Genomic DNA, 72,089 nt, shown 5'->3' with positions numbered 1-72,089 from the left:
CTATTGGGACATCAGAAAATTATTGTTAAATAAATGCATAAAAGTTATGAAGACTTTCACTTTATTCTGAGACAATGAGCTTATTAAGTTGCAAAGATGCAAACAAATCTATGCTTTTTCATTGCAATTTGGTTTGTGCTGCTCCCATCTTTATGCATATAGTTTTATATAGCAAAATCTTTATTTCACTAAGATTATTCTGTAGACTTCTATATATACTTTGTGCACAATTTGCATGCATTATACACAATGCTGAAGTATTTATGTTGTTGCTCATGTGATTGAGATGTATTTTTATATTTTATTCTCAAACTATTTATGATAGTAATGGTAGGAATAAAAATAATGTCACTTATGCTAGACCCTCTAATTGATTAAAAAGCTTTGCCTACTATGCGAAAGGAACAATGTTAGGCATTGAAATGAATGGTGAAAAATACAGAGAATCTGTCTTGAAGGACCTTTTTAGTCTAGATGGGTCAATAACCCTGCCTTGAAGAACAGAATGGAAGAATTCTAGTTGAAACTGTTAGGAAACCATTGTCTCATGGCACTCTCTTGTTTAAACCTCTTACTAACAGAAACACTGACTGCCTTTGTCCTAAACTGCCTTTTCACCAATGTTTACACAGTGAATAGCCTTGGAAGATAAAATGTTTCAATCTAGAGCAAAGTGCAGATTTGCTTACAATCCTGGAATGTATAGTGTCCCCCTTGGCAGCAAAAGGCAGATGTGCTTACTGACAATTATAAAAGTTAGCTTTTCTACACTCAGGGTTGCTCTCCTGTAAGGTGACTCCCTGCATGTGTAAGTCTGTCCTTCTTCACATCACCCTGTGGGAGTTGGGCTCAGAGAACCAGAGCAAATACAGAAACTCTGCTACTGCCTTTACTGTGAATAATAAAGGTCTTTGTCCCTAGCCCAGGAATATCATGTCTTTGATTAGCTTTCATGAAACTGTGGCAGGCTAACTTAAAAACAGAGTAAAATCTCAGGTCCTTTACAATTCTCGACAGTGACATGAAGTCAGAGTAGGAAATAGCCAAGCCACAACAGGACAAGAGCAGGGGTGTCAAAGAGAGCACTGCAAGGAAAGAACCATCAGATTTAGACACTGGGCTTATTCAGTATTGCAGAAGAAAGCTTGGGGTGGGGGATATGAATTGGAAAGACACAAAATTAAATCATAGCCTAAGCTATTGAGTGCTCCCTATGCGCCAAGCACTTTTCTCCACACTTTTTATAACTTGTGTTACTTCCTTTTCAACAACCTGTAACACAGGTATAAGAGCTATTCCCATTATGCAGAAGAGGAAACAAAGGCAGAGAATGGATAGGTAATTTGTTCAGGTTTTCACAATATGTTAGAGGCGGAATTAAGATTCAAACCCAAACAGGGTGATTCCAGAGCACACGGCTCTTGATACTGCACCACATACCTGGTAAGGGTGTTGGACTGAGGCTATACCATGAAGGGTTTTGTAAAGCACAATAAGTATGGTGAGCTTTTTGCTGAAAGGGAGGGAAATGGCCAGATAAGTAATAAAGTATATGAGTATAAATACACTCATGTAGCGATACCCACACGCATACACTGATTTGTTTAAAGTGCATCTTATTGTACTCTAAGCTCCAGGAAGATGCTGATTTGTGCATTGCTGCATTCGACACCTAACACAGTAGACACAGCACCGTAATGTAGCAGTGTGGAATGTGGGTTGTCCGGCCCTGGTGAACACCTAAGGCTCTGCGCTTTACTACATAACCATGAGATTATTTAAAAAAAAAATGACCCAAATGAAGGAATAAATCAAAGCTCCAGAAAAAAATACAACTAAGCAACAAACAGATAGCCAACCAATCAGATGCACAGTACAAAACACTGGTAATCAGGATGCTCACAGAATTGGTTGAGTATGGTCACAAAATAGAGGAAAAAATAAAGGCTATAAAAAGTGAGATAAAGGAAAATGTACAGGGAACCAACAGTGATGGGAAGGGAACCAGGACTCAAATCAGCAGTTTGGACCAGAAGGAAGAAATAAAAGTTCATCATAACAGAATGAAGAAACAAGAATTTTTAAAAATGAAGAGAGGACTAGGAACCTCCAGAGGAACTTTGGATGTTCCAATATCTGAATCACAGGGATGCTGAAAGAGAAGAGGAAGAGCAAGAAATTGAAAACTTATTTGAAAAAATAGTTAAGGAAAACTTCCCCAATCTAGCAAAGGAAATAGACTTCCAGGAAGTCCAGGAAGCTCAGACAGTCCCAAAGAAGTTGAACCCAAGGAAGTACACACCAAGACATTATCCAAGATTATCCAAGACATAATTACATTATCCAAGATTAAAGATAAGGAGAGAATCTTTAAAGCAGCAAGAGAAAAGGAGACAGCTACCTACAAAGATGTTCCCATGAGACTATCAGCTAATTTCTCAAAAGAAACCTTGCTAGAAAGAAGTATTCAAAGTCATTAAAGAGAAGGACCTACATAAGATTACTCTTCCCAGCAAAGTTATCATTTAGAATGAAAGGGCAGATAAAGTGCATCCCAGGCAAGGTAAAGTTAAAAAAGTGCATCATCACCAAGCCCTTATTACACAAAATGTTTAAGGGATTTAATAAAAAGAAGATAAAAAATATGAACAGTGAAATGACAACAAACCTACAACCATCAACAACTGAACCAAAAATAAACAAAACGAACTAAGCAAACAACTAGAAGAGGAACAGAATCACAGAAATGGAGATCTCATGGTGGGTTATCCTCCAGGGGACGTGAGCTGGAGGAAGGGGTAAATATATATGGAATAAGTAGCATAAATGGTAGGTAGGAAATAGACAGGGGGAGGTTAAGAATAGTATGGGAATAGTATGGGAAAGAATAGTTAAGAATAGTATGGGAAATGGAGAAGCCAAAGAACTTATATGTATGACCCTTGGACATGAACTAAACAGAGGGGAATGCAGGTGGGAGGGGGTGTGCAGCGTGGAGGAGAATAAAGGGAGAAAATGGGACAACTGTAATAGCATAATCAATAAGATATGGTTTTAAAAAACTATTATTACAGACAAATTTTGCTACCCAATTTTTTATATAAAAACACTTTAAATAAATATAGTTATTAAATGTATTAGATCCAATATTTTAACTTTCTAGTACAATACCAGAAACAAATACAAATAAATGAAAGAAAGATGCATAGCAAGATAAAATTATGAGACTATGTTATGATTATTTGAAAGACAAAAAATAATTACAAAATTATTGGAAATTGGAGTTTAACAATAATCACAAAATTACTTAATTCATCTGAAATACAGTTTTTGACTACATACCATTCACCAGGACACAATAGCATAGATTTTTTAAAAAGCTTATAGAAGAAATTACAATATGTTCCTTCCTCCACTTTCTATTATGTTCTTTAGCCTAGACTGCCACAGCTGCCCTTCAGTTACCTCTGCTTGTGTCCTTTTCCTCAGTGTACCAGTATACGTGTATGTGCGTACACATATGTGTGTGAAATTTATAAGAGGTGTGTGTAACAGCAATACTTACAAAACAGTCAGTCCAACCTCTTTGATATTAGCTTTGTAGTTGGATACAATGCAAAACTCCTGGAACATGAAATATGATGTACTGAAGTGCAATCCTGTTTTGTAAGCAAGGCTATTAGCCTCTGTCTATCCCTGTTCTACTGTGACCTGGCTATTGCACTAGAAAACTGCATTGCCTCAGTGGGTGGCCTTTCATCATACCCTGGTTAAGCTGGGACTTTTCACAAAACTGAAGCTTGCATTGGAAATCTAGATTTCTTAATTTTTAGCAGTCATACATGTTGCTATGAGAGAAGCAACAGAATTGAATAAGAGGACTCATTTTTAGGTTCTGCCCAGACTTTTGTTTTTCTCTTCTATGAAATGGCAGTTTTAAAAAAGTCTTCCAACTTTCTTAAAGTTAACAGCTGTTACTGGGCAGGCAGTGCCTCTAATACTGGTGGTGCTAGAGGTGATGTTGTTGGTAAACAGGTGGGGCTCGTGTCTGAGGAGTTCCTTTCACTCTTTTTAATTGTTCCTTTGATGCACTCCAGTGCTGGGTTAAAAATTGTTAAATAGAGGGATTGTTATTTCTGCATGCAGTTAAGAACCTGAGGTTCTACATAGAAATGAAGATCACATGGAGGGTTAGCAACAGGGGAGTGGGAGGAGAAGAAGGGGGGGAGAAAGTAGAGAGAATTCGTATAGAAGGTGGTAGAAAATAGATGGGGGGAGGGCAAGAATAGTAGGGGGGGGAAATATAGAATCTAAAGAACTTGAGACATGTGGTCATAAACTAAAGGGAGGGAATGGTGGGGGAGGGGGTGTGCAGGGTGGAGGGGAATGAAGGGGGGGAATAGAACAACTGTAATGGCATAATCAATAAAATATATTTTTAAAAAAAGAACCTGAGGTTCTGATTTAACCCAGGATAAGATCTCAGAGAAAAGAATGATCATTGCAAAAGAAGTGATAAAAAATAATGAACATAATCAATCAATTAAACTTTCTCATATTCAATTAATCATAATCTAATAAAATAATTTGATTTAACAATACATTCTATTACCTGTGATTAAATTTCATCTGTTATTTAATAATTTAAAAATATGTGACTTCATTCTGTATCACTAACCTTTTAGAGAAATATTATATAAGGTAAATTTAATATTATTCTCTATTATTTATGCATTTACTTTTTGTTAGGATGAGGTGTTGGTAATGACATAATCAACCATTGTAGTAATCTCTTGACTTTCTTTATGTAGTTTTATTTAAGCTCAAAACATTGATTCATTCTTAGATTTCCAATATAAACCCTATCTAGTAGTAAAACCTATCTTGAATTAAAATAAATTTTTTTCATTAACTCTGTGTTATCACTATACTCGTCAATTGCATAGATTATTTCAATGATTTTGACAAAATCTTTTAAGGCAGAAATTTTTTCCTCAATTTTTTTAAGATTAGTCCCAGAAAAGTTAAATAAATTATCTAAGATTTCACTAGTAAATAAATAAAAACTAAACTTTAACAATAAGTCCATATCATTTTATTAAACCAAGTTGTTTATCCTATGACAGGTTATGCTTTCATTAATTGTTGAATTGTATTTGCATATAACATCTTTAATATTTTCCTTTTCATTAATAATAGCATTATTCTAATTTTTATCATCACTTTTATCAAATTTGAAAATAAAAAGTGTAGAAGGAATTTTTTAATGAGAAAAATTGTCAAACTACATAAATATGACAGCCTAAGGAAGTATGTAATTTTCCAGAAAAAATATGATGGTCAAAAATTAAGAATATATTAAAAACTTAAACAGAAAATAAAACTATTGTAGAAGAAACAGAAAAATGGACAAAAAGAAACCTTCCAAAATGAAGGTATGAAAAGGTTTAAGTTCAAATTGTTTTAAAACTTTAACTAACTAGTTTTGCTAATTCTATTTATTTTCTATTTAAATTCTGTTTAAGTTTTTGCCAAAAACTAAGAATATAATATTTGCACCATATTTTATTAAATCAGCTGAACATTAATAACAATGTATGTCAAAGGTAAATAACATTAATAACAAAGACAATCTAAGTTAATTTTTGAATGTTAACGTAAAATCCAAAATAAAATTAGATCCTAATTAAGAATAAGAATCTACCATATTTTTATCTTAAGATTTTTTAATGATTTCATTTATTTATTTTTAGAGAGGGGAAGGTAGAAAAACAGAGGGAGAAACATTAATGTGTGGTTGCCTCTCACACGGCCCTGCTGGGGATCTGGCCTGCAACTCAGGTGCGTGCCCTGACTGGGAACCAAATCAGTGACCCTTTGGTTTTCAGGCCAGCATTCAGTCCACTGAGCCACACCAACCAGGGCAATTTCTAAGATTTTATATATTTATTTTTACAGAGAGTGGGAGGGAGGGTGAGAGAGAGGGAGAGAAACATCAATGTGAGAGGAAAATCACTGTTTGGTTGCCTCTTGTACACATTCATTACCAGGGACCAAACTAGCAACCCAGGCATATTCCATGACTGGGAATCAAACCAGTGACTTTTTGTTTTGCATGGTGATGCCCAACCAACTGAGCCACACTAGTCCAGGCAAATCTGCCAGTATTTTTAAAAATAAGTATAACCCATAAACATTTGTAACTGGAATGCAAGGATGGTTTGTTTTCAGGAAACACTGTTATTCATCATGTCAACAAGTTAAAGTGTGATATATACGTAAATATTTTAATGATAAATATTGTAAATACAATATAGGTTAAACTGCAAGATCTCAAAATGATACCAGACAGGTACAAGGTGGACTGATTAGTTAAAATATTGTGCACTGATAAAAAATATCCCAGATAGGTGACTGATTTTGAAAATTTTTAAAGTCCTGGAGAACATAAAGAAATAAAAAAATAAATCCTCAAAACTGTGACCTTTAACTGGAAAATAACTAATAATCCCAAAGGACTTTGTTTTTTTATTTTCATCGAATAATTTGTTAATAGTCCTTGAGACATTATCTTAAGAAAATCCAGGAAAAATTTAAGTATAAAAGGATTTAAACCCTCAAGTTTGAAAGGGTAAATTTGCAGGAAAAAAAAATAATTCATTGTGTATACTTAAGAACTCTATAAGAAAATGTCATATTTATTTTTTAAGCAACTAGAAACTATAAGTTAGTAGAAATGCTAGGAGGATTACTATGTTGGACATTTATAGGTTTTTGCCTTACACTCTTTTCTTTAAGAAAAAATGAGTGGAAAATAAATCTCACCCCAACCCTGATGCATATGAAAAATGAATTCAAGTTTATGCTACACCAGTTGGTTCCCTTCACCAAAGAATAAATGAAACTGAACTTAGGATCCAAGCTAGGGCACTCCAAGCTTTCTGTTCAGTAAATTTAAAAAGAGCAATAGTGCTCCAGTCCCAGTTAAATTTGGATTCTTGAGGAAGAAATGTAACACTTGCAGAGTTGAACATGGCTCTCATATTTTCCAATTTGTAGAGTAGGAAGTAGAGAAAACTGGTCCATAAAATAAAAACTGATAAAAGACATAAAATGATAAAAGTCATAGGAAGACATGGAGAGTAAGAGAAAATGTAGATAAGTTTCTCATAGTATGTTGAGTCCTGGTGCCAGGCAATGCTTGGCTCAGATGCAGTTTCTTCTTTCCTTGTGAAATATCCCAGAATCTTGCATTTTATTATCTATTATTTGTAAGCTAGAAAATGGATGTATTGTTTTAAAAGATCAAATTATTTGCTTTTCTTTCTTTTAAATTATAATCTCTTTGACTTCTCATTCATTAAATCAAGTCATTTCTATGATTCAGGGGAAATTTTGATATATACTGGAACAAAGATATCAATAATATGTAGTAAATTTATTTGGTGCACCAATAAAACAGTAGTTTTACAATCTAGCCTAAATAAAATACAAAAGAATTTATGCATTCCAATTTTTCTTCCATGTTAAACATTGTGACATACAACAGGTGCATAGATTCAAGGTCATGACTAGCTGAATGTTTGCACGCAACTAATGTTAAGCCGTAGCTTTTAAACCGTCGCATTTAAACTGTCAGTTTGGTTATAAGAAAAGATGTGTTCGGTGCTAGGTATCCAAAACACGTCACTTATCAAAATATTTTTGCAAGTGCTCTGAAAAGTATTTATGCCTTGAGCATAGCAATATTGTTTGCAATGACTGTTACAAACGTTTTGCAAAGCCAACTATTGAAGATTCTGATTAATTAATGCTAAAGACTTTTTTGGTTGTATTTTTTAGCAATATTCATGTTTCCATTATTTAAAACAAAAAACAATCTTCATTTTTTACATTTCTTTGATTAATAATTTCTAGACTGTAATGGAAAATAAATAAAAATCATGCATTTTATTATATAAATACAATAAATGCAAATTTGCAGTGTTTTGAATTTTGTTCACATTTCAGTATGTACTAGTAATGAATGTATCTCTCAGCTACATGCATCCAATTCTGTAGATTTTTGATGCAGCCTCCACAGGGTTTAAAACTAAATGTGTAACCTAAAAATTTTGTTTTACTGTGTAGGATATAGGTAGAAAGCAAGCAAGCATGGGATATCACAGAGATAATACATCTGAGTCTTTAGAATGATAGGGTAAGAGAGAGAGAAAGAGAAAGAGCAAAAATCAGATGCCTATTCTACCGCAATGCACTTCACTTTAGAATAAGTTTCAAGATGAAGATGGGGTAATGATAGTGAAACCCAGAAGTATATGTGTGCGCGTAGGGGAGGTGACAGAGGAGAAGGAGAATGGGACCCACTACCTGTTGTATCTAAGCAGGAGTCCACTGGGGTGAACACCCCACACCAGCACTGGACACACACAGCCGAGTTGTGGTGGCTAAACAGCCACAGACTACATCCAACCCTACTCTCACTCTTGTTTACATTACTATAAAGAAAGTGCTACCCTAAAGAATAAAATAAAATAAGATTTTGGCTGAGCAAAAGTTCCAGAATCTTACAGGGATATGATGAGGAAAATGTGTCAAAGTCGTCATGTGCCTCCATTGGAAAACAGAGAAATCATTGGTTCATTACAGAGCAGTTATTAGGGGTGTGTTTGGAGCCAGAAGAATTTTATGTTTGAGATTCAGCCAACCAGTGGTGTCTGGAAAGGCTGAGGTGAGGGTACATCATAGCGGTAGAGTCTGTTTATGGAATGAAAGGGACATCCAGGCACTGACTGTGCAGAGAAAACAAAATAAAACATTTTGTAACTTTCATCAGTCACAGATACCAAAAGCAGATGACAACAGGATGAAAAGTAACCCAATGGGCAAGGGACATCCCAGTGAAGGCCACTACCCACATGTGAGATTTTCTGACGCCTCATGCTGCGTCCAGCAGGCACCTTGGCTAGGAGGAAGACACAAGGGCAGAGGTAACACCAAAGGAACAATTTTAACATGAAAGAGAGGTTACCTTTCAGTGACATATTTAAAATCCCATTCACCCCACCTCCTCCTCCTACCATTAAAGAGAATGTAAGCTTGAGAAAAATATGAAAAGAGTTGTTGATAAAAAGAATGTCAACTTTTTTCCATATATATATTAAGCAGATGTCAAGTTTAACACAGGAGCAGCAACGACTAATCCTACAGTAGCAGCAACGACTAATTTCTCTTACTTAAAACCGAAGTTCTGACTAATGCCGGTACTGAGCAGAGAAACAAGAGCCTGATTTATTACTGCTGACTTTACCCCTACACCAGAAGTGATATCACACCTATGGTTATTACAAGTAAGAGAGTGACCACACCTATACTTGTATTATGGAGTAGCATGATCATCCTTCTATAAGTAAATTGTTGATACATGTATCTACAGCTGTTTTTTTTTCTGCAAAAGATCAGATCACAATTACCCTTTGGTTACCATCGGTTTAAGGCCATTAGAAATTAACCAAATAAATTTAGTATAGGTAATGCTTACCTTTAAGTAGTTTATTGAATTAAATAATTTTGGAAATCAAAATTTCAATTTTGATATCTATTTCCTTTATTCAATTGGTTTTATACCACTAAAAATGAAGAATGCTCTCAAGAGAAAAAATAATACAAGTAGAAGTTACTTAGGTCAATGGTTTGTACCACAGGTGGCTAACACAAGACCTGCAAGCTGAATCTGGCCTTCACCTTGTTTTATCCAGCCTGGCACCTTCTTTCTACGTGATGGCAGCACCGAGCTTCTTGCCCCTAGTTAAGGAGCAGTTTCATTTATACAGTCCTAAAATGACATTTGGCTCTTTGAAGGCAACCTTGAGGCTGATGTGGCCCCGGTGAAAATGAGTGTGACACCCCTGTTAATGATCTCAATAGGTAATAATGAGAGAAATTTTTTCAACTCATTGCCTTCCGGCGAGCACTTGTGAAATAAGTTGTTCCCCTGATGAACCTCCAAAGGTGACTGAAAATGCACACAACACACAACATTGAAGGATGCAAGTGCGGAGGTGTGTGTTGGCCGTCCTGGTGAAGAATTAAGGTACCTCATTTTTCTTACGCACTTTCTTCATCCTTCAAGACAAGTTGAGGGCAGAGTTGAAGGGTAGTCATGGGTCAGTGTGCAATAAATAGAAAGGGAAGAAAGTGAGTCCATGGAGTTCCCATTCTGCGGTCAGTTTGGTCTTGCTGAGTCAGCTAAGACCCAGCTAACCATCTCCACTGAAGGAGATCCACGCAGCAGGACTCTGCAGACTCTGCAGGTCCTTAAGAAATAGGTTCCGCGATGTCCAATTAGAGCGACTGTAATTAAAGCAATCACTTTTCTTCATATGCTTGGGGTATTTTGATTAATTGAGAAGTCTCTAAATCAATGATCTCTGCAAGTTCCCTAGATTTACAAATAGCAGTTTGGACAGATTGGGTTTTTTTTTTTCTGCTTTGAGTAACTGTGCTGGGCCAAATCTGATGCTTATTCCAACAATTGCTCTCTTCCCTTTCAGAAAACTTCACATCTAAATAGAAAGCCCTGAGAGACAATCTCTTTCAAAATTGATCTCATTATGTCCTTGCTATTAATGATGTTTATAGGGTGTGAAACATTAAATCAGGACCCTGTAAGATTCTGGAACTTTTGCACAGCCAAAATGTCATTTTATTTTTTTCTGTAGGGTAGCACTTTTTATATACTAATGTAGGATTTGGTGGTAGACTGTAATTACACTATAGTCACTGGGCCTAACTTTCACAAGTGATTAGATGTACTTGCTTTTTTGCTCCTCCACAGAGAATATGTGCTGGCTTTGTGGAATCACTAAGATGTGTCACTCTGTCCCCACTTTTCTCTTAGTTCCTGCTTGGTGCAAAGAGAATGCACAGCATTCTGCAATGTTTTTATTTTATTATTGCTCGAAATATCGGCCTCATATTCCACCAGAGAAATTGAATGAGTACAGGAATGTAAAGTACTATTTAAGCATCTCTCAATGTCCCCTGCATCATTTATTTCTTTCCCACTGTATAACCTTTCTACCCTTCCTACAATTCCACTCCTTTTATGTTACACACAGAACTGAAAATGTGCAGGGCTCAAAGGCCTAGAACATCTAAACTCCTGCAAGAATACAAGAGACTTGATTATGACATAACTCTCTGGATATTTTTCACATTTAAAAAAATAGGAAAACAAACCCAAGTCAAAATTTAGAGTTTAAATAACAAGAAAATTGGCACTTACAGGTATCAAGGTATTGTCACAATTGAGCTAAATACTTTTTTTCCCAAATTACTCCTTTTATTTACTGTTTTGAACATATCTGCATACATGATGACTGCATTGTGAAACCTATGTACTCTTAAGAAAGGGCTTTGATGGAAATCATTAAATATTGTTTCCTCAGTAATTATGTGGTTTCTGTACCTGGTGACAGAGATAGCTAAAAGACCATATTCATCATTATAATCATTTCCAAATAATTTATTGTGGTTTTAAAATTATAAGTAAATGTCATTGCTCTGCTATAATCCCAAAGGGGCTTATGAAAAATACAGATACATACACATATGGCACAGGTACAATTTTACATATTACATGTTATTAAGGGAAACCCATGGTAGAAGTCTCTAAGGCACCCACCACTCTTGATTCCCCATAGCAATACAGTTTTTGGATCAGTCAAAGCCCCACAGAGACATAGGCAAGAGTTCTCATCTTTTATGCTGGACCGCCCCAGGATACACTAATTTGCTACAGCTGTGCCCATGCCGTTCACTCCTAGGATCCTGGCAAGCCTGACCTTGATGGTTGACAGGTGTGGAAGCTACCCCCTCAGAGGGGAAATAAATTAACCCGATTTCTGCCAGAGCCCTCTTCTGCCTGAATGGGAATAACTGTCACTTCTCAGCATGGTCAACCAGTATGAATTTTTTAATCAGTCAAAGAATGCTGTGGTTCTGAAAGTACTGGGACACAGGATTATAACTGCAGACATTTCCTAGAGTTGGAAAGGCAAGAGCTGGTTCAGCACCATGTCAGTAGACCCTTGAACACTCTTAGAAAAGTAGGTATCTAGAAGGCCCTGGCTCATTTTCAGAAGAGGGTGATGCCATTGCTCTGTTCCTTCTTTACATTTTGTCCTCTTCAGAAAAAAGGGGGCTCTTATAAATGTTTTTTTAATTTATTTATTTATTTTAGACAGAGGGGAAGGGAAGGGAGGGAGAAAGAGAGTAACATCAATGTGTGGTTGCCTCTCATGGCACCCCCTACTGGGGACCTGACTTGGCCAGCAACCTCGGCATGTGGACTGACTGGGAACTGAACCAGGGACTCTTTGGTTCGCAGGCCGGTGCTCAATCCACTGAGCCACACCAGCCAGGGCTAAATGTTTTTAAAAATCAAGAAATAGTACATTTTTTTTTACCATTTTAATTATTTGATTTGTTTTATTTTCTGCTTGGTGCACAGTCAGAGGTAAACTAAAATGGCTTGAGCTGCTCGTGGGCTATCATAAAAAGCTCCAATGACAGTGGGAAATTGCTTTTGTGATGAAGAGAAGCATTAATAAAAGCTTATCTCATATTTACCCTATTAAATTGGCCCTATAGGAGTTCTTTAAACTATCCCATTGGCAGTGGCTAGTTGATACATAGGTTATGAAATGTTCTGTCTGTAGGTGGTGGTTGACCATAGGGATATCTACATTTTTCTGATCTGGTTTAATACGTCATTATAGTTTCATTTAAATTTTTGTCACCTTGGGACCTGGTAACACATTTATGACTTTGCCCCCATAAAGAAAATAATTGTTGTTTGTTTAAGAAAATACAACATTTTGCTTCCCACAAAGGGTGCTCAACACACTAAGTCATTCCATCTGTGGCTTCAGGGCTTCAATAAACAAAAGTAGCTGGGAATTTTTTTTTAATTTAGAAAGAAAGATATCCAAAGCAAAATCAAAGCATATTTTAAAATGCGAATTTCCTGAATTGCCCCAAATTCAACTATACATTTGAGATACCCAAGAAAGTGCGCTAAATAACATTTATAGCTCACTTGGGAGTCTTTCCGTTGAGTCAGAGAGTAAGAAAAGATTCATGTGGCTCAGCTGTCTAAGGGTACTCAGCATGAGAAACCAGCGCAGAGTGAAGGCTCCCCAAGGATGGCCTATCTTATTCCCACTGTTGTGCCATTCCTTAATGCTTGTCTTCTCGCCCTCAGCAGCATGACAGGTGCTGTGCTCAGAGCATCTGCAAAGGCAGTTAGTAGAAGACAGGATCTTTTATAGAAACTCAAATGTTCTCTCTGGAGGATTCACTTGATAATGATACATGTTTGATATCTGGAAAAATTCTATTTCACTTTATTTTTAGGTTTGAATCTTAAAATTTTCTCTAGTGAAAGGTGAGGGGAATTTACATCTACATAGCCACTAGTCTGGGTCAAGACACTCATAAAGTTTTGAATCATTTTGCTTTCTCACAACCAATCTATACATCATAGATTTTTTTTCATTTTTACTATGTTGATAAAAATATAACTATGAGAAGTTTAATTCCTGCTCAGCCAAATAACATATACGAGAATTTCAATATTTATCCTGGTTGCATAGATCTTGATATCAAGTTTCCTCCTCTGGGAGAAATATTTAAGATTTTCCTTAGAAATGGTAGTGTGATGAGTCTTAAAACTTTTCTAGTTCAACTCTTCTTTTAATACAAATAAAAATGAAGACCTATAGAGAGAAAAGACTAGGACCAAATCACAGTTGTGGTTTTTTATTTGTTTGTTTTTTTTTGTTGTTTTGTATGAGTTTAAATGGTATATGCTTCTTTAATCCATTTTGGGGGATATATGTATAATTTACTTAGACTTTGACTACACCAATGTAATTACAATTACAATCAAGATGTACAATATTACCATCACCCCAAAACTCCCCTGTAATCCTTTGTTGTCATTTAATCTCCCTGTTCTTACTCCGCACATCACTGATATGCTTTGTCAGGATAAATTAATTTTGCCTGATCTAGAATTTTTTGTATATAAAAAACCATGGAGTACACAACTTCTTTACATCGCCATAATGCTTTTTATAGTTATTCCTGTACTTGGGCTAACATACATCATAGTCTTTTTTTAATGCTGAACATAATTTCATTATATGGGTATATAGCACATAGTTTTTTCATTTACTTGAATTGTTTACAGCTTTTTTTTTCCATTCTAATTGAAAATGAAGCTTCAATGAGCATTCATGTACAGGCAATTCATAACACTTAGGAAAATCCGTAAGAGTAGAATTGCTGAGTTTTTTTGGTAAGAAATTACCAGACTCAATGTGAAAGTAGTTATTCAATTTTACATTTCAAGCAGGAATGTAAGAAACTTCCAGTTGCTCTGCATCCTTGTCAACACCTGACATTGCCAGTATTTTTAGCTTTGGCCATTTTAGCAGCTGTATGTCTGCTAAAGTAACACTACTGATAAGTAGTATTAAGTAAATACTTATTGTTTATAAGTAGTATAAGTAGAGTAATTACTACTTTACTAGTAAAGTACACCTCATATTTCCTGGAGGTTTACTTATCATTTCTTTGAGGCCTCCTAGTATCGCACATCTTTTATTTTGTCTGTTGACCATTTATGTGTCTCCTTTGATGAAATATCTGTTCAAATCTATTGCCCAATTTTTAAAAGAAAATCTGGACTCCAATTTTCTTTTTGAGTTGTAAAAATGATTTTTACATTCCAGATATTAGCCCTTTGTTAGACATATATAATGCAAATATATTCACTTAGTCTTTGAGTTGCTTATTCATTTTTTTTAATGATGGCCTTCCTAGAACAGGAATGCTAATTTTGCTGAAGTCAAATTTATCAGTTCTTTTTATTTATAAGGTTTTTTAAAATTTGCATTCTACTTAGAAATATTTGCCCAAATAAAGTTACAGAAAGTGTATACTATTTTTCTTCCGAAAATTCTAAAATTTAAAATTTAGGGTTCTGAATTCACGTTTTGTTTTCTATGTTATGAGGTAATGGTTATAGTTCATTTATTCCATAGGGATATGTCTTTATTGAAAACATTATCTTTTCCCCAGTAAATGACTGCAATGTTTTTGAACTTTTTAAAATAGTTTTTAAAAATGTATTTACAGTTAGACTTCCGCCAAGATGGAGGCATAGGTGGAAACACTGTGCCTTCTCCCACAACCAAGTTTGAATACAACAAAGGTTTGGAGAAACAAAGACACAACCAAGGGACAGAAAATTGAATTATACGGAAGTCCAACTATATCTAACCATTAAACGTGGACGGTAAGAGGGGCGGAGCCAGCAGCGAGCAGGGTCGGGCAGGACAGGGCCCCCGACCCAGGCGTGCAGGCAGACGGGAACCAGCTGGGGTGCGGGGCAGACCGCGGGTGCATATTCGCGCACAGTGAGACAGACCACGCAGGCCCCAGGGGGCGAGGGCTGACGGCGGTGGCACACTTGCGTGCAGTGGGACGAAATGCGTGGGCCCGGTGATGGCAGCAAATGCGGCACTGGTGAGGGCCGTGGTGGCAGGCGGCGGACAGGACGCCATAGTCCCTCTTTGACCCCGCCCCCACATACAGCGTCACAACCCAGCGACTTAGTTGCCCTGTTCTAGTGAACACTTTAGGGCTCTGATCCTGCTATGGAACAGGCACGAACAACCCGAAAGATGGCGCAAGAAGAACTCAAAGTCCCAGAGCCAATAACTCTAAGCGACCGAGAAATTGCCAGCCTCTCAGAAGCACAATTCAGGACACTATTTATCAGGATGCTCACAGAACTGGTAGATTATAGTCACAAATTAGAGGAACATAGTCACAAATTAGAGGAACATATGAAGGCTAAACTAATTGAAATGAAGGGAGATGCACAGGAAACCAATAGTGATGGAAAGGAAACTGGGACTCAAATCAATGGAATGGACCAGAAGGAAGAACAAAACATCCCACCAGAAAGGAATGAAGAAATGAGAATTCAAAAAAATGAGGAGAGGCTTAGGAACCTCCAGGACATCTTTAAACGTTCCAACATCCGAATTATAGGGGTACCAGAAGGGGGAAAGAAACAGCCACGAGTGGAAAACGTATTTGAACAAATAATAAAGGAGAACTTCCCCAGTCTGGCAAAGGAAATAGACTTCCAGGAAATCCAGGAAGCTCAGAGAGTGCCAAAGAAGTTGGACCCAAGAAGGAACACACCAAGGCACATCATAATTACATTAGCCAAGACCAAAATGAAGGAGAGAATCCTAGAAGCATCAAGGGATAAGGGGACAGTCACCTACAAAGGAGTACCCATCAGACTGTCAGCGGATTTCTCAAAAGAGACCTTCCAGGCAAGAAGGGGCTGGAAAGAAGTATTCCAAGTCATGAAATCCAAAGACCTACAGCCAAGATTGCTTTATCCAGCAAAACTTTCATTTAGAATGGAAGGACAGATAAAGTGCTTCTCAGATAAGGTCAAGTTCAAGGAGTTCATCATCACCAAGCCCTTATTATATGAAATGCTAAAGGGACTTATATAAGAAAAAGAAGATGAAAAATATTAACAGTGAAAGGACAGCAAACACACAGTTATTAACAACCACACCTAAAACAAAAGCAAACCAAGAGGACAGCTAGATCAGGAGTGGAACCATAGAAATGAAGAACACATGGAGGGTTAGACACAGGGAGGTGGGAGAGGGAGAAGGGGGGAGAAGGCACAGAAAATAGCATAGATGGTAGCTAGAAAATAGATAGGGGGGAGGGCGAGAATAGTGGGGGAAATATAGAATCCAAAGAACTTGAGACACGTGGTTATAAACTAAGGGGGGGAGAATGGTGGGGGAGGGAGGGTGCGGGTGGAGGGGAATGAAGGGGGGGAATAGAACAACTGTAATGGTATAATCAATAAAATATATTTAAAAAATGTATTTACAGTTAGTGCATTTGTCTATCTCTGTACTCTCTATTTGGTTCCATTGATTTATATGTTTCTCTTTACACTACTATTATGTCTTATTTCTTTAGAGTGAAAATACTGGTATATCTGCATAACCTAAAGAGAAATACAGGTACAAGTCCTCAAAACAGAAGGTACATTAATAAAAAGTATCATTAGAAGGAAAAGTTATATCGTTCTTACAGAATTTAGTTTCCCAATGTAAGATTACAATGTGTCTAACAAAAAAGTATTACTTAAATTATAGTTCCCACTATTAATTTAAAATAACCATCACTAGAACAGTACAACTTAACCTAGCAAACTTTTGAAGAAAACACATTGTCTCCTAGAAGTAGAATATCATTATATTCCATTCATTTATGCCGAGAACAAAAGAACAATTTTCAAAGTGGAAATTACAACATAACTAGCATATCAAGACAAAGAAATATGGCCCAAATGAGAGAAAAGATCAAAGCTCCAAAAATAGAACTAAGCAATGAAGAGATAGCCAACCTATCAGATTCAGTGTTCAAAACACTAGTTATCAGGATGCTCACAAAAATGGTTGAATATGGTCACAAAGTAGAGGGAAAAGTGAAGTCTATACAAAATGAAGTAAAAAAATATACAGGGAATCAACAATGAAGGGAAGGAAACTGGGACTCAAATCAATGATTTGTAGCAGAAAGAAAAAATAAATGTTTACCCAGAACAGAATGAAGAAACAAGAATTCAAAACAACGAGGAGAGGCTTAGGAACCTCCAGGACAACTTTAAATATTTCAATATCCAAATTATAGGGGTGCCAGAAGGAAAAGAGGAAGATCAAGAAATTGTAAACTTATTTGAAAATTTGGAGCTCTTCCCCAATAATGGGGAAAAAATAATGGAGAACTTCCCCAATATGGCCAAGGAAATAGACTTTCAGGAAGTCCAGGGAGCTCAGAGAGTCCCAAAGGAGTTGGACACAAAGAAGCACATACCGAGGACATCATAATTAATTTATCTGATATTAAAGATAAGGAGACAGTCTTAAAGGAGGCAAGAGAAAAGGAGACAGTTACCTAGAAAAGAGTTCTCATAAGACTATCAGCTGATCTCTCGAATGAAACTTTACAAGCTAGAAGGGGCTATAAAGAAGTATTTCAAATAATGAAAGACAAGGACCTACATCCAAGGTTACTCTGTCCAGCAAAGCTATCATTTAGAATGAAAGGGCAGATAAAGTTTTTCCCAGTTAAGGTCAGATTAAAGGAGTTTATCAACACCAAGTCCTTACTGTAGGAAATAATAAAGGGACTTACCTGAGAAAAAGTAGATGATCAAAACTTTGAACAGTAAAATGACAACAAACTCACAAGTGTCAACAACTGAACCTAAAAACAAAATACAACAAACAAACAAACTAACTAAGCAAATAATTAAAACAGAAACAGAATCACAGAATCCTCCCTCCTCTTGCCCCGGAGGTCACATGGAGGATTACAGGGAGGGGTAGCCAGGAGTATGGCTGAAACATTACAGGTAATAAGAAGCATAATGGTAGGTACAACATACACAGGGGGAGGTTAAGAACAGTATAGGAGATAGAGAAGCCAAATAATTTATATGTAAATATGTACAATATTTAATATATACATGGACATATTGGACATGGACCTGAACTAAGGAGGCAATGCTGATGGGAGGGGTGTGCAGGGTAGAGGGGAATAAAAGGGGAAAATGGGACAACTGTGATAACATTATCAATAAAATATATTTTTAAAAAGGCAGAATAAAACTGGATTCCTCAAAGCATAGGCTGTTTCCATAAAACTACTTTAATCTTTATTGGTGAAAAGTAGCAAAACCATTTTGATTCAGTACTCTAGTTCTCAGAGCCCCCACCCCCAATCAGTGAAGTGCATTCAGTGCATACAAAAACATTGCATATGGTATTTTCTTCACACCATTACTAACCAAAACATCTTTTAACCTTTAAAAGTCAGACTTTTACAGAAATGTTTGCAGCCAGGATTGGAATAATGCACAGAGCAGTTGTCACTGACCTGCATTTTCCAGTAGTATAAAGAAACATAGGAAACAAATCTTACTTGTTCTGCTTAAAAAGACGACTGACTTGCTAGGCACTCCCATGGCTGCTCTTTAAATTCAGTCTCAAGGCTGAACAAAGTTATCAGCATTTTCAAAGAACCAGAGCAGCACAACTGACTCCACGGCTGGAAATTCCAAGGATTTCCCTATCCCCCTCCTCCTGTTTCCAACAGAAGACCCTCAAGAAATTGAACTTGTGAAGTCAGCCTAGGTTCTTGTCTTTCACTGCAAAATGTAATGCTATTTGAGGTTGTCAAAAACAGTGCCTGTAGAGCCCTGGCTGGTGTAGCTCAGTGGATTGAGCACGGGCCTGTGAACCAGAGGATCACGGTTTGATTCCCAGTCAGGGCACATGCTTGGGTTTCAGGCCAGTTTCCTGCAGGGGCCAGTTCCCTGCAGGGGATGCACAGGAAGCAACCGTACATTGATGTTTCTTTCCTCTCTCCTTCCCTTCCCCTCTAAAAAGGTAAATAAATAAAATATTAAAAAAAAACAAAACAGTGTCTGTAGAAAACTGGCCATGGTCGTTAGGAAACGTTGCATGAAGAAAATTAGTTTAGCCTTTATTTTCAAACATAATAACATGGGATAAAATATATCGCTACCAAAAGATTTCGGGAGCCTATTTTCAGGATGAGATGAACTGAGATAAGGGGAGGCTGGAAATGGAAATCTCCTCTTGCCCCCTAAAAGGTGTCTGTACAGTCCAAGTGCTCGCCCAGGTGTAGTCATTTTGAAGGCAGCTTAGACAATGCAATGCGGGGAGGGGTGCAGAGGGAAAGATAGGACATCAGTGTCCAACTAAGTGGAAAGGCTGGCTGGATTGGTGGTGTTTGTGGCAAGAGAGGCCTTACCAATGCCTTTCAAGTTGCAGGAGACAGTGGCCTGGGTGGCCTGGGGGCTCTGGCAGCAGGGGAACTTGGCTCCAAAGCAGTACCTCAGCTCCCTGTTGAAGAGGAAGCACACAACAGTGTTGATGCCAGTCCTGAGCAGATTTCAGCCGCAAGGAGACTGTCATAGGCCTGGGATCTGTGCCAGGCTGCACCAAGACCCAGAGATCACTAGCCACAACATCGGGCCCCCAGAGCAGTAAGAAGAGCAGCGTGAAGGCGTAGAACATCTTTCACAGCCTATTCCTCATCCTGAACTAGTTGAGCACAAGTAGTCAGTGTTTGTTGGCCAGGCTCCAGGATGCCAAATGCCCATGAACTTGGGCCATGTGGGACCACAATCCAAACCAGCCATCCACTTGCCAGACTCCTGGCCTGTGGCACCACAGCCATGGAAAATCCAGCTGTAGCTAATGGTGGGCATGAGGCACACAGGCCTCATCTTGCTGAGGTTGTGGATGAAGAGCAGGGAGAGGTAGACAAAGTGTGTGGCATCCAGGAGTGTGGCTAGAAGCATGCAGTTGTGTGTGGTGGCCAAGTAGCAAGTTGTGCCTGTGCCAAGAAGCAGGAAGTCAGAGTGGAAGAGGCTTTTCAGTAGGTGTTGAAATCAAGCAGCGTGATACTTGTTTTCTTTTTTGAAAAGTGTTGTGACTATTCTTGCATTAATTGTAGATATTTCTTCATTTTAATGTAATCATTTTAGCAGCAAATTTCTCTTTAACAAAACGTTTAAGCTTTATATCCCATACATTTTGATAAGTTGTGTTTCTATTTTCTTTGGTTCCAAAAATTCTATAAAATTATCTGCGCAAAATTGTTTAATTTCAAAATATTTGTTCCTTTTCTAAATGTATTTTAGTTTTGATTTCTAATGTACTCACAGAATATGCTTTGTATTCTTTAAATTTGTTTCTTGGCAATTTTTAAAAGTCTGTGATCTACTTGGAAAATGTTCTATGTGCTCTATGTGAACAAAAGAAAAAGTGCGTTCTTTGGTAGAGTATTTTATAGACCTATCAGTTGCAATAGGTTTGGCTGACAGTAAGCCAGCTTTGTCTTTACTGATACTGTTTTTTCTACTTTTGCTATTAATTACTGCGATAAGTGTTAAAATGTGCGACTACAACTGTGCATATGTCTGTTTTTCTTTCTTATCTACCAATATTTGCTTCATGTACTATGAGATGCATAAATATTTAGGTACCTACAAAAAGTTTCTTTCTTTTTTGATTAAGCAAATTTTATCATAATACAATTTACCTCTTATCCCTGACAATTTTCCTTGCAGTGTATTCTACTTGAATGCTAGCATAATCATTCCACCAGCCTTATACTTACTGTCTACATAGTATATCTTTTCCCATCTGTTATAGTAAACTACTTGATTTTTTATTTAAACTGGGTCTTAAATTTTCTTTTCTAGTCTCAAAATATCTGCCTTTTATTTAAAGGGTTTGAAACATTTACATTTAATGAAATTACTGTGTTTGAATTGTTAGATTGCCTATCATTTATAAATTCTACTTTCAGACCATTTATACCACTTCATATATATATATATAATTTACAACTATTTACTTCCTTTCCTTAGCATCTCCTTATATTCTTGTTTTCAACCATTCTAGTGCTTCCAGGTGGAAAGCTATAGTTACAAAGCTCACGCATTCATTTGCCTTCTGTTAGCAATTCCAGTTCTATTTTGCCAATTTCCCAATGTTTAAAAATATGCTCTCATAATTTTTTCAGTGTCCCAGTCCTTTAGAATGGAGGGGAAAGTCAGTCCCATCAGAGTTGTTTCTTCAGACATACTATTACCATACCATCAGCACATCTGTACCTCAGTGTTTACCCAAAGCAGTTGAAAGCATAGGTCGCAACACAAATCTGCACATGGATGTTCACAGAAGCCTCATTCATGATGGCCAAAATGAGGAAGCAACAGAGGTGTCTAAGATACTACCAAAACTACACAAAGGCATTACAAGAAAACTACATTTGTTCAAACTCATAGGTAAATTACAGACTTTGGGTGACTATGATGTGTCAGTGTAAGCTCACTTGTGAGGGATGTTGATAACAGAGGAGGCTATGCATCTGTGGGAACAGAAGGCATATGAGGAACCTTTGTATTTTACTATACAAAAGTCGTTTAAAAATATTAACAATGACAAAAGCCCAAACTGACTTCATAAAAGAAGGTAAAAAATATGTGTGATTTATGGGCAAGCAGAACTGGAAGTTCCAAATGAAGGGTAAATTTCGTTTGGCTTGATTCAGATGATCATCATCACCATCAAAAATCCAGTCTAACTTTGGTTCCCTGTAATCCAAAGGATGAGAGTGGTCGCCGCATTAATTGTTTCATAGTATCAAACTGACAGATCCAGGCTTCATATCATTACACTGTATCTTTCAGAAAAATGCAAAACTGGCTACAAGTAGCTCTCTGAGAAATCTAAAAATCTTCCTTCCTATTATGCCCATGGCAATAATTCTTGACTCTTGATTCAATTGACCTCTGAAACTGCGCATATGTCTGTTCCAGAAAGACTTCCTGTGGACGGAGAAAGGCTACACACTGCCTGGAGCAGACTTGAGGTGCCCAAATCAAGCACAGTTCAGGGGCATTGGGTTACCTCAGCAGAACTGGGCCTATCAGAAATCATCCCTGGAGCTTAAAGTAAGGTGATTACCCCACCCCCCAAATCCACAGCTTTTAAACAGATTTTAAAGAGTGAATCTTGGGGATATAACATGGAAATTTACAACTATAGCTAGATATGATGAATGATGACTTTTTTCAAGAAAAACAAAACCCCTTGAAATTAGCTGCCAAATTCACCAAATGGCCTCCGGTTAAATATAAACTTTACATAAAGAATGAGTAAATTTTAGTGTGGTATGTCCTCCAAAACCCTGTACTTGAAATCCCCATGTTAACTTCAATATCTGAAAATTTTATTTAAAATGTTAAAAAATGAAGACAATAATTTTAATGAGAAACAATATAAATAAAGATAAGACTAAGACTGGCTACAGTTTTCAAACGATTAGTCCAGCCAATGACCAAGCATGTCACCAAGACTGTGTGAACGTGTTAGAGAGGAAAAGCAGTCCAGCTCTCCCAGGTTCGATTAGGAGAACATATCTCCAGGTCCCGCGGGTCTCTCTTCACCCTTTAGGGACTGCTGAGTCTGGCCTCTCTGTACTGTTTCCTTTTCGGGAGGAAGCTGCCTTAGTATTTCAAAGAGCAAGCAGGTGAGACCCCTTGGTCCAAGCGGCTTGACTGGATAGATAAAACTTTCTCCTCATGCAACTTCGGACTTAGAAAATCCATTTGACTCTCATCATAAGGATTACCTTCTAACTTACCTTTATTCACAATAAAGGTGATACCCCAGCCCTACCCACCACTTCTTTTTATCTCTTGGTTTGAGCAACTTGAGAGGGAAGAGGTGCTTTGTACATGCCCTGCTTAGAAACCTCTACCCACGTTCTGCCTGTTAATTTATGTGCGGTAGTGCTAAGAAGCTACCAGTCTACACTACAGGTTTCCATGAATAGCATGAATTATGGAGTTTTAAATTTGGACTTATGGAGATAAAGCTTAAACTTTGGGAGATATTATTAAGCATATTATTCCCCATTTTAAATCACTACAATAAATAAGTTGTATATAATAATTGAACATAAACATGGAAAGTGTTTCTAAAGATGCAAAAAATGGTGACATCATGTGAATTACTCTGAAAAATTTAAAAAGTAATGGCCCTGAAGTTTAATTTTAAAAAAGAATGGGGCAATATAGTATAATAGTTCCGAAGTACAGATCTCAGAGTTATTCAGCAGAATTTGTATCCATATTCATATTTCTGAGCTCTGCCCACAAGCCTCCCCAAATGGTAATCTCAAACAATGCCAAACCGTGTGTCTAGAAAGGTAATGACTCCAGGTGGACGATGAGCATGGAATGTTGTGTGGAAAGTTTGATACAGCAAATGACATACTATAATTTGAAATAGCATTCTGAGTGGATTTTGCTTTCCTAATCAGTACAATGTTAGCTGCCATGTGAATCATTGTGTTTCAAAATTAACAAAACACATACAGATATGGAATCATCCAGAAGCTTTGAAAGCATATTACATTCTAGACATGAACCTCATAAGACCAGAACCCACCTTAGAAGTGGGAACCTTTAAAATAAAGCTTCTGCCTCAGGCCTTGGTGAGAAGGTTTACAAAACAAGCTACACTTTGCATCTCTGGGTCTAACAAAGATCGCATATCAAAACTTCATGACCAAATTCATACGTATCTTACCCCTCCCCAAGGTCTTCCCCTTGGTTTTATTATTAGTGACAGTATTGCAAGAGTGGCATGAAATGGCCAATTCACACATGTGACATGTTTCATACACTGTCTGAACCTGCTGGAATGTGATTTTCCCAAGAATAATGACAGTAATAAACATCTTCTGGCAAAGGCTTGCAAAATCTGCACCCATTTCAGTTACTCAGTAATAGCCCATAAAATTCTTTGAGAACTGCAGGAGAAAAACAATGTACATAGTCATGCATAAATTAAAGCCAGCAATGCCAACTCAATGGAACTCGACTTCTCACACTCTGGAACAACTGTGGAGCAATTAAAAAATAAACAAACCCGTACCATGTGGGTGAAGCCAACAGTCATCAGAGAAGGTGTTCTCTGTTGGAGATCAAACCATTACCCAGCACTTGAGTAGATACCCTGTTTGGTCTGTGGGCATGTTCACTGTAATTTACATAATCCTTTCTGATACTTATAACAATATATCAGAGCCACTTTGCAGTTCTACTCACTGTGAGTAGGACTTCTTAGAGTGCTAACCCAAAACAAACCAGGGTTATGGTCAGCTTTCCGTATTTGTTTCAGCAACTGAAATCCCTGTCCTGCAGTTACTGGGAAATGTCTTAGGGAGAAAGCAATGGGTACCGCAGTTTTCTCTGTGCTCTAGCATGATGTCCAGTGGTTGATGCAGTGTGGCTGTATTCGTGTTCCCTCACATAGCAAGACGGCAGTCGGAGGAATTGCGTCCTGGTTCAGAGGTGAATTTAATTGGTCCTAGAGTAATCCCAGCTCACTTACAAGACATTGCTATATTATAGGACATTAACAATTCTTGTCAATAAGCCATACAGTAAGGTTCATGAGATGCCCTTGGAGATGCTCATTCCTGCTTTTTATAGTGAGTAGGAAAGCCTTTCTCTCTCCCATGGTTGTGAATGAGGAAACACGTAGCCCCTATTTCTTTCAGCATCTGTCATGAATCTTGGAGAAATGAGAGTCAGAATGAAGCCAGTGAGAAGGACATTAAGCTGCTGGATCAACAGACACAAGCTCTGCTCACCTGATTTCTTCTTACATGAGCTAGAAAATGACCTAATCTTTAAATCTCCTTGTCTTAGAGTTTCATTACTTGTGAGGGACAGTCCAACTGTGTAACTACATAGGCCAAAATAACACGTATGCCAAAGAAGTAGGCCCTTTGAACAATCAGAGAATTGAGAAAAGTAGAATCTTCTCTTTAAAGACCTGGCTACAACTGCAAAGAGTTTCAGCTGCACCACCTGTGAGAAGCCTAGTCCCTTGCCAAACAGTTCTGTAGTTTTCTAGGTGTTCAAGTTCTCAACCATGTTCTCTATGCTCTTCTTCCTGACCCTCAGATACCATTTTCATCACAGCCCGTCCACTTCACTATGGGCGCACGCATGCACGCATGCACAGCATCACAGAGCATGTTATAATGCTGTTTCTAGATTATTTGAGGGATTACAGAAAGGGAACATAAATTCTCCTCTATGTAAATAGCTACACAAAGCACTCCACCTCTCTTGTCTTCTTTTGCCTGTCTGCTCCCAAAGACAGACCAATGAATTTTCTCAAACAATGTCTTTCCTACAAGGATTCCTCTTTCAGCTTCAAAAATAAAATGTTTTCACATTAAACAGAAACATCTTCTCTTTTTCAAAACATTTCACATCTTCTCTTTTTCCAGGAATTTGGCTTAGTTAGCAAAGCAATATATTTAGGATATTGCACTTACAAAATTGTTTTCCCAAACATTTCTTTCTCATTCGGTACAGCTCTCTACTCGAAAGGAGGTTAGATTTTACCAGCCCTGCATCACCCAGAAAACTCTTCTCAGACAGCAGGGCCTTTACACATGCATAGAGTCCTGATCTAGGACAAGGGGAGGTACCAACGAATGGCTTTAGCAGCAGAAACATCTTTGGATCAGACAGAGAAGAAAAGGTTTATACAACATTACGCTATAGATCCCAGGAAAGGATGTAGTTCTGTGTTAAGCACCTTCTTGTTATAGGCAGATTCCTGGTGGATGGCAGGATTTCAGAGTTAGTGCTCGGCCCAGAGAAGTCTTTTAGAAAGAAGACTTCTAAAAAAGATCTCGCAGTGTTAATAGACATTTGCTATTAGATGCTTTCTGCAGCAAAATGAAACAAAACAAAAATACCTCCTTTCTCTTCTGGTATAATTCATTGCCGTTGTAGATATCAAAGATCTCAAAACAACAAAAAAAGTTAAGACCATCACTTGCAATTCAGCACTTGCAGATCTTACTCTTCAATGACTGATAATGAAAAAAATTATTTGTAATAGACTATCAGCTCAGGAAAAAGCAATCTTACACTTTGGGGCTGGTTCTTTATTTTTTATCAAGTGCTGAATTATACTTATCACAATAATGGTACAGAGTACTGTTAATAATGTATTTTGGCAAATATGGAGCCAGCACGAATACAATTGTGGATTACTAATTCTCAAACAGAGAAATTTAATTATAGTCTGGGTAGACCACACAATTGCATACCAAGAAACCTATGGTCTTGCTTTTGCTCCACAACTTTTAAACTTTAGTTTTCCCAGGAGGCCTTAGTTTTCTCATTGGTAAAATGAGACAATTGAGTACTTTACAGTAATGTAACTCATAATTTTAAATGACCAGATCTGATTTTTAAAATGCTAAAAACACAAATTAAGGCACCTAATCTTTTTTGCTCTCAGATTTCTTACCTGTAAAGGAGAATTGTAAAATATCAGCAGTGGATATAAATACACCGGCACGGGCGCCCTTATTCCTTCCTCAACTTCTACACCACTCGTCACTTCTTTTTGCACAGAAAACTCATTAGTTCAAGTTAATATGATTCTACTAAGGTAGGCACTTGACCTGACCTGGCCAATCAAGGAAGAACATCAGCAACTGGTATAAAAATAGACATATGAAGCAGGCTTTCTGAGAATAAAGCTAATTTGAGGGGAACACATTTAAAAGAGAGAGAAAGAGAGGACTTTGGATTGAATTCCTAAATTCAAATGCTTGAGACCAATATTTGTTTTTTTCATGAGCCAATACATTCTTTTTTTTCTTAAGATAGTACTTTTCCCTATATTTCTATTACTAAATACACAAAACGTCGACTAACATGTATCTTAGAAATTTATTGGAAATTTGTAATGAGATAAAGCATGAAAAGGAGCTTCCTAAAAGGCAAATAATTATGGAAATATGTTACCATAACTATTATTTTTACTCACTTTTCCACAGTAAATTATGAAAAATATTTTATTTAAGAATTGACTAGTGTGTTGTCATTATTATTCAAGTCAATATGATCCAAAGTAAAAGCACCTAATTTCACACACCGTTCTCCTTGTTGCTTTAGGAGAATTTATCTGATTTATTTCATGTTCGAGAAGTCTGCTTGATATCTATAGATTTATTTCTATAATATCTGATTGTTGAAAAGGAAGTGAAAATATAATCTCTTTTCCTTATAATACTGTTTTTACTCTCTTTAATTAAAGTTCTTGTGACACTTTGAGCTGTTAAGGGAAAAAAACACTAAATGCCAAGAATTTGTATTCCAATAATTTATTAAGAATACAAATAGGTACTTTGAGAGGCACACTAAGTCTACAAGATTTTAAATAGGATCTGAAATAATTAATCCACAAGTTCTGGACTAACCCACTTTAATAAAGAGGAGTTCCAGTACCTAGTTTGCAAAATGATTATATGGTTAAATGCAGGATTAAATTTTCTTTCAATTATAAGACTGAGTCTGGAAAATGCTCTAAGAGAATGAAAGAAAAAATCCTACAAGAGGTACTTTTGGTCTGAAGTGCTTTAAATATGCTTCTTAATTGCTGGGGGCTATTTTGTTCTTCGTCTAATTATCGTCTGAATTACTGAAGCTCAACTCATCTGATAAAATAGGTGAGCTTAGTGGTAATGAAGTCAGATAATGTCTTATCTGAATGTCAAGCTAGGCATCAAATGGGCAGTGTGTTTAGCCATTAGTAAGAAGTATACGGATTAAAAAATATTTTCATGCATGCTACATCTCTCAAGCCAATTTATTGGAATAAGAAACGGTTTAAAAATAAGAAAGCATTTGAAAAGCTGTGACTTTCACTAATAAAATTGCTAGTTATTTAAATAAAGGTAATTAAAAGTGTAATGCTCTGGAACTATTAGGTACAGAACTCAAAACTAGAGGACGTTTGTTTTGTGAGAGAGTCAATGCCTTTAAGAAGGTGTAGTCTTCACAATGAGAATCCCATAGATACCCTTAAAGAGATGGAGATTAACTCATTTAAATAAACGGCCATTTTATGGCGTTTTCACTAAGGAAGCCAGCATTTCCTTGGGGTTCTTGAATCAGGGAGTTCCACCCCAAGTTTCTGTAAATTAGTTATGGGGGCATTCACATTGTCAGGACCTTCACCTCTGTAGGAGGCCCCACGTAGGCAAAATCAAAGACATCTTGTGAATACGGCAATCTTCTGCCTAGAGTGCTTTGATTTTGCATTGCATCTGTCTTTTCAAAAAAAGAAAATATCTGAAACATATGAAATCATTAATTGTTTGATTCTAATGACTAACATGTATTGGGAGGACAGGCACGTCTGCATTGTGTTTCAGGTGTTCAATCTTGTAGAGGAATTGTGTGCACCTTGGTCTTATATCATGTAAAATGTGAAAATTTATACAACTGCTCAGGGTAGGTTTATGTAAAACAAAAAGATATTTTAAATGAAATATACAAATGTACTGGCTCTTTCCTGATTTTTCATGAACTCAAGCAAAAGCATATTCACATATGAAAAACATCCTATTTCATTTTGTGCCCCCCCAACATATGGTAAGTATTTCCTTGGTTTCTAAATCTCATGCAGTTCCAAACACACTTGGGAAAGAAGTGTAAGTTACCATACATACTTCCATCTAATTTTTTCTCTGGGTAATTTGTGAAACATAAGTTTTACAGAATGGACAGGTTTTATTAAAAAGAATAGACTTTATCCCTGCAATGTTTAAAAGCCTGTGAAATTGCAGGCCATCAAAAAGAAACTGTTAAAAAAAAACACAGGCCTAAAATGGTGTCACTTGTGCTAACATCCACGATAACCAATTTAGATTTAATATCTGACCTAACTGCTGTTTCAACCTCTTCCAGATCATAATCTTAATCAATCTGTCTGAACGTTTCTGGTCAACACCAATAAGACCGTCTGTCACATGCTCCTTCTCTCCCTATCCCTCCAGCTCTTCCTATCCCCCCAGAAAGAACAGGCAATCTGCACTGTTAAAAACCCCTGTCATCCACTCCCCACTGATACACACCACAAAAGATGTCTTGGCCTAAAAACAATCCTTGTCCCACCCTTCTTCCTATAAAAAACTTCCCATTTTGTACAACACTTATAGTTTCTAGATGGGATGCTGCCTGATTCATAAAGTGCTTAATAACCCTGGCTGGTGTAGCTCAGCGGATTGAGCGCGGGCCTGAGAACCAAAGGATCATGGTTTGATTCCCAGTCAGGGCACATGCCTCGGTTGCAGGCCAGTTCCCAGTACCGGATGCATGAGAGGCAACCATATACTGATATTTCTTTCCCTCTCTTCTTCCCTTCCCCTCTGAAGATAAATAAATTTTTAATTTTAATTTTTATTTAATTCTTTTTCAAGTACAGTTTTCTGTCTTATATTCCCAGCCCTGCCCCACCCGTTCTCCCCACCTCCCTCCCATTTCCGCCCCCAACCTTAGTTATTGTCCATGTGTCCTTTATACTTGTTCATGTGAGTCCATCTCCTTTTCCCCTATGATTCTCTCCCCTCTCCCCTCTGGACCCTGTCAGCCTGTTCCGTATTTGAGTGTCATTGGTCATATTTTGCTTGCTTGTTTGTTTTGTTGTTTAGATTCCTATTAAAGGTGAGATCATATGGTATTTGTCTTTCACTGTCTGGCTTATTTCGCTCAGCATAATGCTTTCCAGTTCCATCCATGATGTTACAAAGGGTAGGAGCTCCTTCTTCCCTTTTGCAGCATAGAATTCCATTGTGTAAATGTACCATAGCTTTCTGATCCAGTCATTTACAGATGGGCATCTAGGCTGCTTCCAACTCTTGGCTATCGTAAATTGTGCTGCTATGAACATCGGGGTGCATAGATTCTTTTGGATTGGTGTTTCAGGGTTCTTAGGATATACTCCTAATAGTGGAATTGCTGGGTCAAAAGGCACATTCATTTTTAGTTTTCTTAGAAAATTCCATACTGTTTTCCATAGTGGTTGTACCAGTCTGCAATCCCACCAACAGTGAACCAAAAAACTGCTCGAACTAATAAATGAATTAGGCAAATAAATAAAAAAAATTTTTAAGTGCTTAATAAAGGCAATTATACCTGCAAATTTAGTTGAATTTGGTGTTTGAACAAAACTATGATATTTGTTGGCTTTCAATCAAAAACAAATTTCCCTTTCCTCATGCATGTTTCTCCAGTCAAGCATGCCTTTTTACTAGCGATGGGCCGGGAGAAAGACACTGACTGGCCTGGATGCCTGGGCCACCAAGGCTTGTTAACTAGAGGAGTCTCTTGAGCTTTGCATTCTACTTTATCATGTTTGTTTTTGTTTTTCAATAGAAAACCCAAGCAAACAAAGCAAGTTTCTTCAATATTTTCTAAAATTGTCACTAACATATCTGTAGAAATGTCTTCTTCCTGGGTTGATTTGACAATCTTGTCTGCTTACTCTTTTCCAAATATATCAGTTTTTATTTTTGTTCTAAAAAGCCAGTGCCCTTGTGTTATAAACAACTTTGAACTACAAAGTTGAGTTGCTCTGGGACTGACAGTTTGTGAAGAATTAGTAGATGGTTGGTTCTTCCCATCTTGGAACTCAGCCTAATACCTAGAGTATTTAAATAGGGAAATCGTCATTGACTTTGTAGCCCCTTGTGTGACACTTGCTCTGTGAACAGATAAGGGGAAAGTAAGTCAAGTACAGCATTTGTCAGGAAGTCTCCACTGTGTCTCTGTCCCCAAAGGCAGGAACTGTCAACATTTGTGACTTCAAGCTAGCCCGTGTTCTGATATTATTGTGCACATTCCCACAGGGGATTCTTTGGAAGGACTTTTGCATTTATGTGAAAGAAAAATGTTTCAGCTCCTTCCCACAGGCACTGATTGCCCAGGACAAAGTGACTTACTGCTATATGAGCCGATGTTGAAGGACATAAACATTATAATATGTTTTGTCATAAACAATCACCGATTAAGGTTCTTTTCACAGGTGATTGAACAAAATGAATAACAGAATAAGGACTTATATTCTGATGCTTGTTGCTCATGTAAACTCATGTTTTATAGTTGAGAATTTGTTGACAGCATTGAGTCTGCTTTGGGAATAAGCCCCATTAATCAGGTCATTCCTTTTGGAGTATTCTGAAGTAGCTACTTTTGGTGATTAAACTTCACGTATTATATTAGGTAATAGAGCATGCTGTTAACAGCATGCTATCGCTAAAGGCAAAAGAAAGCATTCGTTTCAGATAAGGCAGGTTAATGCTTGTCAGCGCTAACACTGCTGTCTGAAATCAAGGTAAGAGAAAGCTACAGCCCCCCATCAATAATAGCAACTTTTGCTGTGTACCTACTATGGGCTGGGTAATGTATCATATACTAAGAAGAATTTCTGTTATATTATCTATATTTTATTACGTATTATATCATTCCTCTCCTCTTATATTATGTTTCACAGGCTACATAAAACAGCAAGCAATTCAAGGCAGTAAATCTANTTGTCAGCGCTAACACTGCTGTCTGAAATCAAGGTAAGAGAAAGCTACAGCCCCCCATCAATAATAGCAACTTCTGCTGTGTACCTACTATGGGCTGGGTAATGTATCATATACTAAGAAGAATTTCTGTTATATTATCTATATTTTATTATGTATTATATCATTCCTCTCCTCTTATATTATGTTTCACAGGCTACATAAAACAGCAAGCAATTCAAGGCAGTAAATCTATATGTCTTGCAATATATGAGGACATATGAATCCCATTTCAGAGTCAAACGCTAAAATCTTGCCAATTAAATGGTTTGATCAAGGATCCAAAGTCTGTAAGAAGTCTAAACAAAGTCATTTAGTCTCTCTTCTGTGTAAGTGAGAGCTAGGAAAGGAACCCAGTTTTGAGATCTTCAGTCCAGCAGATATGCTAGAACTTAGGCACAAGCTTTGCAGTTTTATTCTTTGGCCACTAGTATTATTTGCATTTCAAATCTTTAGAGAACTTAAAGCTGATAACTCCAAATATGAATTTTCAGCTACCATTAATTGTTAAGCAATAGACTCATGAAATTTTTTCACTGCCTTTCACCTCAGAGTACGTGTTAGTAAAGGACACAGCACAAGTCTAGTGATTCCATTTCAGCTATAAAAGACTCAGGAAGACGGACCTCACTGGCTTTCTTGTCCAGTGATTTTTTAAAAATGTGTTTTTCTACAAAAAAAAAAAAGGACGTCTGTCCTGAATTAGATGAAACTCTGCATTTAGTTAGTATTCCAGTCTATTTTTCTATTAAATAACTGGATGCAAAATCATTTAAAGAGAAAATACCTTCTCTTTAAGGAAACAGGTCCAGACCACTTGTATGAGACTTCTGGAGCAGACCAACTTGAAACTGTGAGGAAAATAATCTAAACCATGTCCACGTGCTGAAGGGAGACCTCGAGGGACACACAGCCTCTTGGAGCTGTCTTCATTCCTCTTGCGGCCGGGTGCGGAGTAGGAGAAAATTGTGGTTTCAGCAAAATTCAAACATTGTTGTACCTGATCTGAAAACGTTTATTCATTAAGACTAAAATAAAGGAAAACATTTTGAAAAATAACAACCAGTAATTTAAGTCTGACTGGGCTAGATCTAAACTTGAGCTCTGGCCATTTTCAAGTGCGTTATCATGAGTATTTGCCATGACAACATCTGCATAGCATTACCTACTCACTTCTGAGTACTTAATGTAGGTACTCTTAAGGAACATGTTCCTTGTGGTCTGTTACATTTATTTTTAAGACCACATTAAAAGAATCAGAGGAGAAAAAGATGTTTCCAAAAACTTAAGCATGGGTAATTCTCATATGGATTTTTAAAAATTGTGCAGTATTTACTTTAATAACCAGAGACCATATTATAATATGTCTGTAGAAAACTTAAAGTGAATGAAAACGTCACTAACTTTAACCGTTTCCACAGAGTGTCATATCTCGGCAAACAGTGCAATGAAAGGAACTCCCATGAATACAGGATAGGAGGGAGAAGGGGGAAAATGTGTTATCTACTCATCACTTGCTAGAGTCCTGGCAGTTTCTTATAAAACCACCCTGTAAGAGAAGCATTAATGTGAGTGTGCTGGTGGCAAAGAAAAGCATAGCATCTATCTCATATGTAGTGTTTTTTAATGTTATAGCAAAAACAAGCAAACAAACAGAAACCCAAGGGACTAATACTGAAATTAGCTTAATAGCGTTTGATTTAAAAATAATGGGATGTAAAGTAAGTAAGCAGAAAAGCTAAGCTTCCAGGATTTCTTGTGCTCAAAGTAAAACGGATAGGACAGTAAACAGATGTAGTTAGGCTGAACGAACCTTTGGATGAAGGTACTGAAAATAATAAATAATGTTGTCTTTCACTCTGAAGCTTCCTATGGGAATGCAGTTCGTGCAGTAGGGGTGGGGCTTCTGTTTCATTTTGGAATTGCGTTCAGGCTCTTCTTTTCCACCCTTATATGTCATGGGAACATTTTCCCATACTGAGAGCATTTCGATAATAAACATTTTTTAAAATGTTGGTCCCTTACATATAACTAACTAGAACCATGTTTTTGCCAAGGTTTCAGGCAAGGCCCAGCCTTTGAATTGCACAGGCTCGACATGTCATTGCAGAGACACGTCACATTTCATTATGTTGTCGCTTTGCATCCCTCGGCATTTCACTGACACACTGCAGGCTCTTGTTCCACATTTTCTGTGCTTCTTTCCACGGTCCCCATTAAAGGCTCCAGCACCCAACAACTTCTTCAGGAACTGATAGCGGTTTTTTTTCAGCGAACAATAACTTCCTATTTGAATAACTAAAATACAAGCTTTTGATTCTTTGTTTATGGGAAAAAATTTACTTGGGATGTTCTCAGCTCATCCAAGTCACTCTCTTTTTACAAATGTAAAATGGGGACTCAAATCTTCAGAAAGAATGAAATGTGTTCAAATGAAAATATTAAAAGCCTATTTATAAGTAGGAGGTAAAGACCAAGTTAAAAGAGAAAAAATACAGACTCTTATTATGAAAACTACAGTGCTTTTGTGATTATAAATGCTACTCATTTTCATAGTAGGAAACTCTGGCAGGAGAAGGAAGTCAGCAAAATGAAGAAAAATTACGGGCAATCCCATCATTCAAATATATGCTCTATTGTTTGGTTCATTACTATCTATATCTAGAGTGATATTAACATGGAATGCATGTTCATAAATGTACTGTAAAATAAAAGAACAGCTTTAGAACATGGAATTATAAACATTTCTCTGTGCATTAAATATTCTTATGCAATACTATTTTTATGAATTCTTGTAGTTTTATTACATGGTTAGGATGTAATTTATTTCTTCAAGATAAATTTCTAAAAGAATAGAATATTACTTAGATAGATATTGCCAAATGCTACCTCACTCCACCCAGATTTTGACGCTTCTTGCCTTGGCTACTGTATGTACTCTCAACAACTGTGCTCAAAAGTGCTTATTTTCCCAGTTCTTCATTAATATTATGCATTATTATTTGCAGAATTTTTGTCATCCTGTCATATGTGGAAAAACAGTTAAATACCATTTCAATTAGTATTTCTTGATAGTAAACTAGAATCTTTTATTACATATTTTTGGCCATTTGTAATTGCTTCTGCATTAAAAAATATAAGCAATTAAAAAAAGCTCATGACCTTTTTCTACAATAGTCTATTTTAATGCAAAAAAATCAGATTGAATCATTTTCGTAATCAGTTTACTTCTAATTAAAGCATTTCACACCTAGAACCCACTTGGGAAGGTACAAAGTCTCTACTTCAACTAATAATCCATTCCTCAGTCACCCAAATAGTTCTTAACTATTTGAACAAGGAAAGCCATCCATTATTCCTTTAGGACAAACTGTGTGTAGCCTCAGGAAAAAAACAAAACCAGAATTATTCAGTGTACTTCAATCATAAATTCTGTCTCCTTTTTCCTCTGATTTCCATGGTCTGTCACTATGGTCCTTTCTCCATGGCTTTGTTTCTTATTCTTTCTAAGCTTCCTTTGTTTATCTCCACTTCTATTTCAGATCTCTTGAGTCCCATGAGGTAGCTTCAAAGTCTTGCGAGATACATGAGAGACTTTGGAATTTTTTTCCTTTAAGTTTTATTTCTTGTTCCCAGTAAGAGCAACAAAGATGAATAAGAATGAGAGATTGCATTTAGTCTTGATGCAGAGAAATATCTTAGTTAATGAGTGGATTGAATACTTTAAAATATTTATTTTCCTGAAATAATAAAATACTTGCTGCAAGCTTTATTATACGCTGGGCACTTTTTGGTATCATTTTCATACACAGAGAGTGCTCTGAGATGGATGCTATTTCTCTTATTTTAGAAATGAGGAAACTGAGGGTACTTAAAAATGAAAAAAAAAAGGAACATGTAACCCAAACCTTTTTTTTACCTAAAAATAAAATAAAACAATGTATGTAAAAATGTGTGTTTGTGTCTAGCACATAATTAAAACTGAAATATGTTTGTAAGCAAGTGTTACCTTAAAGACTCTGCCAAAAAAAAAAAAAGCATAGGAAAACAAGTTTCCCTCATCTTTTCCATTATTCTTTTTTTTTGCTTTTTTTCCTTAGAAACTTTTATTCACTTCATTAAAGATGTTTCAAAGAAATATCAAAAATTATCCTCCTTTCAAGGCTATTCGTAGTTCACTTGCCTTCTGTCCTAAAAGTAGAATCTATGGCTGAAACTTGATATAAGGATATTCAAGGTAAATGCTAAGAAACATGACCAGTGATTTTGGATTATATAATAAAAACTACCTGCTTTGGGAAATCATTTTAAAATATCATTTAAATAATTTATTTTGCTGGCACTTAACAAAATAACTAATGTAATGTAAGCATAAGTAATATTTAAAGTTTAAAAACTAGTTCCATATAACTAGTCCCATTTAATTCTAAAATTAAAGGGAAAAAGAAATTATCTTCTTTCCCCAGTCGAGGACATTAAAACACTATAGAGATAAAGTGCCTTGGTGAAGTCCTCATACAGCTAGAAATCCTAGATTTGAAATGAATTCTTTTGGACTGAAATTAAAGCTGATCCCTTTACTTGTGCTGTGCCTCCCCAGTAGTTTCATTTGTCCATTTATTCATGTGCTCAGGGTACATGTTATGTGTCAAGGTCATAGAAACTTTGAGACTCAGAGACGTGAAACAGTCTCTACTTTCCTGAATTTAGAATCTTGCTAATGATTTACGTGTTTAAATCACACTAGATTATAACACAATGTATGTTTTCTAAGTGACCCAGAATAAAGGAAAGAAGAAACTTGCTTTCTGAGGCAACGAATACACCCTATGGACTGAGTCTGATTTTAAAGCACTTGAGTGATTCATCATGTAGTAGTATAAGAAAGGACATTCCTGGTAGAACAGATAGCATATGCAAAAGAACTGATGGGATATCTATAGTAGAAGGAAGCTAAAACTTTGGCTAAATGGAAGGAAGTGAGAGGAATGATATAACATGAGTTTATAGAAATAGTAGAACCAAATCTTTTGGTCTCAACATAATAGCATGAATTGATCAATAGACTCAATTATACAATAAAGTGGGGAAGGGGGTATTGGAAGGAGAAAGGAGCATAACAGTTTTTGAACACCCATATCCATCATCTTTGAATAAAGAACCTAGTTTACCCTTCATGCCAAGCTTCATGCTCATTCTCATTTGCGGTTGAGGGAATTGAGGCTTAGAGAGGTTACAAAACATGTCCAAGGTTACCCTAATTCCAAATCACGGCATTGGGATTAAAACTGGAGTATATTTAAACACATAGCTCATGCTTCTTGTATTGCACTATTAAATATATTTTTACAAAAAAGACTGACATAACTAGATATGTACTACACAAAGATAATTGGCAACTTTTTAAGAAAATGAAGTTGAAGAAAATGATCATCAAATTCAGGAGAGAAGAGAAATTCTGCTTTCTTAATAATGTCATCATGTTACAAAATAAGTTCCCTAGGATTTCATTCATCTGACACAGATAATGTATAAATGGTTCATATCTAGACATATATGTAAAAATAGTTATTGCCATTATTACTTTAATTGCAATTTTGGGGGGTGGTATTGTTAGAAATATATCTGAATTAGACAAAGAAGCATTCCCAGTAATATTTTGTTCCTCCTCCTTCCCTTTTTTGGCTAATTCTTTCTTAGTGCTGACTGGGCACTGTTGATTTTCTGCACTTTCACTATAATGGCCAAAGGTGTGGTTTTCTTTGCATTTGTCTTGCCTGAGTTTTATTGTATCTGTGGTTTATATTTTATAATTAAATTTAGAAAATTTTCAGCCACTATGTTTTTGTATATATTCTTCTCTGCCCCATTATCTCTTTCTTTTCCTGGGACTCTAACTGCATGTATGTTAAATGAATCAATATTGTCTTATTAAGTCATTGAAGCCCTGCTTATTATTTCTTTTTTATATTTTTTATCTCTTTGTATCAGTTGAATGTCTATTGATGCTTCTTCAAGTTCATTAATCATTTTTTTCTACAGTGTTTAATCTGGTTTTAATCTCCTTGAATGAATTGCTTTTATTTCACATACTGTGTTTTTTATTTCTAGGATTTCTATTTAGTTCTTTTTTTTACTTTCCATATGCTTCAGAATTTCTTATCTCCTTAACCATCTTATATATTTTCCTATAGTTTATTTAATATATTTTAATAGTTATTTTAAAGTCTTCATCTGCTAATCACAGCTTCTACAATTGCTTTTGCAATTTTCTCTGTGATGTTTTTTCTACTCAGGTAGATCATACACTTTAAAAATGTAGGAATTCTCACTGTCTGGTTCTCTTCTTAATCCCCCCCAAAATTCCTATTATGCATTTGTTGAGTGAGGGAATGAATAAAAGATCAGACCACCTAAATACCACAAGTACTGCAAGAGCAATGCCATAAAAATACTCATAAATACAATTGTAATAAAGTTTTGAACCAAGCTCAAAATATAAACATAGTTCCAATTACATACCTATCTTTTCTTACCTGAGATAGAAGTCAATATACTCAAACTATTTTTTAATTCATAGTTGATTTTAATATGGAAGGAGTTTTGGCTAGAAGTACCATAGATAGACCAAGAGCGAAGCAAGACAAAATCGTTTGATTTTTTGATTCTTGTTGTTTCCTCCAGCTTGGAAAACAGTAGTCATTATTTGTATGACTCACTTTGCATAGCCTTCCACAATATTTTCTAATGGTAGTAAATCTCATGTAACTCATCAGAATAGACTATTAAGGTCAAGACCATGTAATTGTAATTCAGCAAGTATTCTCATTTTCCCTCTTCTCTTCTCTTCTCTTCTTTTCTCTTGTCTTCTCTTCTCATTTCATCTTACCTTATTTTATCTTATCTCTCCTTCTACTGCTTTCACTCGAAACTGAACTCAATTGGCCATACAAAGCAATACAAATCTGAGGGAAGTCATTAAGTGTGCTAGATCTTGGAATTTAGCTACTTCCTTTAAATCTATTAAGAATTTAACCTGAATGGCATAATTCAGAGGCCCAAATCAAATGCCATGTGAAAGTCAAGCTTTTGAAATATTCTCATAAATTTATCAGTGGACTACATGAAATAAGATAGGTTAAAAAATAAAAGTGGCCAAGTAGAGTCCAGTCACAAATCTTCAGTGTCGTTTTTTAAAATGTTACTACGATTCAGCAACAGGTAAACAAAAGGTATGGAGCCGGGAAATCCCAACAAGGTAAAGGACTATATTCATATCCATACATAGTAACAACTGCTTTTATTGTAGAACACAGACTTTTTTTCTTTCTAAGAACATTAAAAAATATAAGAGTGCATTTTGCTTTTGCTTAATTTGACAGGGGCATAGTTAATGTTTATAGAACATCAATAGTACAGTTTGTAGCTCTGCATAATCAAATGTACCCTTTATGTTAATAAAATAACACGTAAAGAGGCTAAAGAATAGAAAGCATAAATATGTTGATATATTTGCTCTGATTTTAGGCAAGCTTAATTACAAAGACATGGGTGCCTGCTATACCTATAAAAATATTTTTTCTTTTACTTAGAGCTATCAAACCTTATACCTATTTATGATATTACTAAAAAAGAGCAAACATCACCATAATGGCCCACCAGTGAATACTTGTAGCCTTCACTGTCTAGACTATTAATCTGCAAATAGGAGAATATGCAAATGGAGAAAGGTTTTATACACACACACACACACACACACACACAGGAATGAGACAATAACTTATTTTCTGAGTCTATTTTAGATACCAATGAACAGAAAAGGCTGAGGAAATTTATTTTTAACATGCATCACCAGTGTCAGAGGCAGCAATTGTGCTAATGCAAAATCCACAGGACTGTGAGCCCGATTGAATTCTAGCTTCACTGTACTGCATGCCATCAGGCAAGCCATTTAACTAACGTCTCAGAGCCTTGACTTTCTAATCTTTAAAGTAAAACAAATGAATCATACATTTGGCATGAGGAGTGTATGAGATTTATGGAGTTGTTTATATTTTCCTTTTTTAATGTCTAGTGTCTGGCACATACTATGCAGTTAACAAATCTGTATTCCATCTCCCCCTCCTGTCTGATGAAATTGTGGAGATCAAGTAATATGGTATCTACAAATATTCTTCATTTAATTGAGATGAAGTTATTTTTCTTATTTGTAATCCCCAAATATGAAGTTATACTAGCTTTTACCTAAGACAAAATGATTGAATTATGATTCACCTTAAATTTGGAAAATAGTTCAGGGCTGGATTTTTATAGAGAGAGCAGGAAAATCCACAGTGTTCTTGGACAAAAGTTAATACAGAGCCCCCACTGAGAGAATGAGATGATCGTGAGACTACGGTGGACAGTTGGAGTAGCTTCTGGGATTCTAATGTTCACTGGAGTTCCAAGCAGGGTTATTCTTACAGACATGCAAGATAAGCAATTGCCTATATCTGATCTTAGAGGTACAATGCAAACTCTTAATTTTCCTAAACAGGCTGTGTCCCAAGTGCCCTCCATTCCACCAGGAGGTTAATTTTATCAGAATTGGTACGGAGGTTATGTAAGATCACATGTAGGAAAGCACTTGGTGGGCCATCATTCACTCAGCAAATGAGAGTGACTGTCATTATCACCACCACTGTTACCACCAATTCCTTCTACTCTCAACAAAATTAATTCTGGCAGAGAAAAATAGGTAAATTTGAGTCACATTAAAGGTTCAGGTACAAAACAGGAGAGATCAACATCACATTTTGCCCTGCTTTGGAAACACAGGGTAAAAAGTGTAACTTGAAGTGTAAATGTAGTTAGAAGGGAAAGAAACAGTGCTACCAACTGATAGCATTTGTTAATGTACCAAATACTAAAACAAGCACATTAAATAAATTTATCTTATATAAGAAATTAGCTAAGGATGACTCAATTAGCATATTTATAAAGTCTTTATGGACGAACTCTGTGAAACTAATGTTCTTCTCTTCCTAATAGTGGAAATGAAGCATGGAATTTCTCTAGCCATTGTGAGCCTATACAATAAGCCATCCCAGGCACAATGCTGACACATAGAACCAAGAGAATCACAGAGACGGGGTGCCATACCTTGCATAAGGTACCATATCTTCTAATTTCCCTATAATTTTATCAATATCATTTTTACTTTCATGACACAAATTATGAATTATAAATAAATAACATGATGCCTAGCCCATTCTCCTTAAGACTTTACCAAAAGCTTTTATATTCCTGACCTGCTGAAATTCACCCATAGGTTTTTACATAACAATACACTGAGCCCTTCAAAGAGTGACATAATTTGTATGTGAGAGAAACATAAGTAAGTAGGTATTTGAGAAAATTTTCTCCTTTCACTGAACTCATATCCACTTAGGGAATACGGTCATTTTATGTGTTAAAATGACTGCACCACAAGCACCCGGACATTTGGTCAAACATTGCTGTGGGCCTTCTGTAAAAGTGTCCCCATGTAAGATTAACATTTGAATCCACAGACTGAATAAAGCAGATTGCCCTGCAACGTGCGTTGGCCTCATCCAATAAATCAAAGACCTGAATAGAATGAAAAAGCTAAGAGGGAATTTCTTCTGCCTGACTGCCTTGAGCTGGGGCATCAGTCTTTCCCTGCCTTCAGACTCAAGCTAAACCATCTGCTCTTCTTGGGGCTCGAGGCTGCTGGCTTTCAGACTGGAACTTGCATCACTCTCTGATCCTGAGGCCTTACAACTTGGAATGGAGCTGCACCATTGGCTCTCCTAAGACTCCAACTTGCCAGCTGCAGATCTCGGGACTACTCAGCCTCCATGTGAGCTAATTTCTTATAATAAATCTCTTTAGATATAACCTGGAAAGGGTATGACTCTTGAAAGAACAAAGCGCTCTTGGTGAGATTCACGCTCAGTTCTGACATGTCTTTTCAAGACACTCCTAGTTTTGTGGCGCATAAAGGGATAGAATTCAAACAGAAAGCAGCAATTTTATTGGGCCAGGAAGTCGAACATTTGAGTTTAGAGCTCCCAGAACAGTGGGAGATTGAAAGGGGAGTAGACGAAACAGTTTCAAAGAGTTGTGAATGATATGAAGATAAAAACACATTATAGCTAGAGGAGGTACTAACTGGGATTGCTAAAGGAAGCTCTTCTAAAGGATGATATTTGAGCTCAGAACTGAATTATGAAGAGTAAGCCATATACAGATATTATCTATTGATTTGGGAGAGGGGGAAGAGGTATGGTATGAGAGAGAAGCGTGGATAGGTGACCTCCTATATGTGACCCAACTGAGGATTCTCTCCACACATAGAAACCTTCTCAAGGCAGAGGAGGTTGCTGTAGGGGCTGCGCCCCTCAGTCAGCTAGGCAGGGGGAATCTCCCAGCAGTAAATGGGTTCTCTGCCATGAAGAGATAAATATTGCTGGAACAAACCCACCTTTTTTACCCTCCCTTAAAGGGTCAAGACACAGGTTTTGTGTGTATGGCTACTCACCTTGGACCTTAGTGAAGGAAAGGTAGTGCAGTCTTGAGTCAAGGAGAGGTTGGAGTGGGAGGCACTGGGGAGGAGTCTTGGGAGAGCAGATGTGAGATGTTCGGGGCCAATATCCCTGGGCTCCACAACAGCCATCTTCCTTGAAAAAAGCTAGCCCCTCCCAGGGGGAAATCAATCACCCATCCTGTGAAATACCACTCCCCTTATTCTCTGGAAATCCCCTTGCTACAATCTCTGTAAACTTGTTTGCTCCACTAAGCACATCCTTTTTTGCTTTCTTCCCCCCCTCACCCCCCCAATTTTTCTTGGTGTTCTGTTTTTTTCTTTTTTCCCCTCCTGCCTTCTTTCCCATTGCACATCTTAACCCTTGCTAAGGAGACAGCAACCTAAACAGACCCAGGAGTGTCAGAGATTGGTGGTAGGGTGCAGCCAATCCATACACTACCCTGGGAAACAGACTGGTGCTTCCCCAACATGGCAGAGCCACAGAAACACCATTCTGGTGTCTGGCAGACCCAATATCTGGGTTTAGGAACACTAATAGGGGTCCCGCCCTGCTGAGTACAGGGAGATAATCCTGGACAGCCTCAGACTAGTGGCTCAGGGGATGGGGAACAAACCCACCATCATCTCTGAAGTCTTAAAGGCACCTGCCACTGGAGATCCAGGAATCACAGCCTCTTATTTCTACCAGAAGCCCTCCCAGAAATAGTCTAGTCTGCAACTAACCTGAGATTGACAGCAGGCCAGCAAGCCAGAGACAGGCAGAGGTGGATCCTATGGCAGATTGGCACATTTGCTGACATAACCCTGGACCCAGTGCTGATAAAAGCCAGCTTTGCAGACCTGCTGGACTCAACCTGGGAGCAGCCAAGCCCAGAGGAATTAGCCACAAACTGTTTATCATCTGTAGCTTTGAAAAGATGGCCGAGGGCCAGACGAGGACAGCACCAGACATTGGCTTATACCAGACCCAGACATCAGAGTGGTATCCAAAGGGAAAAACCAGAAGGCAAGATCTAAACTGTGCTGAGACAAATCCACTTTGGTTCTTTTATCATTATCTTAGCTATTTTTTATTTTCATAGCCATTTTATTTATACTTTTATCTATTTTTCCTTTTCTTTTTTTGGAGCTCTAACTTTTTTTCATAGCTCCTACTCTACTCTCTTAGAGTACTCCACTTTTCCTTTCTTCTCTCCATTTATTATTTTTGTTACCTTTATTGTGTTCGTTTTCCCTGTTTTCCTCTTTCAATTCATAATGAGCAGTAGTTCTCTTCCCCTTTCTCCTCTCACGCTTTTCTTTCCTTTGGTCTTCTCACACTTTTTTCCCTTTACTCTTTCTCTACTATTCTATTTCTCTCTTTTCTTTCATTATTCCTTGATCTCTTGTTGTTGATAATGCCATGGTGGGCAGAGGGATTTTCTTGTTTCAGTGTTATTTTGTGTTGTTTTGCTTTGTTTTGTGAGCCCCTATACTACAGCATAAATCTTGTAGTGGGGATTGAGCTTCTTAGTCAGCCAGTTGATGGGGAGCTCTAACCAACAAACAGGCCGATAATAATCAGGACCCAAATACAACAGGAGAGTCAACATAACCCACACAGAGCTCATTCCTAGAGCATTCTATCAGGAGACCAAGGCGTCTGCATCACTGGGTCCTACAGGACTCCTAAAATGTAAGGCACCTCCATAAGAGAAATAACAACAAGCAAAGCCGAGAGCTGGAGGAATGGAGGAAATAAACAAGATAAAAGCAGAATTAAATGACATAGGGACTACAAAAACAATTCAAAGGATCAATGAATCCAGGAGGTGGCTCTCTGAAAAGATAAACAAAATTGACAGACTGTTAACCAGACTCATGAAGAAAACAGGAGAGAGGACACAAATAAATAAGATCAGAAATGAAAGAGGAGGAGTTACAACTAATACCATAGAAATACAAAGGGTTGTGAGAAATTATTGTGAACAAATATATGCCAAGAAATCGAACAACCTGGGTGAAGTGGATAAATTTCTAGAAATATACAGTCTTCCAAAACTGAATCAGGAAGAAGCACAAAACCTGAATAGACCATTAACTACTAGTGAAATTGGAGCAGTAATCTACCAACACACCAAAGCCCTGGAATAGATGGCTTCACAGGTGAATTTTACCAAATATTCAAGGAAAAACTAACACCAATGCTTCACAAACTATTTCAAAAAATTTGAGAACAGGGAATACTCCCAAACTCTTTTTTATAAGACCACAATTATCCTAATTCCAAAATCAGATAAAGACATAAAAAAAAGAAAATTACAGGCCTTATCTCTGACGAACATAGATGTGAAAATCCTCCACAAAAGATGAGCAAACCACATCCAGCGATACATTAAAAACATTATACACCATGATCAAGTGGAATTTATTCCAGGGATGCAATGATGGTATAATATTTGCAAATTAATAAATGTGATACATCACATTAACAAAGTGAAAGACAAAAATCACATGATCATATCAATAGATGCATAAAAAGCATTTGATAAAGTCCATCACCATTTATGGTAAAAACATTCAGCAAAGTGGAAATAAAGGGAGTATACCTGAACATAACAAAGGCCATAAATGAAAATCCTACTGCCAACGTCATACCCAATTGGCAAAAACTAAAAACATTTCCCTTAAGATCAGAAACAAATCAAGTGTGTCCACTTTCACCACTGTTATTCAATATAATACTGGAAGTTTTAGCCACAGTAATCAGACAAGAGGAAGAAATAAAAGACATCCAAACTGGAAAAGAAATAAAACCACCACTATTTGCAGATGACATGACAGTCCACATAGAAAACTCTAGAATCTCCACACAAAAAACACTCAAACTACTAAGTGAATTTGGCAAAATAGCAGGATACAAAGTCAATATTCATAAAACAATGGTATTTTTGTATACCAACAATGAACTATCAGAAAGAAAAACTAAGAAAAATATCCCATTCACTATAGCAATACAACAACAACAAAAAGTACCTAGGAATAAACTTAACCAAGGAGGTAAAAGACCTGTACTCTAAAAACTATAGAACACTGAAGAAATAAATTGAAGACGATACAAATAAATGGAAGCATATACCCAGGTCATGGATTGGAAGAATAACATCATTAAAATGTTCATACTACCCAAAGCAATCTATAGATTCAATGCAATCCTTATTAAAATACCAGTGGCATATTTCACAAAACTAGAACAAATACTTCTAAAATGTATATGGAACCAAAAAATCACCACAGCAATCTTGAGACAGAAGAGCTAAGTTGGAGGTATCACAATACTTGATATCTATACTACAAGACCATAGTGATCGAAAGAGCCTGGAACTGGCACAAGAATTGACACATAGATCAATGGAACAGAATAGAGAGCCCAGAAATAAACCCATGTTTCTACAGTCGATTGATATTTGACAAAGGGAGCCACAACATACAGTGGAGCACAAATAACTTCTTCAATAAACAGTGCTGAAAGAATTGGAATGATATATGCAAAAAAAAATAAAATTAGACCACCAACTTATACCATACACCACAATTAACTCTAAATGGATAAAAGGGTTAAATATAACTTGTGATAACGTAAAAGTCCTAGAGGAAAACATAGGCAGTAAAATTTCAGATATTCCACATATCAATATTTTTGACAATATATCTCCTAGGGCAAGAGAAATAAAGGAAAAATGAACAAATAGGACTACTTCAAATTAAAAAAACATCTGCACAGCTAAAGAAATTATCATTAATATGAAAAGGGAATCACCTGTATGGGAAAACTTATTTTTCAATGATACATTGGACAAGGGTTTAATCTTCAAAATACATAAAGAACACACACATCTCCACACCAGGAAGACAAGCAACCTAATAAAAAAAAAATGGGCAAAGGACCTGAACAGGCACCTCTCCAAGGAGGACATAAAGAGGACCCATAGACATAAAAAATGCTCACCAACACTAGCCACCAGAGAGATGCAAATTAAAACCACAATGAAATATCACATCTGTCAGAATGGCCATCATTAATAAATCAACAAACAACAAGTGCTGCGAAGATGTGGGGAAAGGGGGACATTACTGCACTATTGGTAGGAATGCAGACTGGTGGAGCCACTGTGGAAAACTGTATGGAATTTCCTAAAAAATTAAATATGAAACTGCCTTATGATCCATCAATTCTACTGCTAGGAGTATACCCTAAGAATTCTGAAACACCAATTCAAAAGAAGTTATACACTCCAATGTTTATTGCACCGCTATTTACAATAGCCAAGTGTTGGAAACAGCTTAAGTGCCCCACAGTAGATGAGTGGATTAAAAAACTGTGGTTCTTCTACCCCAGGGGTGTCAAACTCATTTTCACCTGGGGCCACACCAGCCTCCAGGTTGCCTTCAAAGGGCCAAAATAATTTTAGGACTGTATAAATGTAACTACTCCTTAACTGTTAAGGAGTTGAAATTATATTCTGCCCTTCGAAGGCAACCATGAGGCTGATGTGATCCCTGGTGAAAATGAGTTTGACACCACTGGTCTACACAATTGAATACTATGCAGCAGAAAAAAAAAAGAAGGAATTCCTACCTTTTGTGATGCATGGGTGGAACTGGAAAGCATTATGCTAAGAGAAATAAGCCACTTGGTAAAAGACGAATACCATATGATCTCACTTATAAGAGGAATCTAATGAAAAAAATAAACTAATGAGCAAAACAGAACCAGAGATATGGAAACAGAAAACAGAGTGATAGTTGCCAGAGGAAAGGGCAAGGGGGAAATGATGGAAAGACGAGGATGGGAGTGGCCAAAGAACATGTACAAATGGTCCAAGGACATGGACAACAGGACTGGGAGGGACTGGAAGGTGGGGGATGGGGTGGGATGAAGGAGGGCAGCGGGGGAAACTGGGACAACTGTATTAGGATAAACAAGAATGAAATAAAAACAAAATAAGCCATAAAAAGATTTGTAAAAATAATATTCCACATGACAAGAAAGCAAATCCACAGTCAGGAAAAAACTTGGTATGTCCCAAAAAGCAAAGCTTGTGTGCCTGCAAAGTAAGAGGGTGAGTGCTAGAAATAAGAGTCATTCCAAGAGGCAAAAGTCACACAGGATATGTTTCATAAGCATTTTAAATTTTTTGGAGTGTGATCTGAAACCACCGGAAACTTTAAGCATAAAAATGATAGGCTCTGATTCAAGTTATTTTTAAATGCCTTTTTATATTGGTTGATAAAAGTTTTGTAGGGTTTGGAACAGGAAGTTGGATGACTAGATCTTGAAGTAATTCTGGCAGCAAGCAGTGATGGTTTGGAATTGACTGGAGCAGTGAGAACAGACAGGGTCAGGAAATATTTTGGAGCAAAACCTTTAGAATTAAAGAACTGGAAATGAGGGAAGAAGGAAAGAAAAGAGTCAAAGGTGACTCCCAAAAATTTACTTGGGAGGAGGAACACATTGGTATAGAAGAGACGAAATAAACTTCACCTTTTTAGTTTACATAGTATTGAGATCCCTATTAGTTATCCTAACAAAGATATTAAGGCAGGGGGTGGGTTGAGGAAAAACATTAAAATAAATAAGACAGGACTAATGATAAAAATACTGAGAGTTTAAAATCATGAAGCTAGATAAGATCAATAGAGGAAAAAATGGTCATTATCTGCATCATTGGTCTTTCAGTTAAGGTGGAACAATTTCTGGGTTTTTTTGCATCTGAGTCACAGAGGTAGAACAATGTCTGGGGCTTTTGCATCTGAGTCACTGAGGTATCATACAAAAGGGGCAGCCCAGTTCACATTATATTTAGGTCACCATGCCTTTGAGAACCTAAATTATCCAAATTCTTCATGGATATAAACTCAGTGATAATCAAGTGGTATGGTTACTACATATAAGTAGTATTTTCTTTAATGCTATAATTTTCAGAAGAGAGTTAAATGATTTACTGTGTTCAGTTGGTGTTTGGAGCCATATAGTGGTGCACCTGGTTGGGTGGAGATATTACTAAATGGCATGTTAACTGAATGGCTTAATCCTGTTGATTTACTTTAGAAAATAGATTGTCATGTGATATGTGGTAATTTGGAGAATTTCTGTAATGACTACTTCAAATATTTTCTAAATAAGTATTTACATGACTTCCCCCCCCCCGAAGCTGTTAGTGCTTGTTTGTTAGTGCTTATCCAAGTGTTCTAACAGAAGCAGTGAGCTCTCAATGTTACGTGTAATGAAAATATGACACATTTCATTTCAGAGGAATTCTGAGCCCTCCTCAGAAAGTTTTAAAGATTGGAGATTGTTCTGATTTTATTCCCATTATATCTAAAGATATATATATATATATATCTTTATATATATATATAAGCGATATATATATATATCGCTTGTTTTGCACAGAAACCTCTGAACACTTTGATTAAGAAAAGTGACGAAGATAGTGATGTAGATGATGGTGATGACAATGATGACGGTGATTATAATGTTACTGTTACTGATCGTGGTGGGTTGTGGTAGGCCTGGTAAACACGTTGGTAATCAAAAATAATCTCATTGACATACTACTATATTCCAAGAATTGGACTAGGAGCTTGAACTATGTTACCACAACTCTGCAAAATAAATATTATTCACTCATTTTGCCAAAAGAAAAAAAAATGTTAAGCACATTAAATTACCTGTTCAAATTCACTTAGCTGGTAAGGCTAGGGTTCAAATTTTGGTCTTTCTAACTCCAAATTATTTATTCTTTCCAATTTATTATCTTATATATCAATCCATTGGGGTTTTCCGCCTTTATGCCAGTCATTCTACTATGTTTAAAAGCAAACAAAGATAATTCCTAAATCAAATGTGTGTGTTAATTCCTAAGAGTAAAGCACCGATTGCGATACAACCCAAAGGAAACATGGTTTCACCAATTGTAGCAGATGGCCCAACTATGTATCTCCTGAGGTCTCCATTAGGGCCTCACCATTTTAAGGCCCTAACGGACATCCAGTTGCCTGGAGGCACTAACCCATCTGATCACTATTGTTAAAATGCAGTCTCCTCCCCTTCCTAACCAATGATGATTTCCTACAAAATATCCCTGCTGTTCAGCTCCTGGGTTTAGCTAACTCTGATGCACCCGCCCTATAGGACCCTAGAGTTTCTGCTTCAGATTTCCTTCCAGTTTGCCCCAGTGGTAACTAGCTAGAATATGTAGCCTTTGTTTTCTGCGTTCCTTCTCCTCTCTCATTTCTTCACTCTCCTAACAATGCTTTCTGAAATCACCTGCCAAATAACCTACTACTTTTCAAATCCTAGCCTCAGGGTCTACTTCTGAGGGAACTCAAATTAATCATGGATTTCTTCTTTTTAACTAGAATTCTTATTTCTCGTATATGTTCATGCTTTTATTCTGGCATCAAAAATTTCTAACACCTATTGAGAATGTATAGCAAAGAGAATATTTAAGCAGATTCTGGGCAATATTGTATACACCATAGTAATCTCCCTTCACCTTTAATAGAACTGAGTTTCTACCATGTTCACTGCAGTCAGCTCTCAAACTTCATCTACTAGGTCTGGGACAGCTTTACTTTCTAAGTAAAGGTTATTTTCTTTTTGGTCACTAACAGTGCAATGTTAGAAATTCTCTACATTTTTCCAGTATGAAGTCCTTTATGTGCAATATACAAAGAGTCTAAGGCACATTGGAATCTAACTTTTCATCATGGTTGCTATAGCACCCTTGACCTCAGCCCAGAATTTTGAGAGCTCAGGACTGCTCCTAAACAAGTGTGGTTATTTTGTTTACCTGACACGTTTGACCGAAGGGAGAGTGTTTCATCCCAAAGGGCTCGTTCCTGCAGAGGTTTGATGTGCACAGTGGAGCACTTCGACATAGTTCTGAATGCTCTGAGTCTTCCCTCACCCGTGTTTCTTTATTCTGCACAAGTTTTAAACTCACTTTACCGCTTGGTTTTAAAAATTGTTAATGGGAAGTTCCTTACCTTATTTAGAGTAGTAGACAATGGTTTGTTTACACTAAGTATATTTTGTGCTGCTGTAGAATTGAATAGCTTTATTTGCTGAATAAAAGTTTCCCTGAAGACATTATTGGCGAAAATGCATCTGCAGTATTTGCTTTTTGTCACTCCCTGTTTAATGTGCTAACACAAGGGAATTTTATTCTTTTAACATATTTTGGGTTTGATTCTTTTTTTTCACTCTGAATCAAATAGAGATCATAATTACTAGAACATTTAATGTCCCATATGAAATTTTTATGTACCTTACTCTCCAAGAATTCATATCCATGATTTAACCACAGGAAGAAGTAAACATTTCTTTGGACTTGTAAAAGTATCCAAAATTTGACCAAGGAAATCTTTATATCATCTGGACACATTCAAATAGAAAAGGTAAGCCAGACCATACACGTTATAACACATGAAAAGAGATGGTCATTCCCCTAATCTTAGTGTTGGAAATTATTCTTGAATTGAGGTTGCCAACGTTTAAAATACAGCTGCCATCACAGGAACCAGATATATTGTGCTCTGTGCTGAAAGCCTAAATTGCACACAACTTGCTCTTCAATAGCTGTGAAGAGGAAGGGGACGTGCAGGGTTAACAAGAACCTCTCCTATAAAAGAATTCTACTAAATGAGAGGCTAGATGGTCCTGTTTTTTGTCAAGCTATGTCATGAGACCAAGAGGCTCAAGGAAACAGCAGGATGACTTTGTTCCGTATGAAGAAAACTACTCATGTGGCTTTTGATATGCCTTGGAGGGGAAAATGGAATAAGAAAAACTAGCATCAGATTTAACTCCTGGCTTTAGCATTTACCAGCTGTGCAACCATTTAAACACTTAAATAACCATTTAAGCACTTGACCCTTGGTTTTCTCAACTGTACAGTGGAGGATAATCATAACTTCTTTGGCCTACCTACACAGAGATTTTGTGAGCAACAAATAAAATGATGTAAGGGAAAGCACTTTGTATATTATAAAACTGCACGTAACAATTAAATGACAACTTTATTGACTCTGCAGTATGTGCTAGACATTCTTCTCAGTGTTTCACATATAGTTCAATTGACCCTTGAACAACATGAGTTTGAACTGCTCAGGTTCACTTATATGCAGATTTTAAAGTAAATATGGTAATGCATTTTCTCTTATGATTTTCCTAATCATTTTTTTCTCTAGCTTTATTGTAAGAATACAGTATATAACACATACAATATACAAAATATGTGTTGACCAACTATGTTACGGATAAGACTTCTGGCCAACAGCAAGCTATTAGTAGTTAAGTTTTTTGTGGAGCCTAGTTATACATGGATTTTGACTGCACAGGAGGTCAGCACTCCTACCCCACCCTCGGCATTGTTCAAGGGCGAACTGTATCTTATTAAGTCCTCACAGCAAACTTTAAGAAGATACTAATATCATTTACATGTTCTAATTAAGTTAATTAAACATGTTTGCAAAGCAATTAAAATAGAGCAAAGATAGAATTAGAACTCAAGCAATTGAATACCAAAGCCTATATCACACAAAGGGTGGTCTATCAGTCAGCACATGTCTCTAACAAGGTAAGTAGAAATTAAGCATAAGTATTTGAAAATTTTATAGCCACTTGATAGCTATAAAAGTCTCAACATCCAAGTAAGTACATGACCTTTTCACAATAATTTGATTGTTTTATTTTATAAAATATTGGTTTGCTTTGGATTGAAAAGAACAATGCTTTCATCATACATAGTTCAAGAGACTTCACTCTAAGTCACTGCACTATATAGTTGCAATTGATTATTTTATTTGAATATTGTGGTCAAATTGTAAATTAGCTTTGCTCTGAGGATTAGATGATAGGCTTTATAAACTACTACATCTAGGTTAAGCTAAGAAATGTGCTAATGAATACTATGAGAATAAACAATAATTCATGAAGGTAAAAGCAGATTCTCAATATCAATCCTCCTGGTCTAGGCAAGTTTTTCCTCTTTCTCTTCCTCCATTCTCTTCTTCTTCCCATCTGAACATTAGGTAGGGTACCACCAGAACACTAGTCAGTCCTTCTTCAAAATATGTTCTAATACACAGACAGAAAGAAGAGGCACATGGGGATTTGACCTCTGGAAGAAAATTACTCGTATTTGTCAGATATCCTCCAAATAATGAAAGAAAAGGAAACCAAACATCTGTTCTTAGAAATCTTGCATTTAATTAGTTATAGAACAAATTAAAAATATCATTATCATACTTGGAAATTTTATAGCAATGTTGGAGCTACATTGAAATCACATTTTCCACCATGAAATAGTTTGTAGGTTTGACTCATTAAAGCTAAGTGATTGGTATTATACTTTCTTTAAAACCTTTTATATAAATCAGTTCACCTCATTTCCATAAATATTTGCATTTTTATTTTTTCTTATTTTTCCTGAAATTTTTAAAATCTAAATCTCATCTTAAAACAAAAGAGCTCTGAAAAAGCAAGAAATTCCAGAAATTATTTAAAATATATAATCTGGGTTATGTACAAAACCCGTTGTTCAAGTTTTATGGGTTAGTTACATGAAAAATATGCTTTATGTTTAGAAACAGAACTCAAACACGTGTTTGATAAGGAATATAAAAGTTGGTTTCATAAGAACAGAGGGATGTGAAAGCTTATTGGATTAAAGATAAATATGAAAACTTATGGTGTTAATTATATTTGGACATTTTAATCTAAGAATAAATGTCTGTGCAAAGGGTATAGAAACTTAATTAGCAACTGATTTACTGTTCTTTTCTTCTAAACACACACAGTGTTACTAAGTACAAAAGTCAGGACAGCAGCTTAAAATCTCAGAGATGGTAAATTCTACTCCCAAGTGTTCCATTAACTCCATATATGACCTTGAAAGTTCCTCTAAAGCTTTTGGTGACTCACTTTCTTTTCTTATAAGACACAGATGTCTAAAATAATTAACCCACTTTACATTTCCTTTAAGGAAAAATAGAGAAGGAAAGAAAGAAGATTACAAAATATCTGATATGAGTGGAAATTGGTATATAAACATCATGTATTAATAAATTCTAAGGTTTATTAGATTTAAATGGGAGTAAATAACAGTAATGAATACAGAGTATTTCAAAGTGATTAATAAGGGGTTTGGCATATAGTTATCTTCAATAAACCTTAGAATTTACTGTTGCTTTTATTGTCACCATTATTACTGTAATAAAAATTGGGAATCAGAAGGACAGAGTATGTGTATCGTAGGGAAGGAAATTTACTCTAGGAAGTAGATCTTACATAGCTGTAGAAGAAGTTGGAAGAGTTAGCGTTTGGAAGAGGATCTGGAAGCTTGGAGAAAGGATCATGGGATAGTTAATCTAAAAACCAAGCGTATCAATCTACGAAAGCCAGAAGAGTCAGATCCAGCAAGTAAAAACTACTGGATGCCCAGGTCAATTAAAATTTCAGATACAGAACAAACAATATTTTAGGATTAGTATGTCTCTGCAGTCGAGGACAACATGTTTGAGTGTAAATGATCAAAATTAATCTAATCTGTCAGGACTGTCCTCTATAATGGGATATTAGATTGTTGCCAATATTTCACTGCTATAATCAACTTCTGAGGTAGTGGGGAAATATTAATCTTTAAAAAGTATGTGTTCTTTGTCTGAAATTCTGTTTTAAGTGAGGTCTTGCATTTTGTCTGGCAAGCCTAAATTCTGAAGGGGCAGGTCTTAGGAAGGTCTGTCAGAGGGTATCTTCTCCGTGTGGGTCTCCCCACTATAAGTCCACACACCCGCATTTAGGAGGAGGCCTGGAACTGTTCTTGTTCAAAGAGGCAGAAATCGTTAAGAGGAGCTAAAAGTGCAGCAGAAGAGAGAAGAAACAGGAGCCCATGTCTGCATCGGTTCATGACTACATCTGACTAAAACACCCTTTGAAAGATAATGGCTGCTACTTTATTTTTGTCCTCCAAAGCTTAGGCAGCCATCTCTTGTAGACAACTGTCACCGGGAACTATTTAGAGACGGAGGTTCTGGAAGCTGGGTCCCAGCGCAATCAAACTGGCATCGTATGAATCATCCTGATGGTGATAATGATGATGGTGATGGTGATGTTTTCTCAAAAGAAGTGAATCCTTCATGGGAATTTTCCAATAGACATAGAGAGAAGTTTTACTACATCCAGCATAGGTGAACTAAATCAGTGTGTGACTGAGTTCAAGTTATGTGATACAGTAGAGTCACATATGTCAAAGTCACAGATCTCACAAACAGAACCCAGGAGTCCATCTGGAATGTTTTTACAGGACTCTTGATGATCTACCCTCTGTATTCTCAATTCAAGCCTTGACTTGGCAGTGCAGAAATTCTACTTCTGAAAGCCACCAAGCAACCTTAGATCCTGCAGGGAAATATCATGCCTTTGGGGATCAAGCAGCAAAAACGATTTTTCCAAACTCACTCTACCAATGATCTCATAAGGCAGATTTAGATTATTACCAATAATTTAGCGCTATAATTGCTCCAGTAAATATCCTTACAACATAAATGTGTGGGCATGCAAATATTATATTAAAGTATCTTTCTTAGTGTACAAATGCTAGGGCAAAAGGTAACAACAATATTTGTAAGACAAATCAACACTTTTTAAGGCGGAATTGCTATTACAAAATTGTTCTCCAGAAGGGTTTTACCAATTTATACAACCACCAGCTCAGCAATGCAGAATATCAAATTTCTGACACCCACATCTACACTAGGAATTATTATTAAAAATAGATTTACAAACTTGAGAGGAAAAATATTTTAAGTTTTATATATATTAGTATATATAGTAATTTGAACATTATTCATATACATACATATATGTATATGCATATATATATCTTTCTGTGAAGCATTTTTTGCTGTTTCCTCTTCTCCTATTATAGTATTCATTTGTTTTTCCTGTTAACCTGTAATACATTTCTTTGTTTCATGCGTGCCTTTGCATTTATTTGTGGAATTTTGTGTCATAGGATTTTCTTAAATAAGTAGTCATAGTGAAATCTGCTAGATGGTTTTCAGTTTGTAAGTTCATGTATAATAATCCCTATCCCCCAGTGAAAATATTTTAAATGTTTTTTTAAAACATACATTTTCTCCTTTTTAAGAAAGTGTATTTTATATCTACGTCTTCAGTTCATTTCACATATACTATGAAGAAAAACAGTAATACGTTAATTTTTCTTAAAGAAAATTCGTATCACCCTAATTTTTAAACTCAAACTTTCTTGTTCTGATTAAAAAATGCCACCTTCATCATAATGGTTATGTGTATAATCACAGTCAGAGAGCAGCGGTTGAGAGTGTGCCCTCGAGTCTGACTGAAAGGTGATCACAGTCACAAGCCGGATGACCTTACACAATTTATGTGGCCATCCTCTGACTAAAGTTTTAATCTGTAAAACTGGAGTGATGTGAAGGTAAAGTTGTCTTGAGGATTACAATGATACATTAACATCGGTGAAGCTCCTAGAACAGTGTCTGATATATAATACAATCTTAAATGTCAGTCGTTGTTGTGCCATGGGATATAACTTAAAATGTACAACTTTGGGTGAGCATTTTTCATTGTTAAGGATTGAACTAAAATGTTGCCTTGAAGAGAGTCCCATGTCCACCTTTTGCCTTGATGTGATGTAACCCTCCACTTGGAGGTGATGTTACCACTTGGAAAACTTGCTATGTGTCTTCTATAGTTAAAGGAATACAGTGAACTGAATACAGTGTTATGTATTTAGAAGCCGAAGGCTTGTAGACAATATGTGAAATTGAGTATGAGAGTCTAGATGGCTCCCAGAAACCAGGAATTGACTTCTCTTTAGCTATGAACGTCCTACATGGCATCTTCTTCCAAAAGAAGGGTGTTGTGTATATACTGTAAATCTATCGTTTAGGGTAGCCATCCTTATAGATTACCTTAGTTACATCCTCTGGATAATTTACTGTGGCTTCTGCATCAGCACTCGCTGCTCCACATTGCACTTTTTTGCTCTCGCAATGGCCTTTTTCTCTTACACCTTCTGAAATCACCTCTGATAGCTTCAAGCTTTTCTTCTGCAGCTTCCTCACCTTTCTTAGCCTTCATAGAATGAAAGAGAATTAAGATCTTGCTCTGGATTAGATGTAGGCTTAAGGGCATGTTGTGGCTGGTTTGATCTCCTATACAGACCACTACGACTTTTTCCATATTGTTAGTAAGGCTATTTCACTTAATCATCACTTACATTCATTGGATAAGCCATTTTAGTTTCCTTCAAATTTTTTTTCTTTGCATTCACAACTTGGCTATCTGTTTCACAAACAGGCAAAGCTTTTGGTCTGTCTGGGCTTTGGACATGCCTTCCTCACTAAGCCTAATTATTGGGTTGGTCAAAAAGTTCATCTGGCTTTTTCCAGAAGATGGCTCTGGTTGTGCTAGGTTGTCTTTAATTTCATACAAAACAATCTTGTTAGATTTTTATCATGAGAGCTGTCACATCAGCATGCATTTAAAAATTATCATATTGGTAAATTTTTGTGTAGCCACTTTAATATTGAAATGGAAGAAAATAAGCATCATTTTTGGCATAGTGTGCTTTACTATTCCAAGAAAGGTAAGAATGCAACTGAAACACTCAAAAAAATATTTATGCATTGTATGGAGAAGGTGCTGTGACTGATCAAACATGTCAAAAGTGGGTTTGTAAAGTTTTGTGCTGGAAATTTATCACTGGACGATGCTACATGGTCAGGTAGACTGTAGGAGACTGTTCTGCATGGCGTGGGCCCAGCTCCCACTCAGAGATGCACAAGACCAATGCCCCCAGACAGGTTCTCCTGTGGGGAATCAGGCCTGCAATATGCCTAGGCCGCTTTGAGTCTTGCTATTTGCTAAAAACCCCCTCACCCGAATTTGTGGCAAATACTTACTGCAAAATAACTTCCTAAAATCCAAGCTAAACCTTCCTAGGACCAGTGTAACCGGTCCGACCACTTTTGCCTTTTGATTTGCAAATATCCTTCTGTGAGTAATTAGCGGCATTGGCTCCTTTGTTGTCTGTAAAAGGTAACCCCCTAAAGCAACCTGTACATAATAAATGAGGACCATCCTGCAATGTGCCGGAAAAACTGCCCCCCTTAAGAGAAAAGCCATGCTGTCCCTTTTCCTTCACCGAATTCAGTGGTCCATATGAATCTCATTTCATCCATAATAACGTGGACACTGCAGGCTGGTGTCCGCATCAGTAGACAAGTTGAAGTTGATAGTTACCAAATTGAGACATTAACTGAGAACAATCCACATTTTACCACATCGAAAAAACCTACTCAAAATATCCAAATCAATGAAGTTATTGATGAAAATGAAAAATGTGTCTTTTATTTTGTGGAAACAATATCCAAACTTTTTGGCCAACCCAATATTTCTTGCTCTTGATTTAAACTGAGAGATGTGTAGCCCTTTCACTTGAACACTTAGAGCTCATTGTCAGGTTACTCATTGGCCTAATTTCAATATTGTTGTGTCTCAGGGAACAGGGACACTGAGAACAGGGAGAGAAATAGAACGGGCAGTCAGTGTAACAGTCAGAAAACACACAACATTTATTGATTAAGTTTGCCGTCGTATGTGAGCACAGCTTATGGTACCCCCAAATAATTACAATACTAGCATCAAAAATCACAGATCATCATAAAAATATAATAATAACAGCACAAAACTTTGAAATATTATGAAAATATGACAGAGACAGGAACTATGCAACTGCTGTTGAATCGGTGGTGCTGATAGACTTGTTCAGCTTCCAGGTTGTCACAGTCCTTCAGCTTGTGTAAAACACAACACCCATGATGGACAATAAAGGGAAGTCTAATAAAATGAGGTATGCCTGTATTTGAGAGGGAAGAAAAGAAGAACTGTTAAAGAAAAGAGGAAGAAAAAGTTCCTTGAGCTGGAAACTATTCTGGAATGAATTGTGTTCTCCTCAAAATTAGGAAATATTGACAGATTTATTCCCTCTATACTTCCTATCTCAGATAAAGTAGTCACTGTTTCTAGACATTCAGTATCTTATGATATTCTTAAGGTAGTATGTATCTATCTATTCATTCTGGTCACCAAGTCCAGTGTGTGTATATGTGTTGGGAGGGTATTCTCCACACCACTAGGCCATCTTTGGACAGCAACTGTCTGTCTTACAATTAACTAATTTATGACACTATCTGGAGATAGTATTAAATCCCACAGGTTAAGGGCTTAGTCCTCCAAGACTGTCCCGGGTCCATATTCAAATTCCAGTCAAAATCCCAGGTTGTTACCTGGGCTTCTGACCAAATGGCTATAAATCAAAGGTTCCAATAACCCCTTTCTTGGTTTTGATTAATTTGCTAGAGCTGCTCAGAGAACTCAGTAAACATTATGCTTCCTAGATTACTAATTTATTATAAAAAGATAGAACTCAGGAACAGCCAGATGTAAGAGATGCAAGGGGCAGAGTATAGGGAAGCGGCACAGGGCTTCCATGCCTTCTCCTGGTGTGCCAGTCTTTTTAAATTCTCACCTGTTCACCACCCTGAAAACTCTTTCAAACCAGTTGTCTGAGGAACTTTTGCTTAATTGCACAGGCAAGATTGATTAATTCATTGGCAGTTGCTGGTTGAACTTGATCTGGAGCCTCTCCTCTCACTAGAGTTCCGGGCTAGGGCTGAAAGTTTCCACCCTTTAATTGCAGGGCTGGTTCTCCTGGTAACTGACTCCCATCCCTAGGTAGGGGCTAAAAATCACCTCATTAACATAACAAAAGACACATTTTCATTCTCTTAGTTTAGGAAGTCATAAGAGATTTAGAATCTCTGAGGAACAGTGGACAAAACCCAAATATATCTTATTATAAATCACAACATCACAGTACCATAGCAACTTGTACTTGCTTATTTTTCTCCTCACAGTAAGCAATGTGAAAATAGGAACCATATTTGCTTTTCCTTTATAATGACTAAAACAGAAGACATTTCAGTAAGTATTAAATACAATTAAAAATAAATTTTACTCTTTACATGTCAAAAATATTTTAACCACTGAATTTTATGTACAGATTCATCATAATTTTTACTATTTTCTGCCCTACATATTATACTGGCTAAAATTTTTTAATAAGTTTAAGATTTAATTATTCCATATAAGCTTGAATTAAAAAAAACACAATTTTCACCCTAGGCTTTTTTTTGCAAGTAGTTTTCTCATTTTTTAAAAATAATTTCTTAATGGTAGTTATTCAAGTTTTCAACTTAAGTTTATGTAGGATTTTTATTTTTAATCTTATGTTAAATATAATTATTTCATATTTTTAAATTCGAAGTTTATTTGCTTTCTTAAAAATTTAAGGTAAACTTATTGATAATTTACATACAAGAAAATGTACCTTAAGATGCACAGTTTGATTAGCTTTTACAAATGTATGTATCCATGTATCTACCACCATAACCAAGATGTAGAAAATTTGTATCATACCACCCCGAAAAGTTCCCTCATATCTTTTTTTAAATTTTTTTAATTTAATTATTGTTCAAGTACAGTTTTCCGTCCCCCACCTCCATCCCAGCCCACCCCCCTCATATCTTTTTGTAGTCACTACCTCCACCTTTTGCCAAGGCAACCACTAATTACTTCATCACTTTAGATGAGAATCTCATATAAATTGAGCCATATGGCATATACTCAGCAGAGCATGATTTTATAGTGATTCATATGTGTAGTTGTAGTTATCAATAGTTGATTGCCTTTTATTGCTGGCTAATCTATTTCCAATTAATGTATCCATTTAGTAGATGGTAAATACTCTGTACATTGTCAGGTATTTTAATTTCCTATTACTATTATAATAAATCAGCCTATATCTGATGACTTAAAAACATGAATTTATTACTTTACAGTTATGGAGATCAGACCTCAAAAATGGTCTCATAAGGTTAAAATCAATGTGCGGCAGGACTTTATTCCTTCTGGAAGACTGAAGGCAGCCTTTTGGTGGACTTCTCCAGTTTCTAGAGACAGTCCACCTTCCTAGATGGGTTCCCTCCATCTTCAAAACCAGGACATCAACCTCACATCTTCCCATCTCTGACTAGCCTGCTTCCCTTTACCATTAATAAGGACCTTTATGATTATGTTGGGTCCATCCAAATCATCTAGGATCATCTCCTCATTCAAGATCCTTAATTGACTTGCATTTGAAAAGTTCCTTTTGCTGTGGGAGATAACATACTCACAGGTTTTGAAGATTAGTAAATGAAAGGTCATTATTCTGCCTACCACACTAGGTAAAAACATATTATAAATGAAACTCTTGTAAACATTTGAGAACAATTCTCTTTGTAGCTATTTGTTTTTATTTTGTTTCGTGGTGAGATTACTGACCTGTATGGTGAATGTAGTCTAGCTTTCTGAGAAACTGCCAGTTTTCCAAAATGGTTGTACCATATTACTTTCTTACTGACACTATATGAGATTTCACTTACTTCACGTCTTTGTTAACACTTAGTTTGTCAAACTCTTAAATTGTAGCCATTTAGTAGGCATTAGTGTTGTCTCACTTGTGGTTTTAATTTGCATTTCCCTATTTTCTATATTAATCATCTTTTCACATGATCATTGATCAAATATATATCATTATTGACCATTTTAATTGCTTTTCCTTGTGTTATTAATGAATTGTAAAAGTGTATTATGTGTGTATATAAAAAGTCCTTGGTCAAATATATGTATTTTCAATATTACCTGTGAATCTTTGGCTTTCTTTTTTATTTCTTTCAATGAGCAGAAGTTCAGATGTAATTCAACTTTTCAATTTTTTTCTTTTAATATTGTGCCTATACTTATGTCATGAAGATTCTTCCCCATGTGTCTACCCAAATTCTTTTACAATTTTAGCTTTTATGTTTAGCTTTTTTATCTATTCTGAGTTAATTTTTGTGTATGGTTTGAAGTAAAGGTCCAGGTTATTTTTTTTCTATAGGGATATTCAATTGTTTCAGCCCCAATTTTTAAAATCATATTTTTCCTCTATTGATATGCATTGGTACCTGAATCAAAATCAATTAAAAAGCTTCATCAGTGTTTTCCCTCTCTTCTTTAATAAGAAATATTACATGTTTGATCAGATCTCCTGTCTTTGGTCTTCAATATCCATTGCATTCATTCTGACTGTCTTTATGTACTTAAATATTTCTGCTGTACTTTGGGAGTAATTACTATTTGTCTTTTTAGTTAGTCATTAAATTTTTCTGAATTATCAATTCAATTCTGAATTTCTACTGGTGATTTTCATTTTGAAATTGCTTTCAGTTTCCTAATGTGGTAGTGATGAAGGCTGTTTGCACATATTAGTTGTTGGTTTTTTTTAAGGTCACAGATTTTGCACTTTTCTCCTTAAAAGCAGTTGCAGCCATGTGACTTGGTTTGACCCATGAAGTGTGAATGGAAGACAAAGGTGATACTAACATGCTTACATGGCTTTAAGAGTCATGCAATATTTGCATTGTCTTCTTCATAATCCCTCCAGCAACCCTCCAGATAGCGGCTTCTTCATTATCTTGGGTCCTGGAGTGAAAACAACTTTGAACAGAACTTGCTGGCCACTCATCTTAGGTATGTAGTGTAAGCAAAAAATAAAATCATGTTTTTTTAAAAGATTTTATTTGTTTATTTATCTTTAGAGGGGAAGGAGAGAGGGAGAGAAACATCAATGTATAGTTGCCTTTTGTGTGTCCCCTGCTGGGAATTGGCTTGCAGGGAACCGGCCTGCAACCCAGGCATGTGCCCTGACTGGGAATCGAACCTCGATCCTCTGGTTCGCAGGCCCACGCTCAATCCACTGAGCTACACCAGCCAGGGCAAAATCATGTTATTTTAAGCTGTGAAAATTTTGGATGTTTTGTTACTGCATCAATACCTTGCCTATCCTGACTAATATGCCACACAATCACTCAATCTTTTCTTAAAATTTCAGGAAGTAATAGCGCTGTAAAGTATGTACGCTTTACTTACATTTACTGGCATTGAAGTAAACTAAAATTGCAACTAAAATTGCCGTCTGTTTATTCATAATTGCTATTATCTCTTTTCTTATGTTGGGAATCTTTTAAAGTGTTCCATGTGGTGTTTATTCAAGATGAATATGTCTTTAAACAGAAAATGTTTTTGCCTCCCTTTACCAAACACCTGGTTACTATTAGAATTTCCAAACACATTAAAAGAGCTGGTAGCTCTAAATTTACATCAATGATTAAGTTATGCAACAACCTGAGAGGCAAGAGGCCAAGGAGAATGTAGTCCCAGAAGAGGAACATTGTTTGTGCTTCCCCCTTTTTGTGTTTAGTAAAACTACTCCCCAAGAACTCACATTTAGGTGTCTCGTTCCTGTTGACTCTAGCAGGTTCATGCTATGTTTGTGATCAGTTCTACTTGGTGGCCACTGCATCAGAGAGAAGCCGTATTGTGATGGTAATAAGCCCTCACTCCATATTGGGATGTGTGCTTTGTAAAACTGCCAAGAAAACTTGCAGCCTTCTTTTATTGCTGTTTTGACTTTTGTAATATTTGTGGTTTTCAAAATAATGTTTGCAGATGTGAATAGATCAAATAATAAGGTTAGCCTATACCTTATTCTTTGATTTCTATTCCTCCCTACCCCTACCTGTTCAAAACTTTAGTCCCACTCCCAGGAACAAACTGTTTTACTTCCTATTGCCTTCAAAAACTAAATAACATACATCTGTCTCTTAATTTCAACATTCCAAATAAGTATTGATCAATTGGTTAAATTTTTCCTAAAAAGTATTGTTTAGTAAACCTTTAACTCACTCCATTCACTTTTCAATACTTGTTTGATTCTTCTGTTTGCTATCAGATACTATTTAGTGTTTGAAATATTTTTGTGCTTATATTTCCTTCTATAGTTTCTCTGCCCCTCCCTCTCTCATTTTCTGCATGCTATTATTTTAAGTTTATACTGACTTTTTCTTGGTAATATTTACATTCATTCTATATTCAAAAGTAAGGCTTACACAATTTATTCATAAGTTGACTAAAACTGAAAACCACTTAAACATTGTATTACTATGAATAAATGCTAAGATTGCATTATCTTTCCTCTGGGAACAATAATTTCTGAGCTACTTAGAAAAGAATATTAGGAGCACTGAGACAAGATGCATTTTCTTATATTCAAACAATTATTTGGGTTAGCTGTTAATACAAATTAATTTTTTATAATTACATATCACCTTTTCTTTTATCTTGAATAACAAATTTCATCCCACCTCAAGTTTGGTCTATCTGTTAATCATACAATACCTGTCAAGTTAATACAATACCTGTCAAGTTCATTTCTTACCTTTGGAGACTCTCCCCCAGAGCCCACCATTCTCCTGCTACATTCTGGAACAGTCACCTTCGGACCTGATAGAGCATTGTCATCCTGAGATTTTCCTTCATTGCTCTCTCTGTTTCTATTTGTAAGCCTTTTTGTTTCTTATTTTGTGAAAGTACAAAGTCAGCCAACTTTACAAAATGAGAGTGAGAGGTGTGGTTGCTCAGTAGATGGTGTGGGACCTAGTTGCCTCCCCAGTGTCCATTCTTTTCTTACTTACAAACAGAGTCCCAATTTTTTGGTGGGTTTTTTTTTCGGGCTTCAAAATGCCCAAATAAAAGATCTCACCTGCAACTAGGTCTGTCTAATAATTTAAGAAAGTATTGTTGGGTGCAATTTCAGATAACATTCATAAAATAGCTTAAAAAGCTGTTAAGTACTTCACACACAAACAAGAACCTGGAATGCGGAAGTGATGGGAGGAACTCTAGCAGCCAATTAAAACCTGAGGTAATCTTGAGAATTAAAGTCATGCACTAAGAAAAACAAGACAAAAAAAATAAAGGTGACCCTGAGTTTTTACTGATGTTATAAAACTGCTTTCAAATATGGCTACTACATTACTTACGTATTACACATTACTTATATACCTGTAATATTACATAGTACTTATAAATATGGCTACTGCTTAAAAATATATTTTACAAAGAAGAGAGAGAAACATATTCCATTTCAGCAACTGTTATTTCTGGTCTCAATTGCTAACTACTAAATACAGTTATATACATAAAATACTGGTAAATTTTATAGGCTCTTAAACATTTAAAAACATCTCAATTCTGTCATACTTGGTTAATACATTTTATGATCATAGAACTCAAGGTTTAAACTCATTTTCCTTCAGTGTTGTTTACAGGCACTTCTCTTATCTTTTAATGTTCAGTGTTACCATTGAGAATTCTGATGGAAGTGCAATTTTTATCTCTTGATGGACAATTTTTTTTCTTTCTGAAAACATTTTAGGTTACTCTAACTTTTCTTGCTGTTCTGAACTTTGTAAGAAGGTGCCTGCATGTGGGCTTCTTTGTTCTTCCAGTCTTTTATTTTTTTGAGTGGAAGTACATTGTCTCATACTAGATTCTATTTTTAAGTGGAGCTGATTCATGATAGTAAAACAGAAGCCAAGTAGTAGGTTTCCTTAGCACTTCCCTTGCCTCCAGATTCCTCTCGTCATCAATAAGCTCCTATGTATTAAAACCCAAGGTAAATGTATTGGCTCACTCAGTTGGAATACGCAGGGCCAGCCAAAATTCAGGCAAGGCTCTTTTCTAGGCTGAGATGTTGTCGGTTTTCAATGTCTCATCTCTTAGGTCAGTTCTCTTCTATGGCTTTTCTCTTATGCTAGCCTCCAGCAGCTCCAGGCTTACACTGATCCAACATCAAGTCTGGAAGAAAAGGTTTTCCCAGAATGGAGTCATCTGCCTGCCTTAGTATATTTGCCATTTCTCTTACAAAAGTTATTTGTGATACACTTTTTAGTTCACAGGCTTCAGACATGAGCCTGTCTCTCAACCAATCATAGCAGCCAAGGCAATGCAGTGCTCTGACTGTCCACTCTAGATCCAAGAGTGGTGTTGCAGAGATTGCTAGTTCACTGAAAATCCATTCTCCCTTTCTTCCTTTAGAAAAATAGACTTTGGATTTTTGTTGGTATCAAAGCTTATTTTCCCACCCTTTGTTAGAGCAACGTGTGTGCTCATGGCTGTGTTCTGATCTACAGCAAGTACGAAATGGCACACGATACTTCAGAGAAAGGAGCTTAAAGGGGCAGGATGGTCGTGCACCAAAAATGATAGATCTTAGATCTGTGACACCAAAGGGCATATTGCCAATTTTGGTCTGTCTTCAGTCCTAATTTACATGAAAAGTACATTTTAATCTTGTTTTAGCTGTTGAGTTCTCATTCACAATTAAATCCAATCCTTTTAAATATAAATACTGTCAACTCCATTCCAACCACATGTACTAACAACGAATGTTAAGTGGTTCACCAAAATAATAATTATGATAATAATAATAATATACAACTGGTAAATTCACTGTTAAAGTATGGGCATTTTGTATTTACTTAATCATTACTGGTTAAGTAAATACAAAAGATGAACATGCAGGACATACAGATAAGATCAGGAGTGAGGGATTCCACACTTAACTTTTGGTGAAGCAGGTGCCTTGTAGTAGGAGGTATCTGTCGGTCCTTCACTCCAGGACTCAGCGGACCCCATCTGCACACACTTAGTAGGTGTTCCTTGAAGTGCGTGCCATCAGGAAGGCATCCTTCTCTAGCTTCCAGTGCACATGCCAGCTTTTCTTTACTTTAAGACTATTTGCCATTATAAATTGAATTTTAGCCCATACCATACCATTACCTGAAAGTCTACAAGACATTTTCTCATGAACTTTTTAAAAGAATTCAGTTATTAAGACCAATTGTACTGTTTAAAATAACAGGCTTTAAAAAATAAAAAAAATAATAACAGGCTTTAGAAACCTGTCAGGTATTTTGATATACCAGGACATTCCAGGAAAACAAATATGTATATTGATATGTATTTATTTGAAAGAATTTCTGTCCCTTTTTGTTTCTCTACTGTATAGTAGTTATTTTGAAAGTGTTTGGATTTGGGGAAAATGCAGCTACATTTAATTTTTTTTAAATATCACTATCCCCATTTAGAAAACTAGAATAAAAATTTTTCTCTACCTTTCAGATTTTTATTGTCCAAAAAGTGTGTTTGCTTTGTTATGATTAATGCTGAGACTAAAAATTCACATAAAAACTTAAAAAGGCAAACCTGGAAATAAACCTGGACAGGCAATTAAGGAAGCAGGAAATCGTAACGAGCTTCCTAGGGGACCATTTGTGTACCACCTGGGAGTCGTCAGAGAGCCCGAGATACTTCGCATCCCTGTCGTCTCCTGTCATGGCCAAAATCAAAATCCCCCAGCCATCCATTCTTTTTCCTTTTAACTTTATTTTCAGTATTTACACTACTACATTTGCCCCCATTATCCATGGGTATGACCCCCATAGTGTACTAAGCTTTCTCTTTTCAAAACTCCACTTCTACTTCTCTCCCTGCTCTGCACATTTTTCCTGAGATCCCTATTCTAAAGCAGATCAATTCTCCCATGTTCTCAGTTTTCATAGGCTTGTTCCTTCACTTTTTCTCAGCCCCAATCCTCTCCTCCCACATCCGCACTGTCTTTCCCTCACTAAACTCATGTCTCCTGCCTGTTCCACAGCATTTGTTCTTTGATCTCCTAGATATGTGATTGGTTCCCTAGTCTCTTCAAATTATTCAGCCACTCTATTCTATTTTTTTTTTCTCTTTTTAACTTAAAACTCAGGGCCCATCTAAGAAGGACACCACTAAGGCTGATATTTTCAACCTAGGTACCCCCAATTTTTTACTGAACAAACCTAGAACATACTGTCTTTCAATAAACCTGTTCCTGAAAATTGAAGGAGAAAAATAGTATCTTTGCAAACCGATGTCACTAAAAATTTGAGGCCTCTCTATAGATACAGTCTTTCTGGTGAATGTATCCCCATTGCCACAGCATGTACATCACATCGTGACTGAAGTCCTAAGGCCCATCCCCGCTCCTAACAGCCCTACTAACCCCCTCTGTGCTCACTTTTTCTGATCCCTTCTCCTTAATAATTGCTATAAGAGACATCTTTTCAGAGTGCAAATGTATTTATGTTCCCCCCTTCTTAACTTTTTTAGTGCTTTTGCATAGTTTTTTTCAGTTATAGTCCAAACTTCAAAAACACACCTTTAATGGTTTACATTTTCCTTTTCTTCCATCCATCCCTAACTGCTTTTTTTTCTGATACAGAGTTCATTCCTGACCTGGCCACATGAACAACTAATCTTGCTTTTCTGAACCTTTGACTTCAGACCATTGCTCATGGCTCTCTGCCTGGAATATTAACATATCTCTCCTTTGTCCAAGCCTCAGCTTGGGACTCATTGCTTCTGCCCTTTCTGTGGCTTTTCTCAGTCGAGAATGAAAGCCCATCCTGAATGTTTCCATAGCACCTTGTTTTCACCCTTTTCCTAACACCTATCACACCTGATTTAATTATTTAGCACAGTCCCTCCTCCTTATCCCTTACTAAAGAGTAAGTTCCTGGATGGCAAAACTGTATTTATTTTTTGTTTTCCTCGTGTTTAGGATAGTGCTCAATAAATACACACAGAGCAAATTAATCCCATCTCTTCCAGCTTTTGTTCTCTGCATGGTCCGATTCTCCCAGATGAAACCTTCCATGTTTTGGATTAGTTTCTTACACTTCACTGTCACTTTCCAAATAAGCATGGGTCATGGAAGATTTACTCAATTCAGGAAATGAATAGAATAAATGTGTACATAGATTGCATGCCGTGGTAATTAAATCATTAGTGCTGAAGACTAGTATGGGGACTAGAGCATGTTCACATGTGTTTTTATTTGTCAGAAGCAATAAGATGAAACCTAGTAATTATAGACTGTGAATAAAAAGGGGTTTTCTGGGTGGTCTTCTGCAAGGCTCGAAGAAAGAAGCCAACATCTGTCAGTATTTTTCCTGACTTCTTTATTAAATATAATACTGACCTTTGGATACTCGGTGCTGCTTTCACAATCGAAGTGGAAGTATTTTTGCATGAGCGACACTGTTGTTTCAGACACTCATCAGCAGTTCGCTGCTTTTTGACTCTCTCTTCTACGTTCTCATCCTTCTCCTTCTTTGTCTTCCAGTCATGCTGGCACAACACTGATTTCCTCAGCCAGACCTCTTCCAGCTTCTCTTTCTCACCCACCTCCTGCAAGCGGTTGCCTCCTGCCATCTCCCCTTTACTTCTCTTCCACCAAATAATGCCAGATTAATGTGGCAAAATGTTTGTGTGAAAATCTATACACATTTATTTCCACTGTTTTTTAAAATTTGCAAATTCTGAACATTTGTTACAAAATGCCAATATTGGTGGTGATATATTGGTATCACTAGCAATATCGCAAGCAATATTGGTATTGCTTTAAAAATAAAATATATAGTGTCATTTTTTCTAGTATTGAGATAGGCAACACATCCCAAAGGACCAGCATTTTCATGTATGTGGAGATCTCTTCTATTGTGGGGTTAAGTAGCAGCTCAGTCTTTCCCACAACCAGAAAGAAGCAGCTCACCACATCCATATGTATTAATGTAGTGGATTATATACTTGATTTTGAGCTATATGCTTTTATACTTATGGAAATGTTCTTGCCCCCTCCAGAACACCACTAAGGAATTAGAAATTTAATATTCTTATTTTTTTAAATAAAACAAATTTGTTTTACATGTCAGTTCCTATGGGTGGAAGGGAAAATTTTTATCACATAAACTATATTAACAGAGTTCCTGGCTGGTGTAGCTCGGTGGGTTGAGCTCGGGCCTGCAAACCAGAGTATTGCAGTTCGATTTCCAGTCAGGGCACATGCCTGGGTTGCAGGCCAGTTCCCAGCAGGGGACTCATGAGAGGCAACCATACATTGATATTTCTCTCCCTCTCTCCTCCCCTTTCCCTCTAAAGATAAATAAAAATCTTTAAAAATTAAAAACCTATATTAACAGGTAGTAAAGGAGCTTCTTCATATGCAGCACAGAATATCGTTGGAAAGATGCTCTCAGACTGTGCACACACAAGAACTCTGTTTTCCATAGACAAGAATGTGGGAATTTAGGGTACAATAATCTTAACCTAGTTTGATTTTAAACATCCTAAACCCATTCCAACTGAGGAGATGAGAAAATGCTCCCCTTTTAAATCTCCCGTATGGCTTCCTCTTCATAGCTGAAAAGGCTATAACTCTCTCTGACCACATGTCACCATTTGGCTTTGAGGATTACCAACGCTCAGGGTGTAGGGAGAGTATTGTGAAGTCATTTCACTCACTGCATAGGGAAAGGCTGCTCCTGGCCTACTCAGTGATTTAACAATTTCCGACTCGATACAATATAAATCACCTATGACATCTCTTCTAAGACTGCAGCATCAGGGTGTGAGTTTATACCCCTGAGGAGAGCTGTAAGGGGAGCAGAAAGTTCTGAGTTGTGGACCCGAACAGCTGTTTGGTGGTGGCAACGGCAGCTGTTGTAAGAAATGCCTTTCCCCGCAATGGGCTTCTCCTGCTCTCCCGTCCCCTTTCTTGTCAATAGCCAGTCAACATTTATTGATTGTGCAGAGGCTGAGGGCTAATTCTTCTGTGTAAGCTGATCCATCTGCCCCTCTTCTTTGGCCTACATCGTCTCTCCAGGGTTTTGTTTTGTTTTTATAAACATCTTTCTATCTGCCTGCCTCTTCTCACCATATGGCAATTCTGATATGTATCTTTATTGTTAGAAGAGAAATGTGAAACAACAGGAGAGATGAGAGTCTCTAATGCAAAAAAAGGGGGGGTTTAGAACACTAATCACAGGAATGTATGGTTTAATAAATGCTTTTTTCAGTATGATTCTAATCATAATTACTATTAAACTTTGTTTTGAAACAAGAAAGACTGATTTCTATAAACACAAATGTTGTCTGCAACAAACGTCTCTAATTCTTTCTTATCTGTCAACACGGAACAATTCAATTTGGCCTCTTCCCTTACTACTCCATGAAAACTGTTTTTACCAAATCGCAGATGACCTCCACGTAACAAACCAAAGAGTATTTTTCAGTTCTCATATGACTAGGCTTTTCAGCAGCAAATAAGTCACTCAGGAATACTCATTTCTCTTTATTTTAAATTGTATTTTATTGAATATACTATTACAGTTGTCCCAATATTTCCCCTTATTCCCCCCCACACACAGCATTCCCCCTCCTCAGGCAATCCCTCCCCCATTGCTCCTGTCCATGGGTCATGCATATAAGTCCTTTGGCTACTCCATTTCCTACACTGTACTTTACATCCCATGGCCACTCTGTAACTGCCTATTTGTACTTCTTAATCCCTTCACTTCTTCACTCATTACCCCATATTCACCTCCCATCCGGCAACCATCAAAATGCTCTACATGCCCATGATTCTGTCTCTGTTCTTCTTGTGTGCATAGTTTGTTTTTTAGATTCAGTTGTTAATAGGTGCTTATTTATTGTCATTTTATTGTTCATAGTTCTGATCTTCTTCTTTTTCTTAAATAAGTCCTTTTGATATTTCATTTCAAAGTGGCTTGACAATGATGAACTCTTTTAGTTTTTTTCTTGTCTGGAAAGCTCTTTATCTGTCCTTCAATTTTTAATGATAGCTTCACTGGTTAGGGCAATCTTGGCTATAGGTTCCTGCTTTTCATGACTTTGAATATTTCTTGCCAACCCCTTCTAGCCTGCAAAGTTTCTTTTGAGAAATCAGCTGAAAGTCTTATAGGAATTCCCCTGTAGGTAACTAACTTTGTTTCTCTTGCCTTTAAGATTCTCTTGGCATTTTAATTATGATGTGTTTTGAAGTGGGCCTCATCTTGCTTGGGACTTTGTGCTTCCCAAACTTGCATTTCTATTTCCTTCACTAAATTAGAAAAGCTTTCTTTCATTATTTTTTCAAATAGATTTGAATAGATTTCCAATTTCTTACTCTTTCTCTTCTTTTGGCACTCCTATGATGCGAATGTTGGAGCACTTGAAGTTGTGCCAGAGGCTGCTTATACCTTGTTTTTTGCATTATTTTTTCTTCTTGTTCTGATCAGTTATTTTTTGCTTCCTTATGTTCCAAATCATTGATTTGATTCTTGCCTTCATCCACTCCACCGCTGCTTTCCTGTAAATTGTTCTTTATTTCAATTAGTGTATCCTTCATTTGTTCCTGGACCTTTTTTATGCTGTTGGGGTCCTCACTAAGTTCCT

The sequence above is a fragment of the Sturnira hondurensis genome, unplaced genomic scaffold, assembly GCF_014824575.4.
Source record: "Sturnira hondurensis isolate 20B ecotype Veracruz unplaced genomic scaffold, ASM1482457v3 Scaffold0013063, whole genome shotgun sequence".
Taxonomy (NCBI): domain Eukaryota; kingdom Metazoa; phylum Chordata; class Mammalia; order Chiroptera; family Phyllostomidae; genus Sturnira; species Sturnira hondurensis.
Note: the sequence above shows the minus strand (reverse complement) of the source record.